Consider the following 72,089-nt stretch of genomic DNA (forward strand, 5'->3'; position numbering starts at 1 on the left):
GTTCGTCCGAGCAGTGCATGATAGCCACTGCGGAAGGGGACGACAGATCAAATATTCGCATCAGAAATTATCTGGTGTGTCGAAGACTACTTACAGCGTTATTGACCCTGTGCAGCAGGCCTCTACGCAGGGTATTACTCCTTTAAAGGTGGTTTTAGTAGGCTTGATCCTTGATGGATCAATACCCATTTTACAGACAGTGTCTTGATAAAGCAGGTTAAGACTGTTGCCGCCGTCCATGAGGACCTGTGTGAGATAGAATCCGTCGATGATTGGATCGAGGATCGATGTTGCCGAACCTCCATGACGGATACTAGTCACATGGTCTTTGCGATGAAAAGTGACCGGACAGGCCGACCATGGGTTGAATTTTGGGGCGACTGGCCCTATGGCATAGACGTCCCTTAGTGCGCGCTTGCGCTCCCACTTAGGGATATGAGTGATGTAGATCATATTCACTGTTTTACCTTGGTGGGAATTTCTTTTGCCCCCCCTGTGTTCGTTGGGCAAGGCCCGTCGTCATCCTTGCTAGGCATCCCTTTCCCCTTATGTTTGGTGTTTAGCTTACCAGCCTGTCTAAAGACCCCACAATTTATGTTGGTATGATTGGCAGGCTTGTCAGGGGTGCCATGGATCTGGCAAGGCCGATCGAGTATTCTGTCCAAACTGGACTGACCATCTTTGTTTCTTTTAAATGGCTTCTTCCGCTGACCGAGTCTAGAGCCACTGAATCTGGCATTAACCGTCGTGTCTTCGGTATCTTCATTGTTGCTTCGACGCTTGTGTTTGTTGCATCATGGCCTACCGTTGCCATCTCTGGCTTCGGAGGTGCCAGGGTTGCTGGTGCTGTTGCTTCTATGAGCTAGCTAGATGTCTTCTCCCATGCAAAAGCGGGTCATGAGTGCGGTAAGAGCTGCCACGGACTTCGGTTTTTCTTCGCCAAGGTGTCGGGCGAGCCACTCGTCATGGACGCTGTGCTTAAAGGCCGCAAGGGCTTCGGCGTCCGGACAATCGAAAATTTGGTTCTTTTTAATTAAGAACCTGGTCCAGAGTTTTCGGGCTGACTCTTCGAGTTGCTGGATTATATGACTAAGGTCATCGGCGTCCGGAGGACGGACATAGGTACCTTGGAAGTTGTCTCTGAAGGCACCTTCCAAATCTTCCTAGCTACCATAGAGTTCTCTAGGAGGCTGTTTAACCAGTGATGTGCTGGTCCTTTCAGCTTTAAGGGGAGGTATTTGATGGCATGCAGATCGTCACCGCGGGCCATGTGGATATGGAGGAGGAAATCTTCAATCCATACCACGGGATCTGTCGTGCTGTCGTATGATTCGATGTTTACGGGGTTAAACCCTTCTGGGAACTGGTGCTGCATTACCTCATCGGTAAAGCATAAGCAGTGTGCGGTGCCTCTGTATCGGGCAACGTCACGACGGAGTTCGGATGACATCTGTATGCCGTTTTCGGCCCTGGTGAGGTTATGCCTATCGCGCCAGGCTTGACGACGGTCTTCTCGCGTTGGGGCATGCCCCCTTGATCCATAGATTGACCTGGCTTGGCCTGTTCTATTGTCTAGGTTCTGTCGTAGGTCGTAGGTGTATCCTGGAGCCACTGTCTCTCTGCCCCTATGGCGAGGTGGTGCGGGTTGGTGTTCGGCGTAGGTGGTCGCTTTATCTCACCCACGTGGTGGTCGGTCTAGTTCATCAGCGGTCTCATGTCTCGACGGTATTGGCTCATGTTCCTCGTCATCAAATAGTCGTAGTAGCCGACGCTTCGGATAACTCTTTGTTGGGTGTTGGAGGCCATATTCTTCGGCAGCTAGGACCTGGGTCCATCTGTCGTTGAGTGTATCCTGTTCAGCTTGGAGCTGTTGCTGCTGCTTTTTTAGGCTTCTCGCAGTGGCAATTAGTTGGCGCTTAAAGAGCTCCTACTCGAGCGGTTCTTCTGGCATGTTGAAATCTTCGTTGCCGAGGCTGATGGGGGCTTCGGGGTATTTGACCAATAGATAGTTGCTATCTTTCGAATCCTTGTTCCCGACCGGATCGTCGGGGTTAACTTGCCCCTCCTCCACATCATCATGTTCGGATGTGGGATCGACGGGGGCTTCGGGGTCTTCGGTGTTCTCTGGAGTGTTATTGTCTCCAGTGCCAATATTACTGTCTTTTTCACGACGTGATTTTGAGCGGCATCGCTGGTGTCAACGCTTCGGTGGTGCCTCAGTAGGTTTGTCCTCAACCGGATCCATCCTGCCTTCGCCGTCCACCTCTTTGGGTGTATCCACTATATACACGTTGTATGTGGAGGTGGCCGTCCAACGTTCGGTAAACGGCAAGTCTTGGCCTTGTTCGTCTCCGGCATTGTCATCCATGTCATCGATGTCTTTGGAGGTGTAATCCAACATGTCGGTTAAGTCCTCGACGGTTGCTATGAAGTTCGTGGTGGGTGGGACGTAAAATTCCCTGCTCTCAGCCCCTAATCCGGGGTAGGCGTAGTTCGGAGGTGATCCCTCTGTAATGGCAAGGGACCGCATTAAGTCGAGAGCCTCGTTTAGGAGCGAGGATTGGACGGGGAAAAGAGAGTCCGCAGAGCTAGCCAGCACAAAAGCCTCGTGGCCATGCTCGCTTGGCGCGAACTTCGAGAGTTTGGAGCTAGAGTCCGGGGGTGAGTCCGGCCTTTCAATGATAGGGGAACCTAGTCTGACTCCGGGCTTGCCGAGGACACAATCGCCTCCGGATCTCCAAGAGTGAGCTTCATAGCAGAGAGTCCGGCGGGCTGCAAACTCCCATCTTTGGACTTGGCAGTTTGCTCCCAATCTAAGGCCAGAACGGCGGTCGGGGCCGCAAACCCTTCGAAGATCAAGTCTCCTCGGATATCGGCGACATAATTTAGGTTCCAGAAACTGATCTGATGACCAGGGCATACCTTTCGATCTGTTCGAGGTGGCCAATTGAGTTGGCACGCAGAGCGAAGCCGCCGAACACAAAAATTTGACCGGAGAGGAAAGTTTCCCCCGAAACGGCATTGTTGTTGATGATCGAATGAGCCATCGAATCTTCTGTCGACGGCACAGTGGAACTCTCAATGAAAGCACCAATGTCGGTGTCAAAACTGGCAATCTCAGGTAGGGGGTCCCGAACTGTGCGTCTGAGGATCGAAGGTAACAGGAGACAAGGGGGACATGATGTTTACCTAGGTTCGGGCCCTCTTAATGGAGTTAAAACCCTACGTCCTGCTTGATTGTATTTGATGAGTATAGGGGATACAAGAGATGATCTACCTCGAGATCGTAATGGCGAAACCCTAGATGTCTAGCCTATATCATTTGCCATAGCCTCTACGTACTAAAGCCTTCGGTTTATATAGACATCGGAGGAACCTAGGGTTGTACAGAGTCGGTTTATATAGAATGCAAACTACACATCTAGATGTTATGTTTGCCATCCACGCAAAGGAGAGTCCCATCCGGACATGGGGGAAGGCCTTCTACAATGTATCTTCTCGGTCCGTCAGTCCGGCTCACAACGCACGGGCCAGACTCTCGAGGACCCCTTAGTCCAGGACACCCTCAGTGGTTTCTCAATATAAGCAGTAGGAACAACTGGATCAACATTATAAGTAATAGTTTCTTCTTTGGCTTTAATAGGTTCTAGTAATGATATTTAAACCATTTCTTGATGCGACACCGTCTTCGGAGAAGAGGGTGTTCGAGGAGAGGTCCGATCTTCATGGCATAGGATTGATAAATAGATGGGGTAACTAGCTGCAAGCAGCCGGAAAATTGAAAAATAATAGATTATGACCCGACGAGGAGGATGCTCACTGAAGCTTGCAATCCTAACATTCGCTGATCCATAACCCACAATACTACCCCACACAACCACGCTCAAGTCGTGGAGCATGGGATAGGTGCAATCCGCAATGGAAACCATGAACTCTAACCCACACAACACGATCTAGTCGTGGAGCACGAATTAGGAGGAATTTCTTAAGGAATCATGAGAATAAGGGTAACAAGGGCTCTCCAATCTCAGGAGGGGTCTCTGTCTTTGGTCTTTGATAGAAATGGCAAAAGTCCCCAATGAGGGGAAGAGCTAGCCTATTTATAATCGGGACAACCCCCCTGGATAGGTGTGAAATAGAACCAACTTTGGTTTGGCCAAATGGCTTAGAGACTTAATGAGGTAGCTTCTGGAAAACTCACGTTGGAGGTGGTTGGCAGTTCCCGACCAAACATTGTTCATTAGAGTCGAACAATGTTTCCTTAAGCACAAAACTCGAGTTCTCGGAACCTTTCACAAGTCGGGATATCCAAACTCGTGGAAAACATTGTTTCGTCAGAATCGGAACAATGTTTCTTGAGCAGAAAACTCATTTCTTCATGAGTTCCAAACTTTGTTTCTTCGCGATAAAACATTGTTTTGCGCGGATTGAAATGTGTTTGGCCTTCTTTGATATCTCACCTGAGTTCAACCAACAACAAAGGAGGAGAAGGTACAACCATCTTTTCAAGGTCAAATGATAGACTTAAGTTAGCGTTCACCTGATCATGTATTTGCATTGCGTGACTTCTTGTGATTGGACCATTGATGATTGGTGGTGTGGTGCCCATGGTTGGGTTGTCCTTATCATCCTCCCCCTCTTGAGAAGGAGTCATCCTTGACTCTAAAGGACCAAAGTATGGGGAAAGATCGGAGACATTGAAGGTTGGGCTAACACCATATTCTTCTGGAAGATTAATCTTATAAGGACTGTCATTTATCCTCTCGAGCACCGCAAATGGTCCATCACCGTGTGGCTGCAACTTGCACTTGCGTTTCCCAGGAAAACGGTCCTTCCGAAGGTGTACCCATACCAAATCGCCTTGCTCGAACAGCGTCTTCTTCCAGGTCTTGTTTACCCGCCTTGTATATTGTTCAGTCATTTTCTCAATGTTCTCCTTTGCTTGGGCATGAAGTTTCTTGACGAAATTAGCATGCTTACTTGCATCAAGGTTGGTTCATTCCTGAAGCGGCAAAGGCAAAAGATCAATGGGAGCAATAGGTTTGAATCCATAAACAAGTTCAAATGGGCAAAATTTAGTGGTCGAATGTAACGCTCTATTATACACAAACTCCACATGAGGTAGGCACTCTTCCCACATCTTCAAATTCTTCTTGAGGACTGGTCATAGCATCATGGACAATGTTCAGTCGACGACTTCAGTCTGTCCATCGGTTTGTGGGTAGCATGTTGTGGAAAATAGGAGCTTGGTGCCATGTTTTCCCCACAAGGTCTTCCAAAAGTAGCTGAGAAATTTGGTGTCATGGTCTGACACAATCGTGCTTGGTACTCCATGTAGCCGCACAACTTCCCTGAAAAATAGACCAGCAATGTGTGAGGTATCATCGCTCTTATGACATGGGACAAAATGTGCCATTTTGCTAAAACGATCAACTACCACAAACACCGAGTCACTCCCCCTCTTAGTCCATGGTAAACCAAGAACAAAATCCATAGAAATATCTTCTCACGGAGTACTCGGAATAGATAGAGGAGTATATAAACCATGAGGATTTAAGCGGGACTTATCTTTGTGACAAATCTCGCATCTCATCACGCAGCATTCCATATCACGTCTCATTTGCAGCCAAAAGAAGTGATCAACGAGCACACTTTCAGTTTCCTTGGCTCCAAAATGTCCCATGTGACCACCAGCGTGAGCCTCCTGCAAGAGCAACAAATGAACAGAACAATCTGGGATGCACAATTTCTTAGCTCAAAATAGAAATCCATCATGCAAATGAAACTTATCCCATCCATTTCCCTTGTTACACTTTGAAAATGGCTCAACAAAGTATGAGTCGTTAGCATAAAATTCTTTGATTCTTCCTAAACCAAGGATTTTAACATCAAGTTGGGAAACTAAAATGTGATGCCTAGACAATGCGTCGGCAACAACGTTATCCTTCCCTTTCTTGTACATGACAATATAAGGAAAAGACTATGAACTCACTGCATTTTGCATGTCTACGGTTCAGTTTGAGTTAGCCCTTTAAATGTTTTAAAGAATCATGGTCAGAATGTATTACAAACTCTTTTGGCCACAAGTAATGATGTGATGTTTCCAAAGATTGAACAAGTGCATACAATTCTTTATCATAGACGGAATAATTAAGAGTTGGACCATTGAGTTCTCATTAAAGTAGGCAATGGGTTTACCTTCTTGCATTAGAACTCCGCCAATGCTAACACCACTTGCATCACATTCAATCTCAAATGTCTTACCAAAATCAGGAAGTGAAAGTAATGGGGTTGATGTCAATCTCATCTTTAGTTCTTGGAAGGACATGTCTTGGGCATCACCCCATTGGAATGGAGTGTCTTTCTTCGTTAACTCATTCATGGGTGCATCAATGGTGCTGAAATCTTTCACAAACCAGCGGTAGAAACCTGCAAGTCCGAGGAAGCTATGTACTTGGCTCACATTTTATGGAGGCATCCACTCATGAATAGCCTTGATCTTCTCTTCATCGACCTCCACACCTTTTGCTGAAACAACAAAGCCAAGAAACACAACCTTGTTTGTGCAAAATGTGCACTTTTCCACGTTAGCATACAAATTTTCCTCTCATAGGACAACAAGCACACATTTTATTTATCCAACATGATCCTCCAAAGTTTTGCTATAAATCAATATGTCATCAAAGTAAACCACTACAAACTAGCCAATGAAGGATCTAAGCACATGATTCATCAATCTCATGAAAGTATTAGGTGCATTCATTAATCCGAAATGCATAACCAACCATTCATACTAGCCAAATTTTGTCTTAAATACAGTTCTCCATTCATCACCCTCTTTCATTCTTATTTGGTGGTAACCACTTCGCAAATCAATTTTGGAAAATATGGTGGAGCCACAAAGTTCATCAAGCATGTCATCGAGCCAAGGAATAGGGTGCTGATATCTCACAGTTATGCTGTTAATGGATCTACAATCAGTGCACATGCGCATGGTACCATCTTTATTTGGAACTAAAAGAATGGGAACAACACAAGGAGAAATACTTTCCCTTAATACTTTTGTTAATAAGATCTTCTACTTTCCTCTGAATTTCCTTCATCTCCTCTGGGTTTGCTCAGTATGATGGTCGGTTTGGTAGTGGGGCACCCCGAACCAAGTCGGTTTGGTGCTCAATGCCCCGCTTCAATGGCAAACCAGGTGGTACCTCCTAGGGAAACACATCCTCATACTCCTTCAAAACATCAAAAACAACACTAGGAAGAGTTGAGGGTAAGTCGTTAGCAGCCAATAAAGTTTCCTTGTACATGAGTACAAAGAATGGAGTATTAGGTTCTCTCTATTCCCGCATATCCATTTTCCTAGCTATTATAACTAATCCCTGTTTTTCCCGGGGCTTGGTCATATTTGGCTATGGAGCTTTTGGCTATGGAAACACTCCCTCACTATGTTGGTGGCTCACTCGTCGTGTATGATCACTCTCTCCATTTTTCTTTCCTTTTATTTTCATCTCATCAAGATAAACTTCCTCGGGTGTCATGGGCAGCCAAGTGAACTTTTCTCCTATATGGACAAAACATAAGCGATTCACACGCTCGCTGATTTGCACATCACGGTCATCCAACCACGATCGTCCAAGAAGCAATTGAAAAGTGTGCATCGGCACCACATCGCGCTCAACATCATCCTAATAAGTACCTACTGAAATTGGTATTTGCACGCTGCTAGTCACCTTAATTGTGCCACAATCATTCAGCCATTGCATGCGGTATGGTTGTGGGTGACATTTTGTTTGCAATTGAAGCTTCTCGACCATCTCCGTGCTTGCAATATTGTTGCAGGTTCCATTATTAAAAATCACACGACATATCTTTGAGTTGATAACGAAACAGGTGTGGAAAAGATTATGTCGCTGCCCCTTTTCCTCCTCCACAACCTGGGCGTTAAGTGAACGACATACAACCAAAGCATCTCCATCAAGTTCCTCGTGAGATAAAATAGTTCCTCCTACTTCCCAACCTTGCTCCTCTTCCACTTCATCATTCCCACCTTCAGGGTCACTTTCAGACTCCCATTCACCTCATTCATTGATGATCATAGTTCTTTTGCTTGGACATTCCGAAGAAATATGACCTCTTCATTTGCACTTGTGGCATTGAATGTCACTTTTGTGTGTAGAACTCTTTTCTGGAGATGGAGCAGAGGATACTCCTGCTGTAGATGATGACCTATTATCTTGATTGCGAATAGCACGTGAGGAAGCGTCGAGGCATGTGCGGGCCTAGGTGGTGCACCCTCAAACTGAGAACCATATGGCAGTTGTGTTTGCTGCCATGAGTGTGTGGTTGTGCAGCCTTGGAAAGCACGAGTATGACCATTACGCATATTCTTATTCTCAACTCTTATAGCTTGATGTACCACATCTTCGAATGTATCATAAGGAACACATCTCCACAAAATCTGACATTTCATCATTCAGCCCATGTAAAAATCTCGCCATCTTCGCCTCATCACTTTCACAGGTTCTTGTCCGAATTAGCAGCACCTCCATCTCTTTATAGTACTCCTCAACAGTGCGGGAACCTTGAGTGAGCCCGTGCAACCGCTTGTACAATTGCCTCTCATAGCATGACGGAACAAAACAGTGCCTCATGACTTCCTTCATCAAAGACCAGCTACGGATATGATTATAGACCGACGTCAACCGATCGTCTTGCAGCTGATTGCACCATGTGAGAGCATAACCAGAGAACTCCATAACAGCAAGATCAACTCTCTTAGCTTCACTAAAACCATGGATGCGGAAGATTTTATTGCATTTCTCCTCCCACTCAATATATGTATATGGATCCTCTTTTCCCGTGAAGGATGGCACATGTAGCTTCACTCTCGCTTGGTTGTCATGATCATATTGATCATGACGAACATAATGTTGACCGTTGCGACCAAAAAAATCACTATGGCGAGGTGGGGAGTAGGGTTCATAGTCCCCCATACCTTGAGCTTCGTCACCATGCTCGGAGAGATCTTCAAGGGAGCGGGCATCACCATCATGTGTCGCTCGTCACCGGTGATCAGCGGCAAACCCGCGGGGGTTATGGCCTTGCCTGTGAGCTTCTCCTCCATGCAGCCCACCCTCACGGGGGGCAGCAAAGTTGCCACGCCTCCGTTCGACACCATCAGCAGGGCACCGTGGGCAGCAGCTCCTGTCGCTCTTCCACGACCATTGTGGTGATCCTCATTTCCTTGACGGCGTCGGTCGGCGGCGGCCAGCGAGGCAGCGGGGCTATGTTGATGTTGATCCCCATTACCTGTGATAGGAAGAAGGCCTCCGAACATCCTTCGCATAGCTGCAGTTATACTCTCCTCAATCATTTCACCAAGTGTTGCACAAGTTTTAGGGAGATCATCATCCACATGTTGATGTCCATGTACACTCGAGTTGGATCCTGACATGTTAACTCTTAGAAACAAGTGGACAAAAGAAAATATATGTGGAAAACACTCAGCTCACCTTCTTTCTTACGCAAATTCTAATGATTCCTTGGTGCCTATGTGGTGGTAGAAAATCAGAAGTGGACGAGCGAATGAAAGGAAGCTAGCAGTTTCTAGGTGGATCTGGGGGGGGGGGGGTAAAATGGGGAGGGCTAGTGTTGAGATCCAATTGATGCAAACCAAATGAATAAGAAAAAATTGTAGATCCTTGCACCATGTTTGAGCTGCAACATTTGCCACTACAACTTTTGAAATTTCTCACCAAACTAAATATGATTGCACACTTGCTCAACACTTTCTCTTCTCTTTTTTTCTCACTTTTTTTGCTCATTTTTCCCTCTCTTTTTTGCAGCACAAAATATCCAACAACAAGACTCAAAGAACACAACAACAACTCTAGATAGAACTTGGTGCAAAAAAAAGAGGAAACCAAACAACTAGATCTCAGCAAACAAAGGCTTGGCTTTTTTGGAGGATTTTTTGGCTTTGAACTCTAGGACGGGGAAACCCAAACTAAACAGGATAGATCTTGCTACAAGGATATAGATCCTACCGTGTAAACCTTGATGTGAATACCATACGATGCGACACCGTCTTCGAAGAAGAGAGTGTTCAAGGGGAGGTATCTTCACGGTGTATGATCGATAAATGGATGCGGATAACTAGCTGCAAGCAGCCGGAACATAGAAAAAAAAAAGATTATGACCCGACGAGGAGGATGCTCACCGAAGCTTGCAATCCGAACATTCACTGATCCACAACCCGCAATACAACCCCGCACAACCACATTTAAGTCATGGAGCACGGGATAGGTGCAATCCACAAGGGAAACCATAGACTCTAACCCACACAACACGATCTAGTCGTGGAGCACGAATTAGGAGCAATTTCCCAAGGAATCATGAGAATAAGGGTAACAAGAGTTCTCCAATCACAGGAGGAGTCTATGTCTTTGGTCTTTGATAGAAATGGAAAAAGTCCCCAACGAGGGGAAGAGCTAGCCTATTTATAATCAGGACAACCCCCTTGGATAGGTGTGAAAGAGAACCAACTTTGGTTTGACTAAATGGCTTAGAGACTTAATGAGGTAGCTTGTGGATAACTCACATTGGAGGTGGTTGGCAGTCCCCAACCAAACATTGTTCACTGGAGTCGAACAATGTTTCCTTCAGCAGCAAACTCGAGTTCTGGGAACCTTTCGCAAGTCGGGATATCCAAACTCGTGCGAAACATTGTTTCATAAGAATCGGAACAATGTTTCTTGAGAAGACAACTCATTTCTTCATGAGTTCCTAACTTTGTTTCTTCCCCATAAAACATTTTTTGCGTGGACTGAAATTTGTTTGGCCTTCTTCGGTATCGCACCTGAGTTCATCCAACAACAAAGGAGGTGAAGGTACCACCATATTTTCAAGGTCAAATGATAGACTTAAGTTAGCGTTCACCTGATCATGTATTTGCATTGCGCGACTTCTGGTGATTGGACCGTTGATGATTGGTGGTGTGGTGCCCATGGTTGGTGTGTCCTCATCACTTCTCCTTAGGGAGATTAGTATGAGTAGCAAATGATTCACAGGAAGAAGCTACTATCTTAGAGTCAAGTCCATGTTTCGTGCTAAATTCTCGAAAGGCATCGGTATCCATAAAATATTTAACACAATAAAACTAAAGCTATATACCTGACTCTTTACCTTCATTGAGTTTCCAATCTTTAGAGTTGCGTTTAATCCTTTCCAATAAATCCCATTTGAATTCAATAGTCTTCTTTATAAAAGAACCAATACAGGAAGTATCGAGCATTGATAACCCACAAGTATAGGGGATCGCAACAGTTTTCGAGGGTAGAGTATTCAACCCAAATTTATTGATTCGACACAAGGGAAGGCAAAGAATATTTGCAAGTATTAGCAGCTGAGTTATCAATTCAACCACACCTGGAGATTAATTATCTGTCGCAAACTGATCAGTAGCAAAGTAGTATGATATTTTTTATAGTAGTAGGAAAAACAATAGTAACAGTAACAGTGATAGCAATGATTTTGTAGCAAGTGCGATAGTAATAGTAGCAGTAGTAACTTAGCAGGAACAATATAAGAGAAATTCATAGGCATTGGATCGGTGAATTCGTTGGATGATATTCATCATATAATAGTCATAACCTAGGGCGATGCGGCACTAGCTCTAGTTCATAAATATAATGTAGGCATTTATTCCTTAAATAGGCATGCGTGCCTATGGAAAGAACTTGCATGACATCTTTTGTCCTACCCTCCCGTGGCAGTGGGGTCCTATTGGAAACTAAGGGATACTAAGGCCTCCTTTCAATAGAGAACTGGAACAAAGCATTAACACATAGTGAATACATGAACTCCTCAAATTACGATCATCACTGGAAAGTATCCCAACTTCTGTCACTCCGGGGTTTAAGGATCATAACACGTAATAGGTGACTATAACTTGCAAGGTCGGAGCTAGAACATAGATATAATGGTGATAACATAAACGGTTCAGATCTGAAATCATGGCACCCGGGCCCAAAGTGACAAGCATTGATATGACCGTTTTACATCATGTTATCCTACTGTTATTTATAATGTTTTTATCCATAATAATTCTTTTTGGAGTAATCCTAATGCCTTTTCTCTCATAATATGCAAGGTATACACAAAGAGGGAGAATTTCGGCAGCTGAAATCTGGACCTGGAAAAGATACGTCAAGCTACCTATTCTGCACAACTCCAAACAAGCTGAAACTTCACGGAGAATTTTTATGGAATATATGAATAATATTGTAGCAAATAAGTACCAGAGGAGGCCCACCAGGTGGGCACAACCCACATGGGCGCCAGGGAGCCCAGGCATGCCCTGGTGGGTTGTGCTCACCCAGGCCCACCTCCGGTGACCATCTTCTGGTATATAAGTCATTTTTTCCTAGAAAAATAAGGAGAGTACTTTCAGGACGGAGTGCCACCGTCTCGAGGCGGAACTTGGGCAGGAGCACTTTTGCCGTTCGGTATAGCGATTCCGCCGGGGGAACTTCCCTCCCGGAGGAGGAAACCATCGTCATCATCATCACCAACAACTCTCCCATCTTGGGGAGGGAAATATCCATCAACATCTTCAACAACACCATCTTATCTCAAACCCTAGTTGATCTCTTGTGTTCAATCTTGTTACCGGAACTATAAATTGGTGCTTGTGGGTGACTAGTAGTGTTGATTACATCTTGTAGTTGGTTACTATATGGTTTATTTGGTGGAAGATTATATGTTCAGATCCAATATGCTATTTAATAACCCTCTGATCTTGAGCATGATTATCATTTGTGAGTAGTTACTTTTGTTCTTGAGGTCACAGGAGAAATCATGTTGCAAGTAATCATGTGAACTTGATATGTGTTCGATATTTTGATAGTATGTATGTTGTGATTCCCTTAGTGGTGTCATGTGAACGTCGACTACATGATACTTCACCATATTTGGGCCCAAGGGAATGCATTGTGGAGTAGCAATTAGATGATGGGTTGTGAGAGTGACAGAAGCTTAAACCTAGTTTATGCGCTATTTCGTAAGGGACCGATTGGATCCAAAAGTTTAATGCTATGGTTAGAATTTATTCTTAATACTTTTCTTGTAGTTGCGGATGCTTGCGGGAGGGTTAATCATAAGTAGGAGGTTTTTTCAATTAAGAACGACACCTAAGCACCAGTCCACCCACATATCAAATTATCAAAGTAGCGAACACAAATCGAACCAACATGGTGAAAGTGACTAGATGAAATTACCGTGTACCCTCAAGAACGCTTTGCTTATCATAAGAGACCGTTTTGGCCTATCCTTTGCCTCGAAAGGATTGGGCTACCTTGCTGCACTTTTGCTGCTATCATCGTTACTTGCTCATTACAAATTATCTTGCTATCAAACTACTCTTTTACTTACAATTTCAGCACTTGCAGACATTACCTTGCTGAAAACCACTTGTCATTTCCTTCTGCTCGTCGTTGTGTTTGACACTCTTACTTTTCGAAAAGAGCTACAATTGATCCCCTATACTTGTGGGTCATCAAGGCTATTTTCTGGCGCTGTTGCCGGGGAGTGAAGCGCCTTTGGTAAGTGGAATTTGGTAAGGAAACATTTATATAGTGTACTGAAATTTATTGTCACTTATTACTATGGAAAACAATCCTTTGAGGGGTTTGTTCGAGGTATCTTCACCTTGACCGGAACCACAATTAGCTACCCCTCAACCTACTGCACCTACTGAAAATATTGAAAATGAAATTCCTTTGGGTATGATAGAACAACTGCTAGCTAATCCTTATAGAGGAGACGGAACCAAACATCCCGATATGCACTTGATATATGTAGAACAAATTTGTGGATTGTTCAAGCTTGCAGGTTTACCCAAAGATGAAGTCGTGAAGAAGGTTTTCCCTTTATCTTTGAAGGGGAAAGGATTGGCATGGTATAGGCTATGCAATGATATTGGATCCTGGAATTGGAATCGATTGAAATTGGAGTTCCATCAAAAAAATTATCATATGCATCTAGTTCATCGTGATCAGAATTGTATATATATAATTTTTGGCCTCGTGAAGGAGAAAGTATCGCTCTAGCTTGGGGGATGATGCGGAGCATCCCAAGGTCATCCCCATGGACCTACCATCGTCTCACCATGTGCCTAGCGGACCCATGACACGAGCATGTGCAAGAGCTCTCGAAACCGAGGTGACATTTCTCCTCTCACATTTCCACTTCGATGCACATGAGACATGGCTACTACCTCAAACGGAGACATTGTGCATACTCAGGTATCAAGGAGTTGGCCATGAAGAAGCTAAGGAGCAAGGAGGGTCCGAAGAGGAAGATGGATGTGAAGACGGAGAAGAAGAGGAGCTACAAAAGCAGCCCCAGCCACCGGACAACCGGTCAGGACCGGACGTCTGGAGCCTGAAGTTCCAGCCACCGGATGACCGGTCGGGACCGGACGTCTAACACATGACGCCCTAGCCGAGCTACAGCAAGAAGATGTCCGTCCTGGACTAGACGACCGGGGCCACTGCACCCGAGCCAATATCAGCGGAAGTATGAAGTGACCAGACGTCCGGCACCCCCATCACAGAACGGATCCAACGGATGTCCGAAAGCCACCAGACACCCGGACGCCATTGAGCCACCGGACGACCGGTCCCCAGCGGACGTACGGTACCTGGCTGTGTCCAGTTTTGTGCCCAAGGCCCATGTACCCCCTTGTCGGTGTCAAAACCGGCGGATCTCAGGTAGGGGGTCCCGAACTGTGCGTCTAAGGCGGATGGTAACAGGTGGCAGGGGACACGATGTTTTACCCAGGTTCGGGCCCTCTTGATGGAGGTAAAACCCTACGTCCTGCTTGATTATACTTGATAATATGGGTATTACAAGAGTTGATCTACCACGAGATCAGAGAGGCTAAACCCTAAAAGCTAGCATATGGTATGATTGTGTGTTGTCCTACGGACTAAAACCCTCCGGTTTATATAGACACCGGAGGGGGCTAGGGTTACACAAGGTCGGTTACAAAGGAGGAGATATACATATCCGTATTTCCTAGCTTGCCTTCCACGCCAAGTAGAGTCCCATCCGGACACGGGACAAAGTATTCAATCTTGTATTTTCATAGTCCAACAGTCCGGCTGCCCGGAGACCCCCTAATCCAGGACTCCCTGAGTAGCCCCTGAACCAGGCTTCAATGATGATGAGTCCGGCGCGCAGTGTTGTCTTCGGCATTGCAAGGCGGTTTCATCCTATGAATACACCATAGAAGAGTTTGAATACAAGGATAGTGTCCGACCCTGCAAAACAAGTTCCACATACCACTGTAGAGAGAATAATATTTCCACAAATCTAATCTACTGACACGTTTTGGCAGCATGACATCACGCCACGGACCGGTAATTATTTGAACCGATTTTCTTCAACCAGCCCCGCACATAACTCAAGGTAGTTTCTTGACACATCTTGTCAAAGCAGAGATCGTGTTCCCCTTATTACGGGACTCTCATCAATATGGATGAACAAGCGAGTTTTACCAGGCTAGTGGAGGCGCATAGTTTAGTCCGCCCTTATAAAGGGATAAGATCTCACCTTTTTCTACCCACGCCTTCTTCCTCCTTGCTCATCCATTCTCGCGCACTCGAGCTCCAGTGCCCAAGTCTGCATCCTCCTCCTCAACTCTCTCCAAACATGTCCGGCGCGGGAGGCAAGTGGATGGCCTCCTCCGTCACGGAGGGGCACATCAAAAAGTTACGTGGAGCCAGATACTTAGCCGCGGATATCGCGCACCGTCTGCCAGCCGCGGGGCAGGTCATCCCTACCCTAGAACCCCATGAGAGGGTGGTCTTCCTCCACCCCTCGTCCGCGGACTGGGGTTTCCCCTCCACCCATTTGTCCACGGCCTCATGTTCTACTATGGGCTGGACATTCATGACCTGGCCCCAAACTTCATCCTCAACATCTCGGCATTCCTCGTCGTGTGCGAGGCCTTCCTCTGCATCCGGCCCCACTTCGGCCTATGGCTGAAGACCTTCAATATCAAGCCGAAGGTGGTGGGTGGCCAACATGTGGAATGCGGAGGAGCCATGGTGGGAAAAATGCCCAACATTACATGGCTCGAGGGCTCCTTCGTGGAGACCATAAAGGGGTGGCAATCGTGGTGGTTCTACATCACTGAGCCGCGCGACACCAACTGGGCGGCGGCCCCCGAGTTTCGATCCGGAATCCCCACGCGGCTCACTTCCTGGAAGGAGAAGGGCCTGTCCTGGGGTTCATCGGTGGAGCTGGACGGACTCCAGAAATGTATCCGGAACATGACAAGCAAGAAACTTAAGCTTGTCAACATAGTCCAAGTCATGCTCTTCCGCCGGATCCTCCCGTGTCAGCAATGGGATTTCAACTTATGGGAGTTCGACCCGGCCCGGCACCAGACTCTAAGCGAGCTCTTTGACACGATGCACAAAGATGTCTGGAGGGTGTTGTTCAAGGGCGCCGAGGTCCCTCCCTCTCTCACCGTGGACCGCGGGCTAAGCGTGAAGCGCCCTGCGAATCCGGTAAGTTCTGTACATTTGGTAGGACATTTATTTCCCATAGCATAACCCTATGCGGGGTCTGAGCTCTCATGCCTTTAACAGGACTGGGTGGAGGCATCAGAGAAGATCGACTGTTCGGCCCTTCTGCCCGAAGACACTGCGGGCACTCTCCTGACGGAGATGCTGACTCCGGCTCCTTATAAGGTGCTGGAGAAGACCAAGAAGAAGGCCAAGGGAACCCGAAAGAGTTCCCGGTGCCAGGTGGTATCAGACTCATCATCCGATAACTCCGCGACGCACTCCTCCTATGAAGATGAGGAGGAAGATGAAGATGCTCTCCCTCCAGCCGGGGGAGACAAGAAAAGGAAGGCCGCCCCAACCGGGGAGGCCGAAGGGTCCAAGAAAGGAAGGACTCTCCTTCCGGACTGCTCCACCACCACCGCCGAAGGCGAAGACAAGTGGCTGCTCAGGGCCCAGCCCCTGGCGAAGTCGTAAGTATTCGGATACCAGAGTAACTCATAGCATTCCTTTGTCGCACTGCTTCTCCTAACGCCGAATATGATTATGCAGACCGCCCCAAGCCCGTATCGACGTATCCTCGTCGGACGGCTCCTTGGATTCGTCGGATATGGATAGCGATCCACTTCCGACCGCCACCTCCCCTTGCCCTACGGACAATGCCGAGGTATTCTCTCAAGGGGCACCGAGCCGGGGGGAGACAGTCCCGGAGGCGCCTCAAGGCGACCTTACGGACTCCAGGAGCAAGGGGAGCAAGGCTCCCGGGGGCTCCCAGTTCGGCTCTCAGCCAAACACTGCGCCAGAACCTCCAGTGGTTCCGGAATCGGGCAGGCGGCTCCCTTCCAAAAGGGGTAACACGCCCGTGCCGGTGACCTCTGTCCATCCAGAGGCACCGTACAACCTGTTGGGAGCGCTTCGTGGCGCTTCCATCGACGAAGAGCACCGTACTATTATGATTGCGGTGATCAAGAAGGTTCAGTCCACCAAGAGCGGACTGACTGAAGCCTTTGCCAGCCTTCTAACAGGCTTTGAGGTAAGTATTGAAAATGTAGGAAAAATATTACCGCATAGACAGTAGCCCCTGATGCTCTGTTCGGTGTTCACAAAGAAAAGCCGAATAGAGGATCAAATAAAATATGCAGGAGTCTAATATAAGTATGTCTGTATGTGTATGCAGGCTTCGCTTCTGGCCTCTGCCGCACTGACTGCGGAGGTCGCCGCACTTAAGCAGGACCTCGAGGGGTCCCAAAAAGAGCTCGATCTTGCCAAGAGGCAGCTCGAGGAGAACAAAGGTAAGTAATACCTTGTCTATATATAAAAAAAGAAAATGTGGTTGCGAAATGACAAGATCATCATGAATGTGCCAGGGGCCACGACCGAGGTGGCGACCCTAAAGCAAGCGTTGTCCAAGGCCAAAGACAAAGCGGCCAAGGAGCGCACCGAGCGGGAGAAGCAAGAGGCACAGGTGGGTGAGGTGGAGCAAGAGCTCCAGGCCCTTGTGACGAAGCACGAGGCTTTGGAGCTTGACTCGAAGACGCGAGAGTCTGAGCTTGCTGCCGCCCTTGAGAGCATGAAGAATGCCAAGGCTGAAGCCCAAAAGGCCCTCCAGGAAATTGAGGCGATAAGGAAGATAGCAGCGGGTAAGGCATTCAATATGCAAAGCAAGCATGTGAAAGTAAATTACTTGTTACATACCCGAGTCCGGAGCTCTCCAGGAGCCTTCGCAGATTTGCCCCGCAGCGTGTCGGATGCCGCACAGTTATACCAGGCCGAGGAGGGAAGCTCGACGGAGAAGCTGTTCTGGTCTCAGTATACTGGGACCGAACACCCGATGCCTGTGAGCGACCAGCTGAAGCAACTAGTCGAGCTGCACAAGGCGGCCGAACAGGCCTTCAAGGGCTTTATAGTCCGGATGTGGCCTGGCGAAGCCCTTCCCAACAGCTACTTCGGCCTGGTGAGGCGGCTTGTGGATGCCTTCCCATGGCTGGAGGTCATCAAGCGGTCCGTCTACATTGAAGGTGCACGCCGGGCTTTTGCCCATGCAAAGGTGCACTGGGCCAAGATGGACGCTGAGAAGCTGGTGAAGGAGGGGCCGCCGCAGGGCAAGGAGATCGCCACCCCGAGATGTATTATGAGGGTGTCCTGAAGGGTGCCCGACTTGTAGTGGACGAGTGTGCGAAAGCTGGACGCCGTGAAGCTGATTAAGGAAGGGCCGTCGGAGGGCAAGGAGCATCGCCACCCCGAGATGTACTATGAGGTTGTCCTGAAGGGTGCTCGTCTCGTAGCGGACGAGTGTACGAAAGATATAATATTCGAGTAAACTCGCTCATGTAATCCTGTATTTATGAAAACTTGTTCATATGCGCTATGCAACGCTTGTTTGAATTTAAAATATTACCTTCTGTTCGGCTGTTTATCAAATCTGAGAGATGGCTAGTCGTCGGCTTCTGCCCCCATGCCACGAGTGCTGGGGTGTTCGGGATAAACCTGAGCACTGTTGTTCCCATTTTTGGGTCCTTCGAGGGAGGTGCTCAGCACAACGAACAAGGAAATCAGACTATAATGCTTTATCACTCTCACTTAGCCATAGAATTCTATAATTTTAAATTTTGGTGAAGCCCCTAGTATTCGGAAGGCCGAATTCGGGGTGCTATACACGCCTTAAGCCGGACAAAGCCGATTCCTCGCTCTAAGCGGCATAAGTCTTTAGGGACTCGAAACCTCTCGAACAGCGACCAGTCTCTCGCCTTATCATGACAGTCAGTTTTAGCTTTCTCTACTGAGGTGCTTAGCCCAGCAGAACCGGGGCACAATCGCAGTAGTTCTCCCAGTGCTACCTTAGCCGATATAGCGGAACATAAGGTACCAAAACATGGGAGCCGGGAAAACCCAACTATTGACCCAAGACATGATTCGGAGCTGATGCATATAGTCCTATAAGTTCGGGGTGCCGCACTGTTGAAAGTGTTCGGACTTCTCACGCCATATTATGGGGTATGCTTAAGCCCCTGGCGTATTGGCCGTACCAGAGTGTACGGGTGCTGGGTGTCATGAATGAACATATATATATAAAAAGGAAGAATGCAATAATAGTCTTAGTGCTATGCATTGTTTATTCAAAAAGGTCCGTTAAAGCTGAATAATACAAGTAGTGCGATAAGCAAAAAGTAGGACTATTTGACATGTCCCTTCCAAGGGCAAGCTGAGGAATGGTATTAAAGCAAGTATTTCACTCGTTATCGTAATCCACCTGGGAGTTCTGCGGTGCGACGTAGCTTTCTGCCTCCTTGGTTGCTGCATCATGTGTCCGGCAATCATACTGCTGGACAAGATTTCCAGAGATTAAAGTCCTGAAAGAGAAAAATAACAGAGCGGGAAGCCCCTAGTGCAGTTGAGCCGCGTCTTGGGGCGTGCCGTAGTCGTGCCCCCCTCTCCACCTGTGCCCATTGTATTTTTAATGCGTAATTATGTACGCGTGGCACGGATTTCGCCGTTTGGCTAGTCGTGCCCCCCTCTCCACCTGTGCCCATGGTATTTTTAATGCATAATTATGTACGCGTGGCACGAATTTCGCCGTTTGGCTGGGACCGGGGTGGGGGCCGCATTGCTATGCGAGCTCGGAACGTGCCAGGTGGTCTTGTTGCCGATTACTCCGAGCGTGCTTGAAGGTGTCCGGGTCCTTAATCGCCGAACTAGTGGATTGCCTTAAGAGGCTGCTTTGCGCTTCTGCTGCGAGGGCCGCAGTGTGCTCCTCCGTGCGGACAGAGCGCTTTGTGTTTCCATTAACTGTGATGACCCCGCGAGGTCCTGGCATCTTGAGCTTGAGGTATGCATAATGCGGTACCGCATTGAATCTCGCAAATGCGGTTCGCCCGAGCAGTGCATGATAGCCACTGCGGAACGGGACTATATCGAAGATTAACTCTTCGCTTCGGAAGTTATCCGGGGATCCGAAGACCATTTCCAGTGTGACTGAGCCTGTGCAATGGGTCTCTACACCTGGTATGATGCCTTTGAAGGTCATTTTTGTGGGTTTGATCCTTGAGGGGTCTATACCCATTTTGCGCACTGTGTCCTGGTAAAGCAGGTTCAGGCTGCTGCCGCGATCCATAAGGACTGGAGTGAGGTGAAATCTGTCAATGATTGGGTCTAGGACCAGTGCGGAGAATCTGCCATGACGGATACTAGTGGGGTGGTCCCTGCGATCGAAGGTGATCGGACAAGAGGACCATCGTTGAACTTTGGGGCGACTGGCTCCAGCGCATATACGTCCCTTAGCGCACGCTTCCGCTCCCTCTTGGTGATGTGGGTTGCGTATATCAGGTTCACCGTTCGCACTTGTGGGGTGAACCTCTTCTATCCTCCGGTGTCCGGCTGCCGGGGCTCCTCCTCGTCATCGCTATGTGACCCCTTATCTTTGTTTTCGGCATTTAACTTGCCGACCTGCTTGAACACCCAAAAATCCCTGTTGGTGTGGTTGGCTGGCTTCTCGGGGGTGCCGTGTATTTGACACGAGCGGTCGAGTATACGGTCCAAACTGGACGGGCCCAGAGTGCTTCTTTTGAATGGTTTTTTCCGCTGACCGGGTTTAGAGCCTTTGAATCCGGCATTGACTGTCGTATCCTCCGTATTGTCCCTGTTAATGCGGCGCTTGTCTTTGTTGCGATGTGACGTGCCATTGCCATCCTTGGTATTCGAAGTACCATGGTTCTTTGATATGTTATTGCTGCGAGCCAGCCAACTGTCTTCTCCCGCGCAAAAGCGGGTCATGAGTGTCGTGAGGGCTGCCATAGATTTCGGCTTTTCCTAGCCAAGGTGTCGGGCGAGCCACTCGTCGCGGATGTTGTGCTTAAAAGCTACTAGGGCCTCTGCATCCGGACAATCGACGATTTGATTTTTCTTTGTTAGGAACCGTGTCCAGAATTGCCTGGCCGATTCCTCTGGCTGCTGAATTATGTGGCTCAAGTCATCGGCATCTGGTGGTCGCACATAAGTGCCCTGGAAGTTGTCAAGGAATGCGGCTTCCAGATCCTCCCAATAGCCAATGGATTCTGTTGGCAGGCTATTGAGCCAATGCCGAGCTGGTCCTTTGAGTTTAAGTGGGAGGTATTTGATGGCGTGTAGATCGTCACCGCGGGCCATGTGATGTGAAGGAGGAAGTCCTCGATCCATACTGCAGGATCTGTTGTGCCGTCGTATGATTCTATATTTACTGGTTTGAAACCCTCTAGGATTTGATGATCCATTACTTCATCTGTGAAGCATAGGGGGTGTGCGGCGCCTCTGTAGTGGGCTATATCGCGACGCAACTCAAATGAGTCTTGCCCGCTGGGTTCGGCCCGGCCGGATTTACTTTTACTATATCCGGCGTGACGGTTATCGTCTCGCATAGTGGCGCGCCCTCGCGATCTGTAGATCGATCTTGCCTGTTTTGCTTTGTCCTCCAATACGTCTCGCAGGTCTAGCATGTTCCCCCATGCCTTGTCATTTTTATTTGAGTGGCGTCGGGGTGCGGGCTGAGTTTTTGGCTAAAACGCCTCTCTGTCGCGGCCACGAGGTGGCCGGTCACCCGCATCATATGCTAGAGATGTAGGTTTGAGTGCTTCCTCCTCCAGTTGGGGTAGCAACCTACACTTTGGGTAACTCTTGGAGGGGCGTTCGAGTTTATATTCCTCGGCCGCAAGGACTTCAGTTCATCTGTCAGCTAGCAAATCTTGATCAGCTTTCTGCTGTTGTTGCTTTTTCTTAAGGCTATTTGCCGTGGCTATAAGACGACGCTTGAAGCGCTCTTGTTCGACCGGATCCTCAGGCACGGCGAATTCGTCATCGTCGAGGCTTGCCTCGTCTTCGGAGGGAGGCATGTAATTATCATCCTCCGCCTCTCCATCTGTCGCTCTCTCTGGAGGGCTGGCCTCTCCATCCTCCTGCCCTAAATCTTGCTGGAGAGGATTGTTGTCGTGTTCGGCACTGTCCAGAGTGTTATTATCTCCTCTGCCGGGGTCACTGCTTTTGCTTTGGCGAGACTTAGAGCGGCGCCGCTGACGCCGGCGCTTGGGTTGCTTCTTGGAGGGGTCATCCTCCGCTGTCTTGTCGCCATTGCCTTCTTTGGGTGTGTCCATCATGTACATATCATATGATGAGATGGCTGTCCAGTGCCCTGTGGGCAGTGGTTCCTCTTCGCCTCCCGCATCGTCGTCCATACCGTCGATGTCTTCGGAGTTGAAGTCGAGCATGTCGGTTAAGTCGTCGACAGTGGCAACTAAGTGGGTGGTGGGCGGGTGGCGAATTTCTTCGTCATCCGCATCCTAATCCTGCCGGACATAGTTCGGCCAGTACACTCCTGACAAGGAGTGAGGCCTTAATGAGTTCAGTATGTCGCCGAAGGGTGAGTGCTAAAAGATATCCGCGGAGGTAAACTCCATGATCGGAGCCCAATCGGATTCGATAGGCACGGGCGCATGTGGTTGGGAGTCCGTGGCCGGGGAAGGATTCGGCAGTGTGGCATCACTGCTCTCGTGAAGGGTAAGGTCAATATTCGGCTCGATCGCCGCTGAGGATACGGCCTCCGTGGTGGGGTCTATCCACCCGCCCATGGACGGCGCAGCTGGCTCCGAATTGAGGGTCGGAGCGGTTGCCGACGCGATCTCTTGGACACTGTCCGATGGTAGAGCTAAATCATGCTCATCGTGACCATGTGGCGCACTAGGCGAAGGCTCGAATCCGTCGAAGATCAAGTCTCCGCGGATATCTACCGTGTAGTTTAAGCTTCCAAACCTGACCTGATGGCCAGGGGCGTAACTCCCGATCTGCTCCAGATGGCCAAGCGAGTTGGCCCGCAGTGCGAAGCCGCCGAATACAAAGATCTGTCCGGGGAGAAAAGTCTCACCTTGGACTACATCGCTATCGATGATCGTAGGAGCCATCAAGCCTAACGGCGACGACACAGAGGAACTCTCAATGAAAGCACCAATGTCGGTGTCAAAACCGGCGGATCTAGGGTAGGGGGTCCCGAACTGTGTGTCTAAGGTGGATGGTAACAAGAGGCAGGGGACACGATGTTTTACCCAGGTTCGGGCCCTCTTGATGGAGGTAAAACCCTACGTCCTGCTTGATTATACTTGATTATACAAGAGTTGATCTACAACGAGATCGGAGAGGCTAAACCCTAAAAGCTAGCCTATGATATGATTGTGTGTTGTCCTATGGACTAAAACCCTCCGGTTTATATAGACATCGGAGGGGGCTAGGGTTACACAAGGTCGGTTACAAAGGAGGAGATATACATATCCGTATTTCCTAGATTGCCTTCCACGCCAAGTAGAGTCCCATCCGGACATGGGACGAATTCCTCAATCTTGTATCTTCATAGTCTAACAGTCCGGCCAAACGATATAGTCCGGCTGTCCGGAGACCCCCTAATCCAGGACTCCCTCACCCCTCCTTTCGCCCCCATTTGCACTAAGACTATAAATAGACCTCCTATTCATCCTAGCTAGGGTTAGCATTGGTTTAGCTCATATATAGAGATAGAGCATTGCTCATCCACATCGGAGCTACACTACGAGAGAGACCGCGGCCCCTCTTCGGAGAAGATCCCTTTCGATTCAAGACACCTCTAAGGGAAGATCCCCTTGTGCATTCAAGACCTCCTCACAAAGAAGACCGGCTCCTTTGTATCGTCCTTAGTTGTCAGTGGATCATGTGATCTATTATGTACTCGAGGATCTAGCATATGTGTGACTATTTCTTGTTGGTTTGGTGATTTTCTCATGTTTCCCCTCGTGTTCTTCGTGTTCATTGTGGGATCCGCTCCTTTCGTGAAAGGTTAGGTGATTAGGGTTCTACCCTACATCATCTTGGTATCTGGAGCCACATTGATCACGATTTTGGAGCCTCCCCGTTGTGTTGCTAGCCTAGTTTTTGTTGATTTTTTCCCTAATTCGAAAATTCCCCACAAAAATAGCCCCAAATTTTTTTGTGATTTGTTGGTGTGTTGAAATTTTGTTGGATTTGATCCGTGGATTTGCTTTGTTTTGAGTGGGTCTAGCTTTTTCCCCCTTTCCCCACCCTTTCCATCCACGAAATCGCCCGGATTCGACGAATTTCACCTCGTCCACCCCACCCACGTGCAGTTCATCCCATGCTCGAACAGTGCCCAGGCACCGGACGTCCGCTAGCCCCCGAACGTCCGACGACCGGACGACCGCTCACCACCGTTCGTCCGGAGTTACCTGATGAAACTGAATTTCCTTCAGTTTGGTCACCACCACCGCCCCACATTTCCATATAAGCACTACCACCACCTATACACCATCACCACTTCTGCATATCACCACCATTGCTTACCCGTTTCGAACTCCGACACGTGTTGCCACTTCGAGCTTTGAGAATTTGAGTTGCAGTTCCGTGTCCTTTTGTGTTTCGGCTATCTAGGTACGGTTCAACATCAACATCACCGCCGCTCATCTTCACCACGGACGCATCATCAACAACGACCACATCGACTACATCTTGGTATTCGTGCCACCATTTTGACACCATACCATAAGCGAGAACGGTAACCTCGTCTTGGTATCGTGATACATCATTCTAGCCATTACATTGATAGCCATCATAGCTTTACTCCTTTGCGTCGCTTACCCATTGAGACTAGATTTTGAGTATTGCCGGCAACGAGACTTGTGCACATTAGTGATCATACTTCCCATAGCATACATACATCATTGGTGCACATATTGGTATCATCTCCTGTGTCACAAAGTTGTCATCGCATAGACAATTGCTATATTGGTTCCGCAAGCATTGCATGAGAAAATAGCTCAAACAACAAGGAGCCAAACAAGATTTTAAGCAAAAGGGAAAGATAAGCAAAGAGCTTTTAAGCAAGAATGATAGCATCATACGACATTAAGATTGTCATACTAGATCATCTTGGATCATATCATAGAAACACCTTGCATAGAGCATACATGGGATAGAAGTCCTTGCATTTTTGCTAAGTAGGTTGTGCACAAGTCTTGTATCCGCCTATTGTGCAATCGTGCTAGAGTCCCTCTAGTGTTGTGCAACATGAGCATTTTTGTGGACTCCACATTTTGGCTCATCCTTGGTTGCACGACCCCAATTATCTTTTTGCGTGTGTGTTTCCGTGTACCTTATATTGCTTGGTCTACAACTTTGCATTGCAATCTTGCAAATCTTTTCCAACATTATTGAAGCTCACTAACAATTGCATCAAATTTTGTGCCACCATCCTAACCAAGCTCCACCATAAGCTTTTACTTGTGTAGGTGTGACAAACCGACAAGACTTGGTACCAATTGTGCTATTTCCTTGTCCACATTGGAGTGACCATTGATCCACCTTTAACTTCGGTCAAGGTACATTTGGTATTCGTTCTTCTCTTTCTACCACTCACATTTTTCTCTTGGAATGATGGATAGGCCAAGTACTTCTACCAACCCACTCTTCATTGAGCACGACAACGACATGAACTCCTACGTCACCAAGAGCCACCTCTTTGGTGCACAACGTGCTTTGCATCAAGAGCAACAAGCAATGAGTGAACACATCGACAACCTCGCTGCCGACTTGCGACTCTCCAAGCAACGTACAAGGGACTACTTCGACCACAAGATCAATGATCACAAGCAAGAGAACGACACAAGAATGGATGAGATTCGCACTTTGTTGCTCAACCACTCTTCTTCCACTTCGTCCTCATCAAGACGGAGCCGCTGAAGTTGACACTCCGACTTCACCATCTCCGGCTCAAGTACACCGACTTCGAACACTTTTCGACATGCCACACATAACGATCACCAAGCAAGCCTCAATCCTCTACGCGACACCGACTCTCAAGAGCACCGTTAACGGCAAACCCAAGCGGCTTTCGTGCTAGCACAAGAACGTCAACGACAACGCCAACATGAAGAGGAAGAGCGAGCGCCTCTCCAACAAGATGCACAAGATGCCGAGGCTCAACGCCAAGAACAACAACTCCGTGAAGCTCAAGCACTTCAAGCGCAACAAGCCCTCCAAGATTCAAGTCGAGCCATAGCCAACCGAGGCTGACAAGCTCGTGAACATGAAGAAGCACATCGCGAAGAAGCTCACGAACGACGACATCAAGCTCGTGTGCAACGTCAAGCTCGAAAAGTTCCTCCACAAGTTCACCAAGAGCGTGAAGACAACGGGAATCCTCCACGACAAGAGCAACATGAGGTTGACAACCCTCCTCGCTAAGAGCACAATGAGTTTGACAATCATCAACAACATGGGCGTCATCATCCTCGACCCCAACATAATGAAGAGCAACGCTACGGAAAGCTAAAGTTCACCATACCCAAGTTCAATGGAAGCAATGATCCCGAAGAGTACCTTTCATGGGCATTGAAGGTCGACAAAATCTTTCGTTTGCACAACTATGAAGAAGAGAAGAAGATCGCAATGGCATCCCTTGAGTTCCAAGACTATGTCCTCATTTGGTGGGAACAAGTAATCGAGCGCCGTGAGGCAAGAGGTGAACCACCCATCTCTACTTGGGCGCAAATGAAGGTTGTCATGAGAGCATGCTTTGTGCCTACCTACTACAACCACGACCTTTTCAAGAAACTTCAACTACTCAAGCAAGGAACCAAGAGCATTGAAGAGTACTACAAGGAGATGGAGATTGCCATTATAAGAGCCAATGTCACGGAAGATGATGGGCAAACAATGGCACGTTTCTTGAATGTACTCAACCATCCTATCAAGAAGATCGCCGACTTCCAACCATACTCGAACCTCATCGAGCTAGTGCATCAAGCTACCAAAGCGGAATGTCAAGTGCAAGACGGTTACAAGTATGCCAAGTTCTCATCCAAGTAATACGGCTTCTCCAACAACCAAGCTTCAATGACTCCAACACCTTCTACATCAACAAAGCCTTCTATAAGCAACGTCGACGAGTCGAGTTCCAAGAAAGCTTCATCAACTCCAAGTCATCCTCCTACAACGAACAACTTCAAGCCGAGAGCTTCATCATCATCCACTCCAACCAATGAGACCATCAAGATGAGTTCCTTCAAATGCTTCACATGCGGAGGCCGAGGCCACAAGTCCTATGTGTGCACCAACAAGCGGACCATGATCCTCAACAACGACGACACTTACAACTCAATGAGTGAAAGAGAAATGGAAGCCCTTGAGCAAGTCGCCATGCACCGGCAAGCGAACGATGAAGAAGAACAAGTCTTTTGCGATGAAGATTCAAGTCCCGCTCTAGTTGTCTGCAAGGTCTTGACTCTCCAACATCACCAAGAAGAAGACCAACGATGCCACATCTTTCATACCAAGGCCGGCATCAATGGACGATCCGTCAAGGTCATCATCAATGGAGGGAGTTGTCATAACCTCGCAAGTGAAGAACTTTGCCCCAACTTCCAATTGCCCAAGATGAAGCACCCACATCCCTACAAAGTTCAATGGCTTAGCGACTCTGGCACTATCCAAGTCGAGCATCGAGTACAATTCTCCTTCAAAATTGGCGCCTACGAGGACACTTTGGAATGTGACATCGTTCCAATGACTGTTTTCCACCTTCTTCTTGGACGCCCATGGCAATTTGATATAGGTGTCATCCACAACGGCCGAACGAACCACTACATCTACAAGATGAAAGGAAAGTAGTACATACTTTGCCCCATGTCTCCAAGCCAAGTGATCGCCGACAAGCAAGCCACCCATCATGGAGAGAATAGTGAGAGAGCGAACCACCAAAAAGAGAGTGAGTGCCACAAGCCCAAATTGAGTGCCTCCACGATGAGCGAAAAGAAGAACTTAGTTCTATTTGCCACCACAAGTGAGATAAGAGGAGTGTGTGAGAACCCATCTAGTGTCCTACACTATGTCCTTTTGTGCAAGGACAATGCAACACAAGCTAACACCTCTCACGCTCTACCTTTAGTGTTGTCTTCTCTTTTGCAGGAATTTCAACATGTTTTCCCTGACGAGCTACCTCCGGGACTACCTCCACTACGAGGCATCGAGCACCGCATCGACCTCATCCCCGGAGCACCTCTTTCGAACAAAGCTCCCTACCACATCAACACCGAAGAAACCAAAGAAATATGAAGGCAAGTAAAGCATCTCATAGACCATGGACATGTGCGTGAAAGTTTGAGTCCTTGTGCTGTTCCGGTCATTCTTTTGCCAAAACGAGACGATAGCTTTCGCATGTGCTTCAATTGTAGGCCTATCAATGCTATCACCGTTCGTTATAGGTATCCCATTCCACGCCTTGACGATATACTTGATGAACTTAGTGGTGCCACTATCTTTTCAATAAGTGATCTTAAAAGTGGTTACTATCAAATCCGCATACAAGATGGTGATGAATGGAAAACCGCTTTCAAAACCAAGTTTGGGTTGTATGAGTGGTTAGTCATGCCTATGGGTCTATCGGAAGCACCGGGTACTTTTATGTGTCTGATGAATCATGTCTTTCTCCCTTACATTTGTGTGTTTGTTGTGGTCTACTTCGATGATATCCTTGTTTATAGCAAATCTCTCCAAGATCATGTCACCCATGTTCGAACCGTTTGCAAACTCTTCGAAACGAGCATCTCTTTGCTAACATGGAAAAGTGCCTTTCCGGCGTTGATAAGCTAGTTTTCTTGGGTTTTGTTGTATCTTCTAAGGGTGTTCATGTAGACGAGTCCAAGATCAATGCTATTAAGACTTGGCCACAACCAACCAACTTGCATCAAGTGAGTAGCTTTCTTGGCCTTGCGGGTTATCGTCGCTTTGTGAAAGATTTTATCACCATTGTGTCGCCTTTGCATGCTTTGAGCAAGAAAAATGTGCCTTTTGTTTGGGGACCATCCCAAGATACCACTTTCAATGAGCTTAAGAATTTACTTAGTCATGATCCCATGATTGCTTTACCCGACTTTGACAAGCCCTTTGAGATTCATTGTGATGCTAGTGGTAATGGCATAGGAGGTGTGTTAACGCAAGAGAAGCGCCCCATAGCTTACTCTAGTGAGAAACTTTCCGGAGCGCAACTCAATTACCCCATCTATGACAAAGAGCTATATGCTTTAGTGCGAGTTTTGCGCGAATGGGAACACTATCTCCGCCCTCATGAATTTATCATTCATACCGATCATGAAACGCTCAAGCACCTTAAGGGCCGAACCAAGTTGAAAAAGTGTCATGCTAAATGGAGTGAATTTATTGAGTCTTTTCCTTATGTCATCAAGTACATTAAAGTTAAGGAAAACATCATGGCGGATGCCCTTTCCTACTTATGCATGCTTGTTACTCAACTTGAATTGGATGTCATTGGCTTTGAGCACATAAAAGACTTGTATGAGCATGATCCTACTTTTGCTACTCCTTATGCCAAATGTTTGACGCATATATCTTGGGAACGCTATTATATCAAAGATGGATATCTTATGAGAGCTAACAAGCTTTGCATCCCCAAGTCTTCTCTTCATTTGTTGCTTTTGCAGGAATCTCATGGAGGAGACTTAATGGGACAGTTTGGACATGACAAGACTTTCGCCATGCTCTCCAAGAACTACTATTGGCCCAAGATGTTTCACGACGTCAACCGCTTCACCAACCGATGCTCTACATGTCGCAAACCTAAGTCAAAAGCTCAATCCCATGGCCTTTACATGCCTCTCCCAATTTGTAACGCCCCGAGACCGTTGCGCCAGGTGTCTTCCAGTTATTCGCTTTTGTTGCCTTGTCTTTTGCTTGCGTGTTGCATCTTGTCATGTCATCATGTGCATTGCATCATCATGTTTGCAAAACTTGCTTTCGTCCGGGTCTCCCCGTTCCTTCCGTTGTCCGTTCTGAGCCCAGACACACTTGCACGCGCCCGCGGCACATCCGAAATAGTATTTTATAAGTGGCTAGAAAATATTCTCAGAATGGGTTGAAAGTTGGCATGCGGTGTTGTTATAGTGTAGATAGGTGGCCTGCCAAGTTTCATCGCATTCGGAGTTCGTTTGACGCCCCAACGATTAACTATAGTGGCAGTATAACCGGTCAAACGTCGGACGTTTTCGGTCTCCGAAAACAGTCGCGGGGCCTCTCTCTCTTCTCTTCTCTCAGCACAAGACCATCTACACAGTCCACTACCTACCGCCAGGCCTAACCTAAGCTCTCTCGTCAGCCCAAGGCACTCCTCGCGTGCACGTCCAAAACTGTCCCGAACCCGACCCGGATAGTCATCACCGTTGGGTCCAGAACATCCCCAAACATCTACAAAACATCTCCATTTTGTTAATTGGACTTCCTAGCATATATTTTCTCGACCGTCCGATTACGATCGGAGGGACGAGGTAGCCCCTACCCAAAAATCCATATGCTATATATATCAGTCAAACCCTAGTTTGAGGCTTGTCACATCCATCCTTCCCTTCCGCCGCCACCCGACCTACTCCCCTCTTCCTCGGGATCTCCCTCGAGCCAAATCAGTAGCCACCACTTTCCCCTCCTCGATTTGGGCACCGAACCAACCAGCCACTCCTCTCGATCCACCTACCACAGCGCTTGCCTCCCTCGTTTTCCCAATCCAATCACCAGCACCCGATTCCCCTGCCCGAACTCCTCTTCGCGCCTGCAGCTCCTCGCCGGAGCAGGCAACCGGGCTGCAGCTGTTGGCCACCTACTGCATCGCCAGGCCAGCCTCCTATCTCCTCCTTCTCCTTCTGTTCCCTCCTTCCTCTCTCCTTCCCGTAACTTTCTCCACCTCCCTCTATTTTCTCTCACTGGGAGAACAAGGAGCTTCGGCCTCCATGGATTTCGCACCAGAGCTCCAACCGCGCCGGATCCCCCTCTTCCACCTCTGCGCCTCCCTGTGCTCGTTGGGACTGAAGCTCGTAGCCCTACAGCCCTGCATCGGCACCCATAATCGCTTCCCGCATCGATCCACCATGAGCAGCAGCAGCCACTGCACCCTCTTGCTGACGAGCCCCGCAGATGAGCCGCCGCCTTCCTCCATGCCTCCTCGTCGGCCTCATCCACCTTCCTCCTGCGCCCGCACTCTGACCGCGCACCCATGCTCGAACGCAAGGACCCGCCGCCTCGCCGCTTTTCCCTTCCCTGCCTCTGCGCACGTCCGCATGCCCGAGCCAAGTTGAGCTCGGACTTGAGCGCCCTGCCGCTCCTAGCCTTCCCGCGCCCTGGATCCTACCGGGAACCGACTCCCCGTTGTCAAGACCTCTCGGATCCGCGCCATCGCCTCGTGATGCCCCGCCTTCGCCAAGTCCCGCGCTGCCATGTCCTGTTCCAGTTCAAGCCAAGGAGGACGAACGCCAACAACCCATTCTGCTCGAGCGTTGACCGCATCCCGCTCAAGCGCTATGCGCCAGGCACGTAGCGAGGCCGGCCCAAGCAGCTCCCCTCCACCTCGTTCGGTCCTGCCTTGGCCCATTGTGAGACGCCCCCTAGCAGCGCCTCTTTTGTTTTTTTTCAGTTGGCCCAACTTGCACCAGATTCGGCCCATATGTGTTTTTTTAGTTCTGCGAATTTACTAATTTTCCTTCACATGCATAATTACAGAATATGCCATCATTTTAAAAATGCTCACACCTAAATAACCGTGTATCAGATTTAAACAAACTTAACATGAAAGTTTCTTAGAATTTTGTATAGTTTCATAATATGTAATTTTCATCAATGTTTAAAATGTTGTTTGTGTAATTTTTCCCATACGCCATGCTAAAATGATTTAATTCATAACTATTTAACCGTAGCTCCAAATTTAATAATCTTTATATGTAAATGGGGTAGAAAAATGCATAGTTTAACATGGTGGCATCTCTTTGCATGTTTAACAACTCTAAAATATGGTTTAGGGAAGAACAGGACCAAACCTAATATATGCACATGAGGAGTTTCCGGATTTGTTGTTTGTTGTTCCGGCCTCATTTAAACTTGCCTAGATAGGTAGTTTTCTTTTGCTTCACCTCTTGCCATGCTAACCAACATTTAATATTGTTGAGTATATAAACGGGAGAGAACTAAAAGTCATGTGCTGTTTTCTTCAGTATGCAACTCCGTTGCATATTGAGCTCCACTTAATTTGTAGTGTTGTTTGTTGCACTTTGCCATGCCATGCCTCATTAATCCGGACATGCATCATACTTGGGTGTGCATCATGCCATGCTTATGTGTTGGTTGTTTATTATGTTGTTTGCTTCTTTCCGGGTTGCTTCTCGCTTTAGCTTTAGTTTCGCTCCGGAGTTGTGAGGATCCATTCGACTACGTCCGTTTGTCTTCTTCATGGACTCGTTCATCTTCCTTGTGGGAACTCAGGCAAGATGACCATACCCTCGAAATCACTTCTATCTTTGCTTGCTAGTTGTTTGCTCTATTGCTATGCCGCGATACCTACCATTTGCTTTATCATGCCTCCCATATTGCCATGTCAAGCCTCTAACCCACCTTTCCTAGCAAACCGTTGTTTGGCTATGTTATCGCTTTGCTCAGCCCCTCTTATAGCGTTGCTTGTTGCTGGTGAAGATGAAGTTTGTTCCATTTGGAACATGGATATGTTGGGATAACACAATATCTCTTATTTTAATTAATGCATCTATATACTTGGTAAAGGGTGGAAGGCTCGGCCTTATGTCTGGTGTTTTGTTCCAATTTTGCCGCCCTAGTTTCTGTCATACCGGTGTTATGTTCCTTGATTTTGCGTTCCTTACACAGTTGGGTTATAATGGGAACCCCTTGACAGTTCGCTTTGAATAAAACTCCTCCAGCAAGGACCAACCTTGGTTTTACCATTTGCCTCACCACCACCTACCCTTCCCTCTGGTCATCTTTACTTTAAGCCCCCCGGGCTAGTGCTTGTCTAAGTGTTGGTCCGAACTGAGTAGACTGCGGGGCCACCTCGGGGAAACTTGAGGTTTCGTTTTACTTGTAGGATGTCTCATCCGGTGTTGCCCTGAGAACGAGATATGTGCAGCTCCTATCGGGATGTCGGCGCATCGGGCGGTCTTGCTAGTCTTGTTTTACCATTGTCGAAATGTCTTGTAATCGGGATTCTGAGTCTGGTCGGGTCTTCCTAGGAGAAGGAATATCCTTCGTTGATCGTGAGAGCTTGTGATGGGCTAAGTTGGGACACCCCTGTAGGGTTTTGAACTTTCGAAAGTCGTGCCCGTGGTTATGGGAAGATGGGAATTTGTTAATGTCCGGTTGTAGAGAACTTGACACTTCACTTAATTAAAATGCATCAGCCGCGTGTGTAGCCATGATGGTCTCTTTTCGGCGGAGTCCGGGAAGGGAACACGGTTTCGTGTTATGCTTGAACGTAAGTAGTTTCAGGATCACTTCTTGATCACTTCTAGTTCACGACTATTGCTTTTCTTCTCTTCTCGCTCTCTTTTGCGTATGATAGCCACCATATGTGCTAGTGCTTGCTGCAGCTCCACCTCACTACCTTTTCCTACTTATAAGCTTAAATAGTCTTGATCGCGAGGGTGTGAGATTGCTGAGCCCCCGTGGCTCACAGTTTACTTCCAAAACCAGTTGCAGGTGCCGATGATAACCATGCAAGTGACGCAACCGAGTTCATGGAGGAGCTTGATGAAGATCATGTTCGTTGTGTTGTTTCATTTCCAGTTGAACAGTAGTGGCGCCCAGTCGGGGCGATCGGGGATCTATTGCATTTGGGGTTGTCTTTATTTTGGTTCCGTAGTCAGACCTTGATTGTATTTTGGATGATGTAATACTATATTTATTGTATTTGTGTGAAGTGGCGATTGTAAGCCAACTCTTTATCCCTTTCTTATTCAGTACATGGGATATGTAAAGATTACCCCTCTTGTGACATGCCTACAATGTGGTTATGCCTCTAAGTCGTGCTCCGACACGTGGGAGATATAGCCGCATCTTGGGTGTTACACAATTCCATATCAACCATGGGAAGATATTAGCATGGATTTTGTACTTGGATTGCCTAGGACTAGAAATGGAAAGGATTCGGTATTTGTCGTTGTGGACCGCTTCTCTAAGATGGCACATTTCATTCCTTGCAACAAGATAGATGATGCTTCACATGTTGCCAATCTATTTTGTAGGGAAATATTGCATCTACATGGAGTGCCAAAGACGATCGTCTCGGACCGCGACGTCAAGTTCCTAAGCTACTTTTGGAAGACCCTCTATGCCAAGCTCGAAATCAAGCTACTATTCTCCATGACGTATCATCCGCAAACCGACGGCCAAACGGAGGTGACCAACCGCAAACTCTCCACTCTACTTCGAGTACTCATCAAAAAGAACATCAACGAGTGGGAGGAGTGTCTACCTATCGCCGAGTTCGCCTACAACTGAGAAAAACACTCAACAACCGGCAAGTCCCCCTTCGAGGTCGTCTACGGATTCAACCCATTGTCACCATTGGACATTCTTCCTCTACCACTCCAAGAGCGCATCAATTTGGACGCAAGTGCACGTGTGAATCATCTCAAGAAGGTGCATGAAGATACAAGGCATACCATCGAGCACCAAGTACAACGACTTGCGACCAAGCTCAACATCAACAAGCACCCTATGGTATTCAACACTGAAGATCTTGTGTGGCTACACCTTCGCAAGGACCACTTTCCCCAAGAACGCAAGTCCAAACTTCGACCACGAGCGGATGGACCCTTCAAGGTGCTTGCACGCTACAACAACAACGCATACAAAATCGACATTCCACGCGACAAGTACTCCATGAGCGACATCTTCAACGTCAAAGATCTCTCTCCCTACCATGGTGATGAAGAATTTGATCCGAGGACGGATCTTCCCAAAGGGAGGGGAGATGATGCGGAACATCCCAAGGTCATCCCCATGGACCTACCATCGTCTCACCAAGTGCCTAGCGGACCCATGACACGAGCACGTGCAAGAGCTCTCGAAATCGAGGTGACATCTCTCCTCTCACATTTCCACATCGATGCACATGAGACATGGCTACTACCTCAAACGGAGACATTGTGCATACTCAGGTATCAAGGAGTTGGCCATGAAGAAGCTAAGGAGCAAGGAGGGTCAGAAGAGGAAGATGGACGTGAAGACGGAGAAGAAGAGGAGCTACGGAAGAAGCCCGAGCCACCAGACGATCGGTCGGGACCAGACGTATGGAGCCTGAAGTCCCAGCCACCGGACGACCGGTCGGGACCGGACGTCTGGCACATGACGCCCCAGCCGAGCTACAGCGAGCGGACGTCCAGCCCGGACCGGACGACCGGCGCCACTACACCCGAGCCAATAGCAGCGGAAGTATGAAGTGACCGGATGTCTGACACCCCCATCACAGAATGGATCCAGCGGATGTCCGGAAGCCACGGGACGTCTGGACGCCATTGAGCCACTGGACGACTAGTCCCAAGTGGACGTCCGGTACCTGGCTGTGTCTAGTTTTGGGCCCGAGGCCCATGTACCCCCTCCTTTCACCCCCATTTTCACTAAGACTATAAATATACCTCCTATTCATCCTAGCTAGAGTTGGCATTGGTTTAGCTCATATTTAGAGATAGAGCATTGCTCATCCACATCGGATCTACTCCATGAGAGAGACCGTGGCCCCTCTTCGGAGAAGATCCCATTGGATTCAAGACCCCTCTAAGGGAAGATCCCCTTGTGGATTCAAGACCTCCTCACAGAGAAGATCAGCTACCTTTGTATCGTCCTTAGTTGTCCGTGGATCATGTGATCTCTTATGTACTCGAGGATCTAGCATATGTGTGACTATTTCTTGTTGGTCTAGTGATTTTCTCGTGTTTCCTGTCATGTTTCCCCTCGTGTTGTCCCTCGTGTTCTTCATGTTCATCGCGGGATCCGCTCCTTTCGTGAAAGATCGGGCGATTAGGGTTCCACCCTACATCAGGGGAGGCTTAAGTCAATGTTATATTCATGCCCCAAACATGAGCTCTCAAGAGAAATTATTATCCAGAATTTTTATGCTCGGCTTTCTCGTAATGATCAAACCATGCTTGATACTTCTTGTGTTGGTTCTTTTATGTAGAAGACTATTGAATTCTGGTGGGATCTTTTGGAAAGAATTAAACACAACTCTGAAAATTGGGAGCTCGACAAAGGTAAAGAGTCAGGTATTAAACTTAAGTATGATTGTGTGAAATATTTTATGAATATCGATGCTTTTCAAAAATTTAGTACTAAATATGGACTTGACTCTGAGATAGTAGCTTACTTTAGTGAATCATTTGCTACTCATGTTGATCTCCCTAAAGAGAAGTAGTTTAAATATCACCCACCTATTAAAGAAGAAATTAAAGAACCGGTACCCGTTAAATAAGAAACTATAATTTGTGATGTTGATAAAGTTGTTCCTACTGCTTATATTGAGAAACCACCTTTCCCTATTAGGATAAAAGAACATGCTAAAGTCTTAACTGTGGTCAACAAAAGCTATATTAGAATACCTAAACCTGATGAACAAATTAAAGTAGAACCTAGTATTGCTATGGTTAAGGATCTCTTTGAAGAAAATGTACATGGGCATGTTATTTACTTCTGTGAAGAAGCTGCTAGAATTGCCAAACCTGATAAAAAGGATAAACATAGACCTGTTTTTGGCATGCCCGTTGTTTCAGTTAAAATAGGAGATCAGTGTTATCATGGTTTATGTGACATAGGTTCTAGCGTGAGTGATATTCCTTATTCCTTATATCAAGAAATTATGAATGACATAACACCCGTAGAGATAGAAGACATATATGTTACTATCAAACTTGCTAATAGAGACACTATATCACCAATTGGGATTGTTAGAGATGTTGAAGTCTTGTGTGGGAAAATAAAATACCCTACTGATTTTCTTGTTCTTGGTTCCCCACAAGATGACTTCTGTCCCATTAACTATAGACCTTTCTTGAACACCGTTAATGCTAGAATAGACTGTGAGAAACAAACTGCTGGTGTTAGTTTTGGTGATGAGTCTCATTGGTTTAATTTTTCCAAGTTTAGTATAAAACTTCATGAAAAAGAATTGCCTCATAAATATGAATTAATTGGCCTTGCTTCTATTATTTTGCCTCCTACTGATCCACTAGAACAATATTTGCTAGACCATGAAAATGATTTACATATGCATGAAAGAAATGAAATAGATAAGATTTTGTTTGAACAGCATCCTCTGCTTAAACACAATTTTCCTATTAAAACTCTAGGAGGTCCTCCTCCACCTAAAGGTGATCCTTTGTTTGAATTAAAACAATTGCCAGACACTTTGAAATATGATTATCTTGAAGAAAAGAAGATATGTCCTATTATTATTAATGCTAACATTTCAAAACATGAAGAAGAAAGATTATTGAAAGTTCTAAGGAAGCACCGAGCTGCTATTGGATATACTCTTGATGATTTAAAGGGCATTAGTCCCACTCTATGTCATCACAAAATTAATATGGAACCTGATGCTAAACCCGTTGTTGATCACCAACATCGATTAAATCCAAAAATGAAGGAAGTGGTAAGAACATAAATATTAAAACTTCTGGAAGCAGGTATAATCTATCCTATAGCTAATAGTCGATGGGTAAGTCCTGTTCATTAAGTCCCTAAAAAGGGAGGTATTACCATTGTTCCTAATGATAAGAATGAACTTATTCCACAAAGAATTGTTATAGGTTATAGAGTGGTAATTGATTTTAGAAAATTGAACAAAGCAACAAGAAATGATCATTACCCTCTACCTTTTATTGATCAAATGCTAGAAAGATTATCTAAGACACACATTTTTGCTTCCTTGATGGATATTCTGGTTTTTCACAAATACCTGTCTCTCAACCTGATCAAGAAAAGACTACTTTTACTTGTCCCTTTGGAACATATTCTTATAGACGTATGCCTTTTGGTTTATGCAATGCGCCTGCTACCTTTCAAAGATGTATAACTGCTATATTCTCTGACTTTTGTGAAAGGATTATTGAGGTTTTCATGGATGATTTCTCTGTTTCTAGGAAGTCTTTTGATGATTGTTTAAGCAATCTTGATCGAGTTTTGCAGAGATGCGAGCAAACAAATCTTGTCTTGAATTGGGAAAAGTGCCACTCTGTGGTTAATGAAGGTATTGTCTTGGGCCATAAAATTTCTGGAAGAGGTATTGAAGTGGACAAAGCTAAGGTTGATGCAACTGAGAAAATGCCATGTCCTAAAGATATCAAAGGTATTCGTAGTTTCCTATGTCATGCTGGTTTCTATAGGAGATTTATCTAAGACTTCTCTAAAATTTCTAGGCCTCTTATGAATCTTTTGCAAAAGGACATTCCTTTTGTTTTTGATGATGATTGTTTAGAAGCTTTTGAAACACTCAAGAAAGCCTTAATTTCTGCACCTATTGTTCAACCACTTGATTGGAGCTTGCCTTTTGAAATTATGTGTGATGCTAGTGATTATGCTGTTGGTGTTGTTCTAGGACAAAGAGTTGATAAGAAACTGAATGTTATTCATTATGCTAGTAAAACTCTAGACAGTGCTCAACGAAATTATGCTACTACTGAAAAGGAATTCTTAGCAGTGGTGTTTGCTTGTGATAAATTTTGACCTTACATTGTTGATTAAAAAGTAATTGTTCACATCAATCATGCTGCTATTAAATATCTTATGGAAAAGAAAGATGCTAAACCTAGACTCATTCGATGGGTTCTCCTGCTACGAGAATTTGATTTACATATCACTGATAGAAAATGAGATGAGAACCCCGTAGCTGATAACTTGTCTAGGCTTGAAAATGTACCTGATGACCCACTACCTATTGATGATAGTTTTCCTGATGAGCAGTTAGCTGCAATAAATGTTGCTCACAACACTCCTTGGTATGCTGACTATGTTAATTACATTGTTGCTAATATTTACCACCTAGTTTTACATATCAACAAAAGAAAAAAATTCTTCTATGATTTAAGACACTACTTTTGGGATGACCCACATATTTATAAAGAAGGAGTAGATGGTGTTATTAGATGTTGTGTACCTGAGCATGAACAGGGACAAATCCTATGGAAATGTCACTCCGAAGCTTATGGAGGGCATCATGCTAGAGATAGAACAGCTCACAAGGTATTGCAATCTGGATTTTATTGGCCTACTCTCTTAAAGGATGCCTGTAAGTTCGTCTTATCTTGTGCTGAATGCCAAAGAATAGGTAATATCGGTAAGCATCAAGAAATGCCTATGAATTATTCACTTGCCGTTGAACCATTTGATGTTTGGGGATTTGATCACATGGGACGTTTTCCTTCCTCTAATGGGTATACACATATTTTGGTTGTTGTTTATTATGTTACTAAATGGGTAGAAGCTATTCGAACCAGTAGTGCTGATCACAACACCTCTATTAAAATGCTTAAGGAAGTTATTTTCCCAAGGTTTGGAGTCCCTAGGTATTTAATGACTGATGGTGGTTCCCACTTTATTCATGGCGCTTTCCGTAAAATGATTGCCAAGCATGATGTTAACCATAGAACTGCATAACCTTATCATCCTGAGTCTAGTGGTCAAGTTGAACTTAGCAATAGAGAAATAAAATTAATCTTGCAAAAGACTGTCAATAGGTCCCGAAAGAATTTGTCTAAGAAATTATATGATGCACTTTGAGCTTGTAGAACAGCATATGAAAATCCCATGGGTATGTCTCCTTATAAAATGGTTTATGGAAAAGCTTGTCATTTGCCTCTTGAATTAGAACATAAAGCATATTGGGCAATGAAAGAATTGAACTATGATTTCAAACTTGCTAATGGAAAGAGGTTATTTGATATTAGCTCTTTAGATGAATGGAGAACCCAAGCTTATGAAAATGCCAAGTTGTTTAAAGAAAAAGTCAAAAGTTGGCATGGTAAGAGAATCCAAAAGCATGAGTTTAAAGTAAGAGAATATGTTCTTTTGTACAACTCTCGTTTCAGATTCTTTGCAGCAAAACTCCTCTCAAAATGGGAAGGCCCCTATGTCATCGAGGAGGTTTATTGTTCTAGAGCCGTCAAAATAAATAATGTTGAAGGTACTAACCCAAAGGTTGTTAACGGGCAACAAATAAAACATTATATCTTAGGTACGCCCATTAATGTTGAAAGTAATATTATCCAAACTTTGACACCGAAACAACATATAAAAGAGTCCTTCCAGAACACTCCAGAATCATTAAAATAAGGAGGTATGTGATATGGTAAGTAAACGGACTCCAAAAAATATGCAAAAATATTTTTTGTTAGTTCTGGAATATTTAGAAAAATGGGAAAAAATAAGAAACTTCCAGGAAGCGTACCCTGGTGGGCACAAGACACCAAGGGCGCGCCCAGCTGGGTACCTTCCGGACTCCATTTTTCTACAGCTTGCTTGTTTCCCAAGATAAAAAATCTTAATATACCCCCTGAACCTGTTGACCACCTTATCACGGAGAAATCTTCTGTTTTCTTTTCTTGTTGCTTTCCTGTCAGATCTGAAAAATATGTCGTCCCAAGACTCCGAGGGTGAGAGTTATGATGTTGATTTCATCACAAACCCCAAGTACAATGGGGATGTGGAGCGCTATGGCTGGACCACAGAGGAAGAGGAATATTATTATCCTAGGGAGAAGCATGAGATGAGCTCAGATGAAGATGAACCTCCGCTACCTCAACCTGGGGACATGCATGTGGAATTCAAGAAGTCAAGCCTCCCCAATAAAGCAAAGAGGCCTATGGTTCAGTTTATACGTTTTTGCTTTTTGCAGGAATGCAAGCAGGACATATGTAAGAGGGTACTGGAGCTCGAGCAGGAGGTCGGTGAATTGAAGGAGGAAAATTCCATCCTCAAGTGTAAGCTAAGGAAGAAAGGGAAACCACTGAGGTAGTCCTGGATTAAGGGGTCCTCGGGTGTCCAGGCTATGTGATATGGGCCATACCGATGGGCCGTGAAGATACAAGGTAGAAGACTTTTCCTTTCTCTGTAAAACCAACCCTGTACAACCCTAGGCCCCTCCGGTGTCTATATAAACCGGAGGGTTTAGTCCGTAGAGGCTATCAAAATTCATATAGGCTAGACATCTAGGGTTTAGCCATTACAATCTCGATGTAGATCAACTCTTGTAACCCATGTACTCATCAAATACAATCAAGCAGGACGTAGGGTTTTTCCCCCATTAAGAGGGCCCGAACCTGGGTAAACATCGTGTCTCCCTTGTCTCCTGTTTCCTTCGATCCTCAGACGTATAGTTCGGGACCGCCTACCCGAGATCGGCCGGTTTTGACACTGACATTAGTGCTTTCATTAAGAGTTCCACTATGCCGTCGGCAGAAGGTCGGTGGCTCGTACGATCATCAACAACCATACCATTTCTGGGGAAACATTCCTCCCCGGTCAAATTATTGTGTTCGGCGGCTTCATTCTGTGTGCCAACTCAATTGGCCACCTCGAACAGATTGACAGCTACGCCCCTGGTCAAGAGATCAGTTTTGGGAACCTAAATTATGTCGCTGATATCCGAGGGGACTTGATATTCGAAGGGTTTGTGGCCCCTACCACCGCTCTGGCCTTAGATCCATAGCAAACTGCTAGGTCCAAAGATGAGAGTTTGGAGCCCGCCGGACTCTCTGCTATGATGCTCACTATTGGAGATCCGGAGGCGATTGTGTCCTCGGCAAACTTGGAATCATATTGGGTTCCCCCTATCATTGAAAGGCCGTTCTCGCCCCTGGACTCTAGCTCCAAACTCCCCAAGTCCACGCGAAGCGAGCATGGCCAAGAGGCCTTTGCCCTTTCCAGCCCCACAGACTCTCGTTCCCCGTCCAATCCACACTTTTAAACGAGGCTCTAGACTTAATGCATTCCCTCGCCATTACAGAGGAATCACATCCGAACTATGCCCAGCCCGGATTAGGGGCTGAGAGCAGGAAATTTTATGTACCACCCACCACCCACTTCATAGCCACCGTCGAGGACTTAACCGACATGTTGGATTACACCTCCGAAGACATCGACACCATGGACGACGATGCCGGAGACGAACAAGGCTAACACCCGCCGCTTACCAGACATTGGACGGCCACCTCCACATACGACGTGTATTTGGTGGATACACCGAAAGAAGATGATGGCGAAGGTAGGAAGGATCCGGTTGAGGAAAAACCTGCTGAGGCACCACCGAAGTGTCGACACCAGCGACGCCGCTCAAAATTGCGTCATGAAAAAGACAGTAATACCGGCACTGGAGACAATAACACTCCAGAGAACGCCGAAGCCCCCGTCGATCCCACATCTGAACAGGATGATGTGGAGGAGGGGCAAGTTAACCCCGATGATCCGTTCGGGAATGAGGATTTGGAAGATAGCAACTATCTACAGCTCTCCAAGGATGATGTCAGCCTCGGCAACGAAGATTTCATCAAGCCAGTGGAACCCCTTGAGCAGGAGCACTTTAAGCGCCAACTGATCATTACTGCAAGAAGCCTAAAAATGCACCAGCAACGGCTCCAAGCCGAACAGGATACACTCAATGACAGATGGACCCAGGTCCTAGCCGCCGAAGAATATGGCCTCCAACGCCCAACAAAGAGTTATCCGAAGCGTCTACTACTACCACAATTCGATGGCGAGGCCTTCGAGCCAATACTATCGAAACATGACCGCATTGATGAACTAGATGGGCCACCATGTGGGCGAGATAAAAGCGGCCACCTACGCCGAACACTAACCCGCACCATCTCACCGAAGGGGCAGAGAAACAGCAGCTCCAGGATACACCTATGACCTATGATGGGACTTGAGCAATTGAACAGACCAAGCCAGATCAATTTATGGATCAAGGGGGCGTGCCCCAACGCGAGAAGATGACTGTCAAGCCTGGCGCAATAGGCACAACCTCACCAGGGCCGAAAACTGCATACGGATGTCATCCGAACTCCGTCGTGACGTTGCATGATACAGAGGCGCCACACACCCCTTATGCTTTACCGACGAGGTAATGCAATACCAGTTCCCAGAAGGGTTTAAAAATGTAAACATCGAATCATACGACGGCACGACCGATCCCGCGGTATGGATTGAAGATTTCCTTCTCCATATCCACATGGGCCGCGGTGACGATGTCCACGCCATCAAATACCTCCCCTTAAAGCTGAAAGGACCAGCACGACACTAGCTAAATAGCCTCCCAGAAAACTCTATTAGTAGTTGGGAAGATTTGGAAGATGCCTTTAGAGACAGTTTACAAGGTACCTATGTCCGGCCTCCGGACGCCGATGACCTCAGTCACATAGTCCAGCAACCCAGAGAATCAGCCCGAAAACTCTGGACCAAGTTCTTAATTAAAAAGAACCAAATTTTTGATTGTTCGGACGTCGAAGCCCTCCCGGCCTTTAAACACAGCGTCCGTGACGAGTGGCTCGCCCGACACCTCGGCCAGGAAAAACCGAAGTCCATGGCAGCTCTTACCACACTCATGACCCGCTTTTGTGTGGGAGAAGATAGCTAGGTAGCTCGTAGAAGCAACAACACCAGCGACCCGGGCATGTAACACCCATGATGCGGCTATATCTCCCACGTGTCGGAGCACGACTTAGAGGCATAACCGCATAGTAGGCATGTCGCAAGAGGGGTAATCTTTACAAATCCCATGTACTGAATAATAGAGGGATAAAGAGTTGGCTTACAATCGTCACGTCACACAATACATAAATATAGAATTACATCATCCAGAATACAATCAAGGTCCGACTACGGAACCAAATAAAGAAAGACAACCCCGAATGCTAGATCCCCGATCGCCCCGACTGGGCTCCACTACTGATCAACTAGAAAACAAAACAACACAACGAACACGATCTTCATTGGGCTCCCACTCGAGCTGGGTTTCGTCACCTGCACTGGTATCATCGGCACCTGCAACTAGTTTTGGAAGTAATCTGTGAGTCACGCGGACTCAACAATCTCACACCCTTGCGATCAAGACTATTTAAGCTTATGGGTAGGAAACAATAGTGAGGTGGAGCTGCAGCAAGCACTAGCATATATGGTGGCTAACTTACGCAAATGAGAGAGAGAAGAGAAGCAAAGCACGGTCGTAAACTAGAAGTGATCAAGAAGTGATCCTGAAACTACTTACGTATAGGCATTACACAAGAACCGTGTTCACTTCCCGAACACCGCCAAAAAGAGACCATCACGGCTACACACGCGGTTGATGCGTATTAATTAAGTTAAGTGTCAGGTTTTCTACAACCGGATATTAACAAATTCCCATCTGCCCATAACCGCGGGCACAGCTTTTGAAAGTTCAAAACCCTGCAGAGGTGTCCCAACTTAGCCCATCACAACCTCTCACGGTCAACAAAGGATATTCCTTCTCCCAGGACGACCCGATCAGACTCGGAATCCTGATTACAAGACGTTTCGACAATGGTAAAACAAGACCAGCAAGACCGCCCGAATGTGCCGACAAATCCCGATAGGAGCTGCACATATCTTGTTCTCAGGGCACACCGGATGAGCAATCCGTACAACTAAAACCAACCCTCAAGTTTCCCCGAGGTGGCGCTGCAAGGGGCTCTAGTTCGGACCAACACTTAGAGAAGCACTGGCCCGGGGGGGTTAAAATAAAGATGACCCTCGGGCTCACGAAAACCCAAGGGAAGGTGATAGGTTGTTAGTGCAAATGTAAAACCAAGGTTGGGCCTTGCTGGAGGAGTTTTATTCAAGGAGAACTATCAAGGGGTTCCCATTATAACCCAACCGCGTAAGGAACGCAAAATCAAGGAACATAACACCGGCATGACGGAAACTAGGGCAGCAAGAGTGGAATAAAACACCAGGCATAAGGCCGAGCCTTCCACCCTTTACCAAGTGTATAGATGCATTAATTAAAATAAGAGATATTGTGATATCCCAACATATCCATGTTCCAACATGGAACAAACTCCATCTTCACCTACAACTAGCAACACTATAAGACGGGCTGAGCAAAGCGGTAACATAGCTAAACAACGGTTTGCTAGGAAAAGGTGGGTTAGAGGCTTGACATGGCAATATGGGAGGCATGATAAAGCAAGTGGTAGGTATCGCGGCATAGTAAAAGAGCGAGCAACTAGCAAGCAAAGGTAGAAGTGATTTCGAGGGTATGGTCATCTTGCCTGCAAAGTTCTCCGACTTGATGAAAGCTTGATCCTCGCAAGCGTACTCAACAGGTTCCTCGATCACGTACTCGTCTCCCGGCTCTACCCAAGGCAAGAATACAAGCAACGGAAACAACAATCAACCACGATGCAATGCACAAGCAACACGATGCAAAACATGGCATGATATGCGGGATGTGATATGCAATGCATATGCGAGCTACGGAAGGAAAAGATTGATCAAGGCATCAACTTGGCAAACCAAGTGCACCCCTGGAAAGATAGTTGATTTCGGTCGAAATCGATATAAATATCACCGGAATCGGATGCACGGTTTGGAAATGGCAAGCAAAACAAGAATGGCACAATTCTGCGATTAATAGCACGATGCCAACTAGAATGCAACAAGAAACTAAGCTATTGCATTCCAACATGACAACAAAGCACATGGCAGTGATCTACTCAAGATGCTTGACAAAATATGAACACTTAGCTACAGCCAAATCACATAAGAGCAGGTTCAAACAAGCATGGCAAAAGTGCAAAAGATAACAGCATCACAGACTTAGTGAAAATACTAACATGTCAGGATTTAACATCAGGAAGCAATGTTTAGAGAAACATAACAACATGCTACAGGATCATATCATAGCAATACAAGGCATGGAATGAATCTACTTCAAGCATATAACAAAAGTCCCTTACTGACCATAAGCCAAAAAGGACCAGAAGATATGATGGCACCCATGTAAACATAGCAAGTTTCGTTAACAGATTCAGACTGAGCAAAAAACTGGACATGGCAAAAAACGGAGTTAAGTAGGCATGTTTGCGAGCTCGATGCACTCAACACAAGGCATTGCATGACAAACTAAGCATACTACCAGCAAGAAGGAATGATCAAGAAGCTAACCATGGAAAGAACAATCTCATAGCATGCATGGATCAACTACAACAACCTTGGCAAAATTGATTAACACGTAAACAATCTGCCAGGACCATTTTGTAGCAAAATTAGAGCAAGATTGAGTCATGCTAGGGCACTCCATAAATGCAAACAGGGGCATGGATGGATAGAGCATAACCATATGTCAAAATCGTCCTTAATGAACATACTAAAAAGAGGCATGGATCTCTCTGTAGCAACATGAACACATGGCATAAAATAACAGCAGAGCAAAGACTTGGTGAAATTCTAAGTCCCTGAAATCAGCAATATCACGAGAGCTACTTTGCATGCTTGTTCTAATCACCACATTGATCACAAAAATACATGGCATACACCCCTGTAAAGATGGCATGGCATAGCCCAAAACGCATGTAGAACTCATGACCATATGCATCACACAATAATCATGGCAAAAATAAAAATGATCATAAACTGATAAGAAACAGCACCTAACATTTATAGCACTCTTTCATCAGCTATTTGGGCATCAAGATGGACTCAAACACGCATGGAACAGTGGAACAAAATGAAGAGCACATCATGATGAACATTTTGATATATGGCATGCCCAAAATGGAGCTATGGGCACAGAGTTATGGCATGTTGAACAAGGCATAAAATTAACCAGAAAAAGGACTTAGCAACGAAAACTACCTCCGGATGGATCTTGGGTTTGCGCATGAAAGCTGAGGTTCGTCGGGGATGGATGGATCTGGATGGTCGGCGAGGAAAACGGCAGCGCGGGACGCCGGAGCTCGCCGGAGACGCGGATCTGGCCGGCGAGGTGCGGAGGAAGGAGTGCCGAGACAGAGCGAAGGCAGCGAGGCGCGTCGGTGGCGGGGAGCAAGCGCCGGAGCGGTGAGGTGGCGGCGGGCAGCACACAGCGGCGTGGAGGCGGCAGCCGGAGCGGCGGAGCGAGGCGCGGCGCGCGGTGGCGCACACGGGCGCGGGAAGCGGCGTGGTCGCCCGAGGCGGCGGGGACGACCAGGCGCGGGGCGCAACGCATCGGGCGTGGTCGGGCCAGGGGGGGCGGCCGTGGGCCCACAGGGCCGCTGCAGCGGAGGGATGCGGCGGCGACAGCTGTCGCGCCCTGATTGGCGCGGGGCGGCGGCACTGCTGAGGTGTCGCCCCGGGATTGGTCCGGGCGACGTGGCTGAGGGCGACGGACATGTCCGGCGCGGCGTGGACGCGTCTGGTCACGCGGAGGAGGAGAAGGTTAGGGTTCAACCGCGAAAATTTGGAGGGGATCACATATATATAGGTAGAGGGAGCTAGGAGAGTCCAAATGACGTGCGGTTTTCGGCCACGCGATCGTGATCGAACGACCGAGAGGATGGAGGGGGTTTGGATGGGTTTGTGGGCTGACTTGGAGGGGTGTTGGGCTGCAACACACACGAGGCCTTTACGGTTCCCCGGTTAACCGTTGGAGTATCAAACGAACTCCAAATGGCACGAAACTTGACAGGAGGTCTACCGGTAGTGTACCAAGGCCGCTTGGAAAATCTCGGTCCAATCCGAGAACGTTTAACACCCGCTCACGAAAAGAGGCAAAAGGGGGTGCCGGAGGACATAGGAGTGTCGGATCGCAAAACGGACAAAGGGGAAAATGCTCGGATGCATGAGATGAACACGTATGCAAATGTGATGCACATGATCACATGATATGAAAAGCATGGCACACAAACAAATGACATGGCAACGATGGCGAATAACTGGGAGACACCTGGCGCATCGGTCTTGGGGCGTTACACGGGCACCTCCGAAGCCAGAGATGGCAACGGTAGGCCACGATGAAACAAACACAAGCGTTGAAGCAACAATGAAGATACCGAAGACGTGGCGGTCAGTGACGGATTCAGTGGGTCTAAACCCGGTCAGCAGAAGAAGCCATTCAAAGGAGGCAAATATGGTCCATCCAGTTTAAATAGAATACTCGATCTACCTTGCCAGATCCATGGCACCCCTGACAAGCCTGCCAATCATACAGACAGAAATTGTTGGGTCTTTAAACAGGCCTGTAAGCTAAACACCGAAAACAGTGAATATGATCTACATCACTCATATCCCTAAGCGGGAGGGCAAGCGCGCACTATGGGACATCTACACCATGGAGCGAGTCGCCCCAAAATTCAACCCATGGTCGGCTTGCCCGATCACTTTTGACCGCAGAGACCATCCGACCAGTATCCGTCATGGAGGTTCGGCAACATTGGTCCTCGATCCAATCATTGACGGATTCCATCTCACGCGAGTCCTCATGGACGGCAGCAACAGTCTTAACCTACTTTATCAAGACACCGTCCATAAAATGGGTATTGATCTGTCAAGGATCAAGCCCACTAAAACCACCTTTAAAGGAGTAATACCCGACATAGATGCCTGCTGCACAGGGTCAATAATGCTGGAGGTAGTCTTTGGCTCACCGAATAACTTCCAAAGCGAAGATTTGATCTTCGACATCGTCCCCTTCCGCAGTGGTTATCATGCACTGCTCGGATGAACCGCTTTCGCCTGTTTCAATGCAGTCCCGCACTATGCTTATCTAAAGCTTAAGATGCCCGGACTACACGGTGTCATAACAGTCAAGGGAAATATGGAGCGCTCCCTCCATACTGAGGAGCATACCGCGGCCGTCGCAGTTGAGGTACAGGGTGGCATTATCAAGTCGAATACTTCATCGGCCATCAAGCCCCCGGACACTGTCAAACGAGTCTGGTCTACCCTGCAGAACGACAGTTCGGTTCATCCAAAACTAGATTAGCAATTGGGCCTCCATCAAAACCCCAACCTAATCGCAGCATACGTACCGCGCTTACATAACTATGCACTAAAAATACCATGGGCAAGGACGGAGGCACACTAAGGACAAAGTCCACAACACCGCTCGACCCTATTCGGACCTTAATAATCTTTCCTTTTCTCTTTTTATTTTTTTTATTTTTAGGTTCTTTAAAACCCAAATCACTTTTTGGTGGTACAAAGGGCCCTTTCAGGCCCCTTCTGTATACACGATCGTTGACCCTCTCAAAGGATCCTACACCAAGATGAAAAGCGGTGCAGACGTGCGGCAGGGTGTCCAAAGGATCTCCAAGACCACCTTTTTCTAGGACCTATGCACAGCTTTCCCTTGTTCTCAAATTCTTGGCATGTAAAATAGCCTTGATGATTACAACATTCTCTGTAAGAGCACATTTTGACGTATTGATTAGATTATAGCGGAAACAGTTTTCGACCAACCCTATTCGGCATTGGCTTATTTCATAACATGTATTCCGTCTCCATGACAGATTGACATATACACCTCGGCATAAATTGCCAGGGGCTCTATTCGGCCACATATATTTTTCAAAAACAAAATTCCCAACACTTCTATAGTATACTTCAGCGTCCCGAATACCGCATTATATGCATTGGCTCCGAATCATGTCTTTGGTCAATAGTTGGGTTGCCCGGCTCCTATGGTTACCACCTTACGTTCCACTTGTTCGGCTAAGGTAGTAAAGGGAGAACTACTGCGATTGTGTTTCTAGCTCGTCCGGTCAAACACCTCAATAGAGAAAGCTGAAAACTGACTATCGTGATATAGTGAGAGCTGTCAGCGGTTCAGCGACTTACTAAATCTTTGGTGATTTTTTCTGTATTATACAAAGAACTAGCCTCCACCCGGTCACGCGCCTAAAGCACCCATGTGCAGAGAGCCGCACGTGCACCAGGGGCTAGCTCATAGTCCCATTGTCAAAATCCAATGGGTAAGTGAGAGTGATAAAGCCACATAGTCTGATTGCCTAGTTCACTGCACGGTCACCTCCTTTACGGACTAAGACGTTGGGTCAAGTGTGGTCATGTGCTATTCTGAACACCCCCGTTGTATCTACGTGGGGCCTGAAGCCGACGAATGGCAAACTTTCAGATATAAAAACAGCCGCACATGAGGAAAATAGTTCCAGATAAAGGCACAAGTATATTATACAAGCCTTGTTTCATAACATGAAGTCTGAGTAGCCCGGATACATTCATTCAAACATAATATCCTTCGAGCATTGACCCTCTATTAAACGGGCACCTAGGATGTCTTTGAAATATCGCTCCGGCTCGTGATGGTCCTTGCCTTCAGGTGGGCCCTCAACTGCCATGACGGTGGCCTTCATCTTTGCCCAATGCATCTCGACACGGGTGAGGGAGTCCTGGACTAAGGGGTCCTCGGGCGTCCGGCCTATTAGCCATGGGTTGGACTAATGGGCTATGAAGATATGAAGACCGAAGACTGCACCCGTGTCCGGATGGGACTCTCCTTGGCGTGGAAGGCAAGCTTGGCTACCGGATATGTAGATTCCTTTCTTTGTAACCGACCTTATGTAACCCTAGATCCTCCCGGTGTCTATATAAACCGGAGGAGTTAGTCTGGAGGGGGAGATTCATTATCATAGCCATACAAGCTAGACCTCTAGGGTTTAGCCATTACGATCTCGAGGTAGATAAACTCTTGTAATACTCCTATTCATCAATATCAATCAAGCGGGACATAGGGTATTACCTCCATAGAGAGGGCCCGAACCTGGGTAAACATCGTGCCCCTTGTCTCCTGTTACCATCGACCTTAGACGCACAGTTCGGGACCCCCTACCCGAGATCCGCCGGTTTTGACACCGACATTGGTGCTTTCATTGAGAGTTCCACTGTGTCGTCGACAACAAGATCGATGTCTCGTATTGTTCTCAAGGATAATTGCGCCACTGGAGGAACGCTGGTCCAGGCCAAACTCTCCGGCTAGGCGGCTTTACCATGACTGCCCGTTCGGTCATTAAGCCGATGATGACCTCGGGTCATCGAAAAACCCCTTCGTATCGACTCCGAACACTCCAAGAAGATGGATCTGGCGGAGCTTTCGTCCTTAAACAAGCTCCTAGATCGCATCGCCGCCCTGGAGGTCACTGCGGACTACGATCGGATTGGGCTTAAACCCGATCAAAGAGAAATCAAATCTCCACCGATCACCCACCAGATAGCGGTAGTCGAGGAGCGAGTCGAGAACTCTCCCTCCATATTAAGGACGGACTATGTCCGGATCTCTAGTCATGAAGAGCCGGACACCTACCCGCGAGGTGAAGCATCCTGCCCTCCGAAGATAGAACCGGACGACTGGCCTAAGAAATTAGCGGACATCCCGGAGCCCGATCTGCTATGTTCGGAAGACCTTCAGACTCTGGATCCAAAACTGGGGCAGGGTTCAGATTTAAATCCACCCACCCACCCGAATAGAAGCACTCTCATGAGCATAAAACAGCAGTCTCAGGAAACGGTCCACCACTTCTGGGCCAGATTCCTTCTTGTCAAAAACAAGATTAAAGATGGCCGCAACGAGGAAGCGATCTCAGTGTTCCGCAACAATTGCAGGGACGAAGGAATCCTCAACGCCATCAACCATCGTCGCATCCTACACTTTGCTGACTTGGCAACTATCGTACAGAAGTACAGTGCAATGGAAAGCTCCAGGAAAACTCAAGCAGCTCGTTAGGAATCATCGGTCCCCACTCAACCCCTTATTCAGGCGAAAAGGGTGCACCTTTGCAACACGCTCGGTTAAATAGTAAATAAATACAAGTCCAGTATGGGGCGCGAAACCGTTCTGGAAGGATAACTCGATGGGCCATGTAAAATACATGCAACACCAGATAACATACCAACACATAGCCTTAGAGCATCTTGGATACTCCAGCAAGTGGCCAAGAGCGGCGAGGATATCCTCACCAAGAATAACCCAGAACAACACCCCCAGAGGACAATGACCCAAAAGTACTGACGGTCTTCGAGACATTCACCTAAACAATAGGTGCAAAAGAGCGCTACGCGGACTCGCCGAAGTCGGTCAAATAGCAGCGATAAACCCTTTGAACGACACGGCTATAATTTTTAATGCAGACGATGAACCAAAATACCGGACAGTCCGAGCACTAGCCGCCTTGGTCCTCAGTCCAATCATGGACGGCTTTCGGCTCACCAAGGTCCTCATGGACGGCGGCAGCAGACTAAACCTCATCTATGAAGATACACTCCACAAAATGGAAATAGACAGGAGCCGCATTGAGCAAAGCAGCATGACCTTTCGAGGAATTATTCCCAGTCGGGAGGCGCGGTGTGCGGGAAAATAACACTCGACGTGGTATTCGGCATGCCGGAGAATTATCAGTCCGAAGAAATAACCTTCCAAGTGTCTCCTTTCAACAGAGGATATCACGCCCTCTTAGGGCAAGATGAATTTACGCGCTTCCAAGCAGTACCCCATTATGGATACATGAAGCTTAAGATGCCTGGGCCCAACGCTATAATCACTCTAGCTAGTGATCCGGACATAACACTCCGCGCCGAGAATAAAACCGCATCCTTGGCCCTCGAGGCATTATCTATAGCCGTCACAGCCAAAGAATTAACCGCATTGCGCTCCACGGTGGACAGGGATGGTGTGGTCCTAGACAAACGACCCAAATCCACCTCCTTCAAACCAGCATAAGAAATAGTCAAATTCCAAGTCCATCCAACAGACCCCAAGAAGACAGCGTCCATCGGAGCACAATTAGACCCAACGGTTGACGCCACGCTATGAGAGTTCCTGCGCGAGAATTGGGATATGTTGGCCTGGCACCCTTCTGATATGCCAAGAATCCCACGCGAGTTGGCCGAACACAGCCTCAATATATTAAAGGGATATAAACCGGTCAAGCAAACACTGCGGCGCTTTTCCGAACCCAAACGTCAAGCTATGGGGGAGGAGCTAGCCAAGCTAATTGAGGCCGGACTCATCAGAGAAATAAAGCATCCGGACTGGCTGGCAAACCTGGTGATGGTACCAAAGAAGGACAAATCCTGGCGGTTGTGCGTCGATTTTAAAGACCTCAATAAGGCTTGTCCTAAGGATCCCTCCCCCTCCCCCGCATTGATCAAATCATTGATGCTACCGCAGGACACGACTCACTATGTTTCCTTGATGCATATTCCGGATACCATCAAATCAAAATGAAGGAGTCCGATCAAGCTGCAACATCATTCATTACACCATATGGGCCATTTTCTTCAACACCATGCCCTTTGGGCTCAAGAATGCCGGCTCCACGTACCAACGCATGATTCAAACATGCCTGGAGAAACAGATCGGCAAGATAGTTGAAGCTTATGTGGACGACATCGTCATAAAAACTAGGTGTGTCGAAACATTAATAGACGATTTACATCTCACATTCGATAACCTCCGCGCGTATGACATTAAGCTCAATCCCAAAAAGTGCGTTTTTGGTGTCCCCATCGAAAAACTGCTGGGCTTCATCGTTTCCAACAGAGGAATTGAAGCAAATCCAGCCAAAATCCAAGCTCTGTCACAACTGGCTAAGCCAACAGACCTTAAACAAGTCCAAAAGCTCGCGGGTTGCGTGGCAGCTCTAAGCCACTTTATCTCCAGATTGGGAGAAAAGGCACTGCCACTCTATCGCCTTCTACGGCGAACTGATCACTTCGAGTGGACGGACGCGGCAACAGCCGGACTGGAGGAAATAAAAACCCTTCTTGCGAGCAACCCAATCCTGGCCACGCCAAACGTCGGCGAACCGATGTTGTTATACATATCGGCAACACATCAGGTGGTGAGCACCGTGCTCGTCGTCGAACAAGAACAGGACGAACACAAATTCCCGCTTCAGAAGCCAGTATACTACGTATCCATTGTCCTTACACCATGGAAATCCCGGTACCCCCATCATCAAAAGATAGCATACGCGATCTTCATGGCATCCCGAAAGCTCCGTCACTACTTCCAGGAGTGCTCGATCACGGTGGCTTCCGAAGTACCACTCAACGACATCATAAAAAACCACGATGCCACGGGCCGGATTGCCAAATGGGCCATTAAGCTCCTTCCATTTGATATTACATATAAACCACGTCGAGCTATTAAATCCCAAGTACTGGCTGACTTCGTCGCCGAATGGACAGAGGCCGAACTCCCTAAAGAGTACAGCGCATATTCCAATTGGGTTATCTATTTCGATGGCTCCAAAATGCTGTCGGGGCTAGGGGCGGGCATCGTCTTAACGTCACCAACTAGAGACGTCGTTCAGTACGTACTCCAAATACTATACACAGACTGCAACAATGCAGCCGAATACGAGGCCTTATTGCATGGTCTCCGGATGGCCATCTCCATGGGCACACAATGCCTAGAAGTGCGCGGGGACTCAAACCTTGCAATATCTCAAATAAATGGAGACTTCGACACCAAAGATCCAAAGATGGCAGATTACAGTAATGTTGTCATAAAAATGTCGGCCCGGTTCGAGGGGCTCGAGTTCCACCATGTGGATCGAGAAACTAATCAGGCGGCGGACGTCCTTGCTAGTATCGGCACTAAGCGTGACCCCGTTCCACCTAATATCTTTCTGGAAAGGCTTTTTAAGCCATCCGTGGTGTGGCAGGGGAAAACAGCAACACTAGTCCAGATCTGAACATAACCCCGGATTTCGAAAACACAGACACCATCAGAGGCCCAGCCACCAAAATAACACCATCGGCGCATCTCATCATGGCAGTCATTGCCCCATGGACCAAACCCTTCCTGTCCTACCTTAAGAGAAAGGAGCTTCCTGAGGACCAGAATGAGGCCCACTGCATTGTCCGGCATTCAAAGGCCTACAAGGATTATGATGGAGATCTCTATAAGAAAAGCGCTACCGGAGTTCTTCAAATATGTAGCTCCGAGGAAGAGGGACGGCAGCTCTTGGCCGAGAGTCACACCAGACTCGGCGGTCACCACGCCGCAGTTCGGGCCCTTGTTAGCAAGGCTAATGGTCTTATTATGGGTGGCATCAAACCTAGACATGTGCGGTCTTTGAAAGAATCAGACAAGCACTGGGTGGAGGAACTTGACTCCGTACTCTGGGGGTTGCGGACCACACCTAACCGCACTACTGGATATACACCTTTCTTCATGGTGTACGGTGCAAAAGAGGTGTTACCCTGCGATATTATTCATGACTCACCTTGAGTGCGCATGTACGAAGAGAGAGAAGCCGAGCTTGATCGGCGGGAGAGCTTAGATGCCCTGGTGGAGGAGCGCGACATTGCAAAAGCCCGTTCCGCATTTTATCAACAGCAGGCTCGCAGGTATCAAAGCAGAGAAGTACGGACCAAGACTTATAATGTTGGTGAACTCGTTCTACGCCTACCGGAGAAGAAAAAGGACAAACTCAAGACCAAGTGGGAGGGTCCCTTCATCATTGACAAAGTCCTCACCAGAGGAGCGTACCTCCTGCGTGATGCGTCAGATAATCACCTGGAGCCGAACCCCTCGAATGCGGCCAGACTCCGATGATTTTAGGCCTAGTGCTGAAGTCTGTGTTAGTTTCCTTCCTCCTATTATTAATGTTATTTTTTCTCTCTCTTTTCGGTTTTTATCTTTTTTCGTTTTGCTCTTTAGCCCTATGACTTTAGTACGGCTAGACCGTCCTCCCTTGATGCGTACATCACCACATATGTACATTCATTACACCTAAGGGCTTCTTGTACAGAAGCTTGCTATTATCCTTTGAGCATCAAGCTCACCACATATGCATTTTCCCATATGTACCTTCTCTTCGCCATTATATGCATCGATGTGACTTAAGTTTTGGCCAATATGGGTTGCCTGGCTCCTGTGCTTATGCCCTACGTTCACGTTAGTTCGGCTAGGGCACAAAGGGGGCACCTCTGCGATTGTTACTGCCGGGTCATCCGGATGTGTACCTCAGACTGGGTGAAGCCGAAAGTTAGCTTTCTTAAGGGAATATTCAGTCGGTGAATTAAATATGTTTCCGCATTCACTTCATTGTGAAACCCTAGAAGTTACTTACTCTGCGATTTTTTTCAATCACAATTCGGACATGCACATTAAACGCATGCACACCCAGGGAAATGAACACTTAACGGAACTATTCTCTCTGGAAGATGTTTCTTACATAATGTAAGATAACATAACTAGCCAGATACACATTGTTTGCTCAAGAAACTATGCCCCCTACGCCTGGTTCCCATGCATATCCCGGTATATTCTACCGTTAGGGTATTTGGAAACACTCCGCACCTTCGGGTCCAGAGGTCAAAGCGAAATGGTCGGCCATGACAATAGTTTTTATTATCCACCTAGAAGGAAAGTACATAGTCACTCAGGACTCAAAAACTTCCTCCCCTATACCGTCCAACAGGCGGTCTAATTTACAATCCTGTTGGGAGTATCTAGAAGCCACCTCTACTTGGCCATATACTAAACTAACAGGAATTTCTTCCCCATTTGACCCTAGCTGTCCGACCCGGGCCATGTGATTCGGATCCAGCTTGGTATATCGTGTTTTTACCATGGCCCAGGCTTCTCGTGCACCCTCTCGGCAGGCTGATATCTTCCACAGTCGGATGCGCCGCCACGCTCCCTTGAACAACTCTACAAGCTTCTCCATACTCCATGGAGGGGAGTCGGATGGCCATAAGGCCTTGGCTACACTCCGCATTGCCTGCCGAGCTTGCTCATGCAACTACGATAGCTCTTGCAGAAGATCACTTGATGATCCGGACACCTCCTCTTCGGGACGGCCCGTTAATATACCTGCAATCACAGCTATATTAGCTACTTTTACTTCCAAACTGTTCTACGGCAAATACGGCCACATGCTAAACATGTCGCCTCGCAGTTTTTTGTTCTCCTTCACGGAGTCGGCCAGCTGGACCTGCACATCTTTAAGCTCTTTGCCCAGCTGGGTGTTTGCATCTCGGAGTTTGTTTTTCTCCTGTCTGACACGGGTCAAAACCCACTCACCTGCGGCCTGCAGTCTTTTCGACTCGTTTTCCTCCAATTGATCCGATGATCCTGTTATGAGATAGAACCGCAGTGTTAACGCGGTAGCTATGCAATAACTGCTTCTCGATGGAGGGAAATATCACTGGAGGATGCCGCTTTGGATATTTCTAGTTCAGTGGTCACTGCGTTCTAGTGCGTCCGGCACTTTTCTAGCTCTTGGGCTAGCACGTCATTCTTCTTCGTCAGGACCTAGTCATGCAGCAATCCTCAAATCAGTTGTCCCAACTACTTTAAGTCTCGGGGGCTACTGGCATCTGGTTATCATAGTCATACGAAGTAAACTTACCGGCGCATATTTTAAATGCTGCTTTGTGGCTCTGTTAATCCCATCTTGAGCGGATCGGATATATGCATCAGCCGAGCTGAAGGCGTTAAATGCCCCTTTCTAAAAAGCCAGGGTCTTGTAAAACGGCCTTGTGGCACCGATGATTCATGGCGCTCTCCACTTCCGAGTTGGTGATGGATACGTCATCCGAATCCTCGACCAGAGGACAGTCCGGCGTCACCCCCGCATCAGCCCCCGTCTTCACAGTAGGATCTGGATCCTGGTTGCGGAAGTATGGCCGGCCGGACCCCCGGATATAGTCAGGCACAACTTTTTCCTGATACAGGATGAACGGAAAGGTCACAGTTGGATGTGACTGCCAAGGTGCATATTTGCAAATTCATACCTCTTTGATGAAGGCTTGGCTGTATCTCTGTTTGCCTTCCTCTTTGAAGGCTTGCCTGGTGTGGGGGACGTTCTCTTTGGAGATGCCCTCGGGGCTGCATAGCGCACCGAGCGCCTCCCCTTTTGAACACAGGACAGTGCGGTGGGTAAGGAGGAATGAGAAAACTCTCTTGGACAAGGTATGTCTGAATTACTTACATGTGAAGGAGGAAGGAGGCCGGGGTAATCAGCGATGATGGGTACATATGTACCATCATAGCTCATTTGATAGAATATTCCATCCTCGAGCTCCACAAATATGTCCGGATCTTCCTCACATCCGGGGTCAAGATCTCGTTGCGATTCTCCGGCTGAGGGGCAGGGTCATGGATCCCCTCGACAGCCTTTCACCATTCCTGTTATAAGCAGATAATATACTGCCCGTCAAGAATGATTCAGGGACATGAGTAAAATAGTGGAGCTGAAGCTTACCCAGCTGGGAGGATTATACATGGAAAATCCGTCTCGATGTTGGAGACGTGTGAACTCCTCTTTCTCCCCTTTGTACAGCTCGGCCAATATTTTGGCCAGGGCGGAGGGGGTCTTCGGGCCCTTCCAACCATAGCATGAGGCGTCCTCTTCCCCATTATAATTCCACATGGGCAGCCCTCTGTATTGGAGTGGCTGGACCCCCCGCGCTATAAAGGTCACCATTACCTCGACTATTGACAATCCGAACTGGGCAAGCATCTTAATCTTGCCCAGCAGTAGGCTGATCTCTGCACTATCCTCTTCCTCGAGGCTCTGAGGACGCCAGCTATGGCGTTTCTTTAGCAGAGCACTTGAAAACTCTAGGAGGCCCATACGGACGGGGTCGGGTAGAGCGACGTCGTCGATATAGAACCATTTGGAAGGCCACTCTTCGGAAGCTTTCTTCGGCGTGCCGGACAGGTATTCGGTCCCGGCGATGCACCACACTTCGGTGCCTCCCACTTCAAAAATTGACCCGCCTTGATTACGAGGGACGAGGCAGAAAAGTTTTCTCCATAAATCGAAGTGGGCCTCATAGCCCAGGAATAGCTCGCATAGAGCGACGTAACCCGCAATGTGAAGGATAGAGGCGGGAGTGAGACTGTGCAGTTGGAGGCCATAATACTCCAGAAGACCTCGGAGGAAGGGATGGATTGGAAATTCGACACCTCTTAATAAGAAGGGGACGAAGCACACTCGTTCTCCCATGGAAAGGTTGGGGAAATCCTCCGCCTGAGTTTTGCCATTGAAGGAGGCCAATCCTGCACGAACAGGGACCAAGTCCGCGGGGGGAAGAAAGCCCTGTGTTTGCAGCTTCGCCAGTTGACTGTGGGGGGCGGAACATCTCTCCCAATCACCCTTTTTGGAGCCATGGGGACGAGAGGAAGAGCTGGGAGTGCTAGCCATGTTGGGATGGTTCTTCTTAGCAAGCTCTGAGGATTTTTCATGGGGTGTGGAATGGATCTGAGATCTCTTCTCTTTAAATAGGCGCCTTTGTGGTACGGTCGGGGTGGTATATGCAAAAATACCCTGACCTCTCGCATTCGCACGACACGTGGAAACGGAAGTTGTTGATGCACAGAAGCCGAGGGGTACAACATTAAATGGAAAACCGAACACACTACTCGGAAGTCGTCAGTGGAGGAACCCGCCTTGCAATGCTGAAGATAATCAATGTGCCGAACACCTCGTCATTGAAGACTGGCTCGGGGGTTACTGAGGGAGTCCTGGATTAAGGGGTCCTCGGGCGTCCGGACGGTTAGCCATGGGCCGGACTGATGGGCTGTGAAGATACGAAGACCGAAGACTGCACTCGTGTCCGGATGGGACTCTCCTTGGTGTGGAAGGCAAGCTTGGCTACCGGATATGTAGATTCCTTTCTTTGTAACCGACCTTATGTAACCCTAGATCCTCCCGGTGTCTATATAAACCGAAGGACTTAGTCCAAAGGGGGAGATTCATTATCATAGCCATACAAGCTAGACCTCTAGGGTTTAGCCATTACGATCTCGAGGTAGATCAACTCTTGTAATACTTGTATTCATCAATATCAATCAAGCAGGACGTAGGGTATTACCTCCATAGAGAGGGCCCAAACCTGGGTAAACATCGTGTCCCTTGTCTCCTATTACCATCCACCTTAGATGCACAGTTCGGGACCCCCTACCCGAGATCCGCCGGTTTTGACACCGACAACGGGCAAAGGCCATCCGAGCACCCTTAATGCACGAGGAGCGCTTAACAACTTCAATTCTAGGTAGGGCGTCAGCGAGCCGCTTGACCGGACTACATGTCTTTCCTGGCCAGTCCGGACATCCTATGCAGCTCCGCCAGCTGCATCATCTGGTCATTCAACAGCGCTAGACGCTCCGGCACCAGGTACTGCGACCAGAAGAGTTTCTCCGTCGTGTTCTCCTCTTGGGCCTAAAAGAACTTCGTAGCATCGACGACGCTCTTCGGAAGATCCGCAAACGCATCTGGAGAACTCCATAATCGAGTAAGCAGGGCATATTTTTGACTGGTGAATTTACTCTACAAAAGAAAGGGCTTACCAGCCACTATCTGTTCAGCCTGCTTGATCTCCTCGCGAACCTCCTGGGACTCAGTCCTCGCCTCCCTGGCCTCTTGGAGAGCCTTGGAGAGTTCGACTACTTGGACCTTATTCTTCTCCTCCAAGGCCTCACACTTACAAGCAGCATCCTTGAGCTCTTGCTTGACTTAGGTCACCCTCTCCTCATACTGGCAGCGGGTGTCCTGCTCGGCCTTTAAATCTGCAGCCGCTCTACTCACCCTCGCCTGCTCTTTGACTTGCGACAGGGCGCCCTTGAGGGTCTTGACCTCGGCTGCACTGCCTGCAATCGTTTACATGAGAAAGTGTGTTAGTTTATACTCCACACTCGCATATAATTTCAGTCATACAAAGATGTACCTTGCGCCTCATCGAACCGCTTGTTAATGCGGTCGAGGTTATCATCGGCCAGCTTTAGCTTCCGCTTGAGTTCGAAAACTTCAGCTGCCTGGGCGGTCACCACCAACAGGGAATCCTGTTCATTCAATATATATGTACATTACCTTCTGCAATATTCATTTGATCCTCTATTTGTTTTTTTTTCAAAACCGAATAGAGTCTCAGGGGCTACTATCTATATGTAGGCATATTTCCTTCATATAAAAAGGTGTCTTACGTCACATACCTCAAAGCCCGTAGTATGCTGGTAAAGGCTTCATTCAGCCCGCTCTTGGCGGACTGAATCTTCTCAACCACCACACCCATCAGGGTACAGTGCTCCTCCACGATGGAAGTACGTCGAATATCTTCCACCAAACTGTTCGGCGCCTTCGGATTGATGGAGGTCGCCGGTGGAGTCGACGCTGTCCCCTCCTTCAAAGGGGGTCACTCGCTCAATTCCGGAGCCATATTGGTCTCCGGAATGGTGTTCGGCTGGGAGCCGGATTGGTCATGGCCCCCGTCGTCAGTCTCCATAGGGGTTGCTTCCCCCATGTTCCCGGCAGCCAAGGTGGTACCCTCTGGAGCCGTCTTGATGGCCTCCCGCACCTCTCCATGGCCTCAAGAGGCTTTTCGGGACAACACTTCGGTACTTATAGTATCCTTGGGTACTTACGATGCGGCCAGGGGCTTCGACCTGGGGCACCACTCAGGGATGGCTTCGGCATCCGAATCCGAACCGTCTGAGAGGTATATCTTCTCCCTCTTGGAAGCCTCTGCCCCTGGGTCTGTAGAGGCTGCCCTTAAGGGGAGAATTTCTCTCTTGTTCCTGCTCCTCTTCGTCTTCATCTCCCTCATGGGAGGAGAGAGCTTCGATATCTCCGGACACGGTGTCCGAAGTACCTTTACGGCGGGGGCCCCATTTGGCCTCCTTGCTCTTCTTCTTGGCCTTCTTCTCTGGAGCCTGATAAAGTGTCGGGACCAGCATCCTCGTTAACAGAGGAGTGTCTGGGTTTTCGGGTAGTGGCGCCGGAAACCTGATCTGCTTCGCCTTCACTGTCCAACCATGAATAAGGAATGGGCATCTTAGTATACCCTTTGAATTATGAACCAAAAGTGTGTTCGGAAGTAAGAAGCTTACCTCAGTAGCCAGATTCGCGCTGTCGAGACTGATATCTTTGGTCTTCTCCGGCCACAACTTCTGGGCTTTAAAAACCAATTTCTAGATCTCTTCATGCGTTGTACCGAAGAAGCGCTGCAGGGTCCGGGGGCCACCCGGATTAAACTTCCACATGCGGAGAGGCCGGCGTTGGCATGGGAGGATACGGCGGAAGAGCATCACATGAATCACGTCAGTGAGATTGGTGTGCTTATTTATCATACTCTTGATGCGCTTTTGCAGCGTCATCACTTCGTCGGTCGACCCCCAGTCCAGACCCTTGTTGGTCCAAGATGTGAGCCGCATAGGGGGCGCAGATCTAAATTCAGGAGTGGCCTTCCATTTGGTACCGTGTGGTTTGGTGATATAGAACCACTCCTGCTGCCACACCTTCACGTTCTCCATGAAGGCTCCTTTGGGCCAAGTGGTGTTGGGGAGTTTTCTCACCATGGCACCGCTGCAGTCGGCGTGCTGCCTGTCAACCACCTTCGGCTTCAGGTTGAAGACATTGAGCCATAGGCCGAAATGGGGTGGAATGGGGAGGAACGCCTCGCACACGATGATAAATGCTGAGATGTGGAGGAAGGAGTTCGGCGCTAGATCATGGAAATCTAGCCCGTAATAGAACGTAAGGCCGTGGACAAAAGGGTGAAATGGAAACCCTAGGCCATAGAGGAAGTGCGGGATGAACACAACCCTCTCGTCGGGCTCAGGAATGGGGATGCCTTGCTCTTTGGCCAGGAGCCTGTGTGTGATTTCCGCGGTCGAGTACTTCGCCTCTCGGAGTTCCTTAATTTCCTTCTTCTTGACAGAGGAGGCCATCCACTTGCCCTGTGAACCGGATCCGGACATGGCTGGAAGGGTTGGGCGGTGGGAAAGTTTGAAGTGTGGGCGCTGGAGCTCGAGGACGGGAAGGCTATGGAAGGGAGAAGGCGTGGGGTAAAAAGATGGATCTTTATCCGCTTATATAGGCAGTAAATATCAAATGCCCCCACTAGCCTTAAAGCCCGCCTATTCCCAAGGGGTCGTGCGAATGGCATGGTTGGATTACCCAAACCCATATTGATGAAAATCCCGCAATAAGGGGACACGATCCTCGCTTTGAAAAGACGTGTCAATGGAGGCTGCGCCTCGAAACACGAAGCGGGAGGCCAAAAAACGGTTTGAAATAATAAAAAGGCCAAACATGGCATTTCACCACAAAAGCTATAAGTAGATATGCCTTATTAAGTACTGTACCCATGTGGTTGAGGGTTGTAACTATTACACTAAGCAAGATACAGTTCTCTTGCTCAGAAGACTGCTTTGTATGCGGAGAAGGAACCCACCTACAATCTGCGAGCCGAACACATCATCATTGAAGACTGGTTCAGGGCCTACTGAGGGAGTCCTGGATTAAGGGGTCTCGGGTGTTTGGGCTATGTGATATGGGCCGGACGGATGGGCCGTGAAGATACAAGGTAGAAGACTTTCCCCCGTGTCCGGGTAGGACTCTCTTATGCGTGGATTGCAAGCTTAAGTCTGGTTGTGTAGTTTCGTTTCTTTGTAAAAACCGACCATGTACAACCCTAGGCCCCTCCGGTGTCTATATAAACCGGAGGGTTTGGTCCATAGAGGCTATCAGAATTCATATAGGCTAGACATCTAGGTTTTAGCCATTACGATCTCGAGGTAGATCAACTCTTGTAACCCCCATACTCATCAAATACAATCAAGCAGGACGTAGGGTTTTATCTCCATTAAGAGAGCCCAAACCTGGGTAAACATCATGCCTCCCTTGTCTCCTGTTACCTTCGATCCTCGGACGCATATTTCGTGACCCCCTACCTGAGATCTGCCGGTTTTTACACCGACAACAACCACCACCTTCTTCTTCATCATTGCCGTGGATTTGTCACGAGAGATGTCCTTAGTGTGAGGACTTTAGTCATGAGGCCAACACACCTAATTGGTAGCTTGAGAGGGGTTGGGTGGGATGAGATACGCGAGGTTTTTACCCAGGTTTGGCCCCTCACGATGGAGGTAAAAGCCTACATCCTGCTTCATTGATATTGATCATGGTGATGCTCACGATTACAAGGGTGCTATCTCGCTACCTCTATCTCGAGAGCTATTGATTTGTCTGTCTCAACTTGTGAAAACTTGTGAATCTTGTCCCTCTTGGGGTGCCCTGCCCCTCCTTATATAAGTTGAAGGAGTGGGTTACATGACTAGTCGGAGTAGGATCATGATTACTCTATTACAAGTAGAGTCCTAGTCTTGCTTCCTTTGTAGGAGAATATTCCTTATGCCTTTCATCTTAAACCGGTCCACCATAACACCAGCTGGCCTTCCATGAACCGCCTTCTGGGCCTACGGGTCTTGTCGCTCCTCTGACCCGCCTGATGGGTCACCAATGAGTCACCTGGGTCTTCCGGGTCATCAATGCGTGGAGAGACCCGGGCGGGTCACTTAGTGAGTCGCCAAGTCCGGCCGGATCAATAGGGTAGTCATAGCTATGCTCAATGAGTAGGAAGCCCCCAAGTAATTTTTAACAAGGCATGTAAGCCGGATCAAGAGGGTACTCACATCTATGCTGAGTGAGCAGGAAGCCCTCAAGTGACCATAATAAGATAAGCCCATAAGGCAGGATACCCATGTTTGAACTGCGCATCATGGCAGCAAGTTCTCTTTGGCAACCTTTATTTTTTCCTGAGAACTCAAACTTGCGAGAGATGGATTCTTTTTGAACCAGAATTTTAAACCGCAAATTGAGAGCTTCAAAGCTTTGTGAGAAAACAGATTTCCCTTGAGCCAGATTTTAAACCGGAGTTCTTAATTTTGAGCCAGAAATTTTCTGACGACCTTTAAATTTTCATCAATATAGGAGTAGTCTACGGGGCCGGGTTATTTTTCCCTCCAATGACCCAGAGTTCTTGAATTCACTTATATTGGCCAATTCTACCGAGTCATGTCACTGTAGCCCCTGAGTCTCAAGACGACTCGAGGAGTTGGCTTATGATTCTTCATATTTAACGTGATGTAAACCGGCATATAGTTGATCAGTGGATTGCTGAAATATGTTGAATCTTGGCGGGCTATAATGACCCGGTCCATTGATCCATCCGGTGTAGGCAAGGGCCATAGCTTGATGGTCTCCTTTGTAATGATGAATTATTCATTGAGCACTACGGCATGGTCAAACGCTGACGCATAATAATGGTGGCACGAGCTATATATCCATGACACGTCCATCGCTCTTGCAGTAAAACAACTGTCTGCGCTAAAAAACCTCACAAGATAGAGTAATTGCTCTTTTAAAGAAATCAATATGTAATTTAAAAATATACTGGATGGATTTCACCTCATATGTTAGGCCAGAAATTATCCACCGCGGAGTCGATGACCACTACGGTGAAGCTGAAATCAATCACGGCTGAGTCGGCCGTGGGAGCAGACAGATGAGTCGGTCGCGGCGTTACAAGCCGGCGCAGATGGGCGAGCCAATTGCAAGAGCGGTAAGCCATGCGGACGGGCGAGTCAACCGCGTCATGTTGATGTAAATTGGGCCGCAGAGACGGCATCTTGCACATATATTCATTGATCATCATGACACGGTCAGATGCTAGCGCATGATAATAGTGGCGCGAGCTATATATCCATGGCATGATAATCGCTCTAGCAGTGAATAATTGTCCTGCAAAAAATATCATGAGCCAGAGTAACCGTTCGCAGACAAATTACTGCATATAGATGAAATAGATAGGATGGGTATCACCTGGTGTATTTTTCGGACGAAGTGATTGCACAACAATTTTACCACATGATGGCCTTCACGTCCAAATAGATAACCACACATCCATCCAGTTTTTAAGTGAGTCATGCCTCTCAAGCAGCGCATCGAACTTGGGTGTCCTTGTCAACTTGGTATTTATGTAAACAATATTCAAGGAATGTTATTCTGTAACTGGATTTGCTTCACTCAATTAGTACCAGATGACCAAACCACTCCATAGTTCATGTCTGTTGGTATGCATATTTGAACCGTCATGGTGGAAATTCTTCGAGACTTTGAAGTGAGATGATCCTTGGCAACTTGCAATGCCGCACGGATGTCGGTAGCCCGAGGCGGTACAGAGCGGGCGACGCTCAAGGTAGGGGCAACGCCAGTAGAGGCAGCGGCGGGAGGCGCGAGTCGGCGTGAGTCGAAAACTGTGGCTCGAGGCTGGAGCGGCGACCTGGCGTGGCAGCAACACACGACAAAGGCGATTTGAGGCAGCGGGGCGATGCCGTGAGGGTGGATCAACGAGGCCTTAGTGACAGAGACGCCTGCAAACTCCAAGCAGCGGTAGCTCGAGGTCGCGGCGGCTTGGCGCGGCTGAGGAAAACCGCAACAAGACGACTCAAGGCTAGAGCAAGGCGGCTCGTAGCAAAAACGGGCGGCTCAAAACTGGAGTGAGGCGTGGAGACGGCAGTGAGCGGCGCGGGCAGGTCAAGCACCGTGTAGGCAAACCGCGTAGGTCAAAGCAACTCTGAGGCGACCTCCGTGAAAACTTTGGTATCTCGCACGATCATCAAGCAAAAAACTAGCTCGATGCAAAGCAAGCTAGTAGTACGTTGGTCAACCTGATTGACCGACTCCGGCCAGCCACACAATTCCTTTATACGTACACAACACAACAACCCAATTTCTTTTAGGCTGGAAAGATACGACGTATGCCCAGGACATGATTGATTTTGATGGTAATATAATAGTAGCAACGACAGCTCGGAAAAAGAAACAACAGCAATGCTTGAAGGGCGGCGGTGGCCGGGCTCAAGGAAAACAGTGCTGGCCCAAACTGCGTCGACTTTTGGCTGCCCACGGGGGCAACAGCTCGAGCCCGCAGCAAACACGGCTCATCGCGCGGCAAACTGCTCAGAGCAGAGGCGTGGCGGGTCAATCCAGGCAGGTTTGACTCCTCGTCCGGGTCATAGTTGGTTTCGATGAGATGCAGTAGCTGACGTACGATCATGATGTAGCTTGTGCTTGGCTTGATCAAAACATGAGAAAGCGTAACGCCTGATGAAACACTTCGGGGCCCGATCTGTCGTGAGTAATAAACATCTGATGAGTAGTTGTTGCCAAAAGACTTCTGTTGATCTCGGCGGCTTATGGTAGCACCCAGGTGTAACCCTAATTTTCTCTTGATCTCGAAACCTTGTACTGTAAACTCCAAATTTAATCATGACTCTGATCGCCAATTCATCTTTTCTTTATATGACCAATCGCGAGCTTCCCAAAAACCTGGGAAAGATCCCTCCAAGAACTCAACACCACCGTGTGCAGGCCCCACGGTGGGTGCCAACTGTCATGGATTTGTCATGGCAGATGTCCTTAGTGTGATGACTTTAGTCATGATGCCAACACATCTAACTGGTAGCTTGAGAGGGGTTGAGTAGGACAAGAGACGCGAGGTTTTTACCCTGGTTCAGCCCCTCACGGTGGAGGTAAAAGCCTACATCCTGCTTCATTGATATTGACCATGGTGATGCTCATGATTACAAGGGTGCTATCTCGCTACCTCTATCTCGAGAGCTATTGATTTGTCTGTCTCAACTTGTGAAAACTTATGAATCTTGTCGCTCTTGGGGTGCCCTACCCCTCCTTATATAAGTTGAAGGGGCGGGTTACATGACTAGTCCTAGTAGGATCAGGATTACTCTATTACAAGTAGAGTCCTAGTCTTACTTCCTTTGTAGGAGAATATTCCTTATGCCTTTCATCTTAAACCGGCCACCATAACACAAGCCGGCCTTCCATGAACCGCCTTCTGTGCCTACGGGTCTTGAAACTCCTTTGACCCGCCTGCTGGGTCACCAATGTGTCACCTGGCTCGTCCGGGTCATCAGTGAGTGGAGAGATCCGGGTTGGTCACTTAGTGAGTCGCCAAGTCCGGCCAGGTCATATATCCGGCCGAGTCATACCGCGGGGTATATCCCCGACAATCACCAAAAGAGAATTGAGTATCGGGTATGGGCACTCCCCTTGGCTTCTGCTAAGCTTGGGGGAGGTTCCCTGGTATCGTATCATCCCCACTATCTTTTGCCTTTACTTATTTTAGTTCAATCTTTTGCTTTAGATGAATAAAAGTTAGTTTGATCCTTTATTTTCGAAAGTTATCTTAGTGATCTATCCTTGTAATCATGTGTGAGATATATAATAAATTTTAGTTTGAGTTGTTGCTTTCTTTTATTTTCATGTTGCAATTAAAAGAAAGGAAATAAATAAAAAGAAAGTAAATAAATGAAAAATATCATATGCTAATCTTATGGTAGGCGATGACACCACATAAGGACACATGAAAGAATTAATAAGGGAAGAGAAGATTCACATATAAATATACTATCCTAGAAATCTTTTGTGATTGTGAGCCCTCATCAAAATATTATATGCCAAAATTGTTAACGTTGGACAAGGAAGACAACCTAATGGTTTATGTTTGTTTATATTCACATAGAAGTCATATTGTCATGGATCCTTTAACATGTGGTGCTTGCCCCCTATCTTTCCTAGCCAAAAATTTCGCACTAAGTAGAGATACTACTTGTGCATCCAAAAACCCTTAAACCCAAATCTTATTTTCAAGAGTCCACCATACCTACCTATGGATTGAGCAAGATCCCTCAAGTATGTTGTCATCGGTGCAAAAAGGCAATAAAAATTGCTTCTAAAATGTGATATCATTTAGTGTAAGAGAAAATTGAGTGTTGCACGAACTTGTGATGGTGAAGAATAAAAGCGAGAGACTCACTAGTACGCGTCGGTGTTATACAAACAGTTTTTAACCCCTTTCCGCGACGGCGTTTGAAACCGTCGCCAAGTGAGTGACGACGATAGGGGGGTCCTTCCCACACGACCCAAAAACCTTCGGGGATATGCCCTCCTGGCACACATGCTTGGCAAAATGAGTTCGTGTGCGACCGGCAAGCGCTCATATATGGTAATATGTACAGTAGAGCTAAAACAATACAACTATACATGCGAAATTGTTTCTGGTCGCAAGTACATCCCCCAAAGTCAGTCCTCGCTAAACATTTCCATTCGTATGTACATCCCACAGAGTCTCTCCAAGGAAAACGTTTCCGTTCACAGGTACATCACACACAATTTTCCCCGTTAAATCGTTTGTGATAGCGTTGCCATTGCACACGATATTAACAATTTTGTCGTTTGTGTTATTGAATGCATCACATACAGTGTGTAGAAGAAACTGTGTGGCAAAGGCTGTCCATCACACACAATTTTTATGTGGTAAACGTTTGCGCAAGGTGGCCTAAGGCAAACAATTTTCAGGAGGATATCGTGTGTGGAGTGGAGATTGATCGCTCACGTAGTGGATCCTAGAAACGTTTCTGATCTCCATGTCTATCGCAGACGTTTCGCGTTCACAAACCACATGTAGTGTAATCCCTAATTAAACTCTAATTAATTCCTAATTTAAAAATCACATGTTCTGAATTTGAAAGTAGGCAATCACTTATTTCATATCCAACCTTGTTTATTACAAATATAGGTTCAACCACGAATGCATAATTCGATGCACATGTACATATACTGAAGAACTACAGAAGCACCAAGTAAAGAATGATGAACCACAGTTGTACTAAAGATTGTAAAGAGAGAGGCGAAAGACATTCTGGTTGCTAGAGAAGGTGAAGCAGAATGCCCATATTGTGCCCTCCTCCATGCATAATGTGCGCACGACTCTAGGCCAACCCCTTGTGATGGCTGCCCGTCCATCCTTCACTATCTTCATTACGACTTCTCGATGCTCATTGTAGTCTGGATGAAATACTTTAACCTTCATTGCGTGTCCACCAATTATGTACTTTGCGAGGTAATCTTGAGTGAACTACTTTAGGAACCACTATGAACGAAAAATATTCACACATTGTTGTCTAACAACTCATTATGGGCAGTAAAAAGAGAAAGCTGTAGAGTTTGTAGTTACCATCCTACAGCTCACTGTTGTGTTGGATAGAACATAAACAAATAATTTTCTTGCCATCATTCATATCTTTTTTCTAATAATCCTTATCAGTTTCCTCACTTGATGCTTGTTAATGAATATCTCATTGCCCCATACGCAAAAAGGGTCGATGCGTGGATCCTTGCCAAGGGCATATGTACCTACAAGCAACAAGTCAATATTAGAAGCTAACAAGTGTCCAGGCCTTGATCTATATGCACTACATTATGGAATGACGGGGGGAGTACAAGCCGAGGGATGAAGCTAACCTCGGCGGAAAATGGTGGACACTCCCGTTGTTGTCATGCATAAGTAGTGGAAAGGCATGATAAGTACAACAACCTTAACATCAAACAAATATAGCAAAGGTAAACAACATCACCTCCAAATGATAGCTTGAATGTGTTGGTTTCAGCATGCTGTTAAAGCAGATATAAAATGGAAGACAATGTTACCGAAAGCAGGCTTAACTACCATCAAATATTGCAATTCAAACTGGTATTGTTGAAAATGAATAGAACCTAGGTAATGCTTAAACATCACACTGGATAAATGTGTAAAACTGAAATAAAGGGCATGTGTTAACTACACCAGGAATAACTGGAACCAAACCGTTCAAACTGGTATTGATGTAGTCAAGCGGCATAGTTCCAACTTGCACATAATGAACAACACATTGTGAATGACTGAAATAAACAAGGCATAAATGACCAGTATAACAACCAAATATAGCCATTGAAAACTGGACAGAGTCTCACTGCAACCAACCTAACAAGCACATACAGATAAATAGGGCATGTGCTTGAAAACTAGACAAATGCTCACTGCAACCAACCTAACTAGCAGATACAGATAAACAAGGCATCTGCTTGATAACTGGACAAATGCTAAAAAAGGCAACCTAAATACCAAATACAGATAAACAAGACATCTGCTTGATAACTGGACAAACGCTCACTTCAACCACACTAAGAAACAAATACATATAAACAAGGCATCTGCTCGATAACTGGAAAAATGCTCAATCCAACCAACCTAACAACCAAAGACAGATAAACAAGGCATCTACTCACTATAAACAACCAAATATAGCCATTCGTGAAACTGAAGTGGACAATTCATACTTAAACATCACATAGCCCTATTGAACAATACATTTTTGCATAACTAAAATAATTAAATACGGCATAGTTAAAACACTGCACGACAAATGCTACTACAACAAAGGGTACGGGTTGGCAAGCTAGAAAAGGTAAGATTTGCTGATAGAATGTTGCCTCACATTTCATGGACGGGATCCTTCCAGTTGGAAGAGCACAGACCCATGGTGTGCTCTCTAATGTCATAGATGGGCTGTTTCACCTTGGAAGAATCTTCGTGGGTGCCCTCCTCATGGTCGATGAGATCTGACATGGCAATTGAGGATCCCAAGCCACCGTCGTAGAACGTGTCCTTTAAAAATGACAAATTGGGATCGATGGCGTATAAATGTGCAAATCCTTGACCGCTTGGCAGAGGAGATCTGTGATGACACACAAGTATAGGGGATCTATCATAGTCCTTCCGATAAGTAGGAGTGTCAAACCCAATGAGGAGCAGAAGGAAATGATAAGCGGTTTTCTGCAAGGTATTCTCTGCAGGCACTAAAATTATAGGTGACAGATAGTTTTGTGATAAGATAATTTGTAACGAGCAACAAGTAACAAAAGTAAATAAAGTGTAGCAAGGTGGCCCAATCCTTTTTGTAGCAAAGGACAAGCCTGGACAAAATCTTATATAGAGAAAAGCGCTCCCGAGGACACATGGGAATTA

The sequence above is a fragment of the Triticum urartu genome, chromosome 2 (assembly GCF_003073215.2).
Source record: "Triticum urartu cultivar G1812 chromosome 2, Tu2.1, whole genome shotgun sequence".
Lineage (NCBI taxonomy): Eukaryota > Viridiplantae > Streptophyta > Magnoliopsida > Poales > Poaceae > Triticum > Triticum urartu.